At 33.8% G+C, this 56,864-nt stretch overlaps 9 protein-coding genes and 1 non-coding gene across 11 annotated transcripts; 2 read left to right on the forward strand and 8 right to left on the reverse strand.

Moving 5' to 3' along the window:
* Nucleotides 1-3,102: 3,102 nt before the first annotated feature.
* LOC104758532 (tRNase Z TRZ3, mitochondrial) lies at nucleotides 3,103-6,717 on the reverse strand. The gene is made up of 9 exons (XM_010481414.3): nucleotides 6,364-6,717; nucleotides 6,141-6,275; nucleotides 5,994-6,048; nucleotides 5,859-5,902; nucleotides 5,147-5,772; nucleotides 4,912-5,059; nucleotides 4,778-4,828; nucleotides 3,715-4,686; nucleotides 3,103-3,641 (listed from the first exon to the last, which is right to left on the reverse strand). Exons 1-9 carry the CDS (start codon nucleotides 6,685-6,687, stop codon nucleotides 3,321-3,323), a joined length of 2,676 nt encoding a protein of 891 aa, XP_010479716.1. The 5' UTR covers nucleotides 6,688-6,717; the 3' UTR covers nucleotides 3,103-3,320.
* Nucleotides 6,718-6,812: 95 nt separating this feature from the next.
* Nucleotides 6,813-6,886, forward strand: TRNAN-GUU (transfer RNA asparagine (anticodon GUU)). Its single transcript has one exon. It is a non-coding gene; the product is annotated as a tRNA-Asn (tRNA).
* An 82-nt stretch (nucleotides 6,887-6,968) lies between these two features.
* Nucleotides 6,969-8,900, reverse strand: LOC104758533 (aquaporin TIP2-1-like). Its single transcript, XM_010481416.2, has 3 exons — nucleotides 8,589-8,900; nucleotides 7,902-8,152; nucleotides 6,969-7,517 (listed from the first exon to the last, which is right to left on the reverse strand). The coding sequence occupies exons 1-3, from the start codon at nucleotides 8,713-8,715 to the stop codon at nucleotides 7,125-7,127; spliced, it is 771 nt and encodes a 256-aa protein (XP_010479718.1). The 5' UTR covers nucleotides 8,716-8,900; the 3' UTR covers nucleotides 6,969-7,124.
* A 19,947-nt stretch (nucleotides 8,901-28,847) lies between these two features.
* Nucleotides 28,848-33,422, forward strand: LOC104758534 (protein NRT1/ PTR FAMILY 1.2). The gene is made up of 4 exons (XM_010481417.3): nucleotides 28,848-29,294; nucleotides 29,402-29,619; nucleotides 31,110-31,669; nucleotides 32,144-33,422. The coding sequence occupies exons 1-4, from the start codon at nucleotides 29,195-29,197 to the stop codon at nucleotides 33,090-33,092; spliced, it is 1,827 nt and encodes a 608-aa protein (XP_010479719.2). The 5' UTR covers nucleotides 28,848-29,194; the 3' UTR covers nucleotides 33,093-33,422.
* Nucleotides 33,423-34,124: 702 nt separating this feature from the next.
* Nucleotides 34,125-35,652, reverse strand: LOC104758535 (uncharacterized). The gene is made up of 3 exons (XM_010481420.2): nucleotides 35,207-35,652; nucleotides 34,852-34,989; nucleotides 34,125-34,588 (listed from the first exon to the last, which is right to left on the reverse strand). The coding sequence occupies exons 1-3, from the start codon at nucleotides 35,366-35,368 to the stop codon at nucleotides 34,403-34,405; spliced, it is 486 nt and encodes a 161-aa protein (XP_010479722.1). The 5' UTR covers nucleotides 35,369-35,652; the 3' UTR covers nucleotides 34,125-34,402.
* Nucleotides 35,653-40,087: 4,435 nt separating this feature from the next.
* LOC147924835 (uncharacterized) lies at nucleotides 40,088-42,481 on the reverse strand. The gene is made up of 5 exons (XM_087494383.1): nucleotides 41,856-42,481; nucleotides 41,339-41,471; nucleotides 40,962-41,249; nucleotides 40,671-40,877; nucleotides 40,088-40,583 (listed from the first exon to the last, which is right to left on the reverse strand). The coding sequence occupies exons 1-5, from the start codon at nucleotides 42,392-42,394 to the stop codon at nucleotides 40,236-40,238; spliced, it is 1,515 nt and encodes a 504-aa protein (XP_087350509.1). The 5' UTR covers nucleotides 42,395-42,481; the 3' UTR covers nucleotides 40,088-40,235.
* A 431-nt stretch (nucleotides 42,482-42,912) lies between these two features.
* On the reverse strand, nucleotides 42,913-46,897 carry LOC104758093 (uncharacterized). Of its 2 annotated transcripts, none has more exons than XM_087494428.1 (4): nucleotides 46,779-46,897; nucleotides 43,910-44,009; nucleotides 43,446-43,836; nucleotides 42,913-43,338 (listed from the first exon to the last, which is right to left on the reverse strand). In XM_087494428.1, exons 2-4 carry the CDS (start codon nucleotides 44,006-44,008, stop codon nucleotides 43,013-43,015), a joined length of 816 nt encoding a protein of 271 aa, XP_087350554.1. In that variant the 5' UTR covers nucleotide 44,009; nucleotides 46,779-46,897; the 3' UTR covers nucleotides 42,913-43,012. The 2 variants fall into 2 exon arrangements, with proteins under 2 accessions (XP_087350554.1, XP_087350553.1); XM_087494427.1 differs by lacking the exon at nucleotides 46,779-46,897 and adding an exon at nucleotides 44,097-44,231.
* On the reverse strand, nucleotides 44,306-47,362 carry LOC147924836 (uncharacterized). Its single transcript, XM_087494426.1, has 2 exons — nucleotides 44,781-47,362; nucleotides 44,306-44,688 (listed from the first exon to the last, which is right to left on the reverse strand). The coding sequence occupies exons 1-2, from the start codon at nucleotides 46,927-46,929 to the stop codon at nucleotides 44,336-44,338; spliced, it is 2,502 nt and encodes an 833-aa protein (XP_087350552.1). The 5' UTR covers nucleotides 46,930-47,362; the 3' UTR covers nucleotides 44,306-44,335.
* A 2,596-nt stretch (nucleotides 47,363-49,958) lies between these two features.
* Nucleotides 49,959-54,791, reverse strand: LOC104758537 (tobamovirus multiplication protein 3-like). The gene is made up of 10 exons (XM_019239041.2): nucleotides 54,547-54,791; nucleotides 54,374-54,464; nucleotides 54,222-54,274; nucleotides 53,918-54,010; nucleotides 53,737-53,808; nucleotides 53,579-53,651; nucleotides 53,423-53,468; nucleotides 53,113-53,176; nucleotides 52,960-53,013; nucleotides 49,959-52,844 (listed from the first exon to the last, which is right to left on the reverse strand). Exons 1-10 carry the CDS (start codon nucleotides 54,658-54,660, stop codon nucleotides 52,746-52,748), a joined length of 759 nt encoding a protein of 252 aa, XP_019094586.2. The 5' UTR covers nucleotides 54,661-54,791; the 3' UTR covers nucleotides 49,959-52,745.
* Nucleotides 54,792-55,272: 481 nt separating this feature from the next.
* Nucleotides 55,273-56,527, reverse strand: LOC104758536 (protein PLANT CADMIUM RESISTANCE 8). Its single transcript, XM_010481421.2, has 4 exons — nucleotides 56,132-56,527; nucleotides 55,956-56,027; nucleotides 55,654-55,866; nucleotides 55,273-55,566 (listed from the first exon to the last, which is right to left on the reverse strand). The coding sequence occupies exons 1-4, from the start codon at nucleotides 56,328-56,330 to the stop codon at nucleotides 55,484-55,486; spliced, it is 567 nt and encodes a 188-aa protein (XP_010479723.1). The 5' UTR covers nucleotides 56,331-56,527; the 3' UTR covers nucleotides 55,273-55,483.
* Between the last annotated feature and the right edge of the window lie 337 nt (nucleotides 56,528-56,864).

The following is a 56,864-nucleotide window of genomic DNA, read 5'->3' on the forward strand; positions in this document are numbered from 1 at the left end:
TTTTAATTTTTCGTTTTTCTAAAAAATAAAAAAAAACAAATTCTGAGTTTTTAGTCTTTTTACCTAAAATTTGTGTCATTCTAGTTATTGGATAGGATGAAGTGTTAATCTAGCAATTAATTGCTAAATTGGTGTCAAACTGGTATATTTTCACTATTTGTTTTCATAAAAATATTGGTTTTTTTTCCTTTGACCAAAAAAGGATATTGGTTTTTCTTACACACAGAGTATTGTGTGCATCGTTGCCAAAAAAAAAAAGTATTGTTGTGTGCATCAATATTCAACATTATAATGTACTTACATGAATTTAATCATATTAAATATAATTCATCTTTTTCTATTAGGAATTTTATATTGTTAGATCAAGGAATAAAAGAAATTCAATTTAAATTTTAAGACACATAATTTTAGATTTGGATAAGGAAGGGTGTTATGTTTGTCCCACATCGGTCAAACAATATAATAGGATCGACACATGTCTAGTATAAATAAGTAATTTTTGCGACTCTCCAATATTCGGGTGAAAAAGCAAACATAAAAAATAATAATAATGAGTTTCGTCGGACATCAGTAAGTCAACCCAAATGGTTTCTGGAACATATACACCGCCGATGCTGGCGAAGTTTGCCGGCGCACCTACACAAACTCCTACACCGTCCATGCTGGCGAAGTTTACCGACGCACCTACACCAACACCTACACCGCTGATGCTGGCTAAGTTTGTCGATGCACATACTTCGCTCTCTCCGAAGTTTGCCGATGCACGGATATCCTTGTCTCTTTGGTGTTTATGTTTTAATAATTTAAAAACACTTCTTATATACATATCTCTAGTAATATAGTTCCATTTCCTTACTGCGTTAGGTAAATATTTCTTTTTGTTTTTGAAATAGAATTTTTTTTATATATAATTACATAATATATACAACATCAAATACATTATATATATGATATATGTTACTACATTATATTCAAAAGTCAAATATATCTATGTGAGGTATAAATTCTGCCTTCATTAGTTATAAATACATAATCTATTAACTAAATGTTTTTATTTTTGTTAAACTATTTAAATGTATTCAAAATATTCAGATTAACTTAACACATGTCAAAATCTTAGATTGATATTTTGGCACTTGTCATATAATAAGATGTTTGAGTTTTTTTGGTACAATTTTAGTTTCATTGTCTCGTCAACTTTATGTTTCCATTTTCCATTGTTGTGGTATTTTTGTATTAGTTAAATATTTTAGCAATCAAATCTAAAAGTGCTATTTAAATAACATAAAATATGAACATTGTGATACTAGTTTTAATATTGTGGAAAAAGTAATAGGAAATATCAAAAGATTTTAAACCTACCAAAGCATATATAAATGCAATTTTCATCACTATCTATTCATTCAAAGAATTCCAAAAGAGGTTCACAATTAATCCAAGATTATGGGAGCATAGTCCCATGACATAGATTTGGATTAATTAGGCTAAATCTAACACAATTCAAAATCCTTTGTGGCAAAACATTCAAATAATGTTCGAGCAACCATTTATTGTATGCCGTTTTCAAGTTCCCTTCATAAAAAGTTATGATAATATATGTTTTAAAAATCATGTATTATTTAAAAATATTAATTAATAATAATTAGGAATATTTGTTGGTCCATTGAATATATCATGCATTTGGATTTGAAATAATATTTTTGATTTGAATATTTTTGTTTTTATACTTTCACATCAAATTCATTAAAAAAATTGAAATCCAACAATAAATCACTAAACAAATACTATTTGATTTTCAGCCGTACTTAGAAATCAATAATTGAGGACTTTTCAATAAATAACATAATTCATGATGACTATAAAATCCAAATATACACGTTTCAATAAAGACTTTAAAATCAAATATCAAATAAGTGAGTAATACATAATTTTAATAAAGACTTTAAAATCGAATATCAAATAACGCATGGTTTTGTCTTAAATTTCTAAATCAATCAAAATTCATGAACCAATAAACCCCAAATGATTATATCCTCGATTCGTTTGGGTTCCAAGATCTCAATTAATTGGTTAGAAGTTAAGTCTTTCTCAATATTGGCACAACAGCACCTAACAAAAATTAAATTATTAGTTACAGGTATGTAGTTAGCAATGCACACAAATTATATAGATACTAGATTTTAACCCGCGTTACGCCGCGTGCATATAATTTTATTATTATTTACATTTTATATTATATTTGTTTGTTAAATATTAGATTTTTTGCAAACAGAGGAATAACTAAATTTTTCGAACGTTTGTGTGGCTAAATGTTTATATTAATTTTTTAAACCGCAATATACTTCATGACCATTTGTTTGTTATATTTAGTTGTTTTGTTTAGTACTTGAGTATTTATTTTGATTTTTAATTATTATAAAAAAATAAGGGATCTAAATATATAATAATTCATTTATACGCTATGATTAAGTCACATTTTTACTAATGATTTAATTATTTTACACAATTATAGTTAAATCAACTTAATTTTCTATGTCAAATATTCTAATATTAATAGTGGTGAAAAATAAAATAAAATAAGAATTTAACCCGTGTTAGCATAAATCTAATGATATTTTATTAATTTCAACATGTCCTTCTTATAACTCATATACTATATAACCATATTAAATAATATTTTAAACTTTTTTAGTTTTACATATTCGTAATATTTTTAAAATTTATTAAGTTTATATATATTAATTATAATATTTAAATAAATGTGAATCGAAGTTCTTCTACAAAATAGAAATCAAATTGTTGTTTTCTTTGTTTGCAAAAGATTCAGAGATATAATATCTTCAATACACAATAGAAGGTGTTGTTAAATATATCATAGTTTCTGTTTCCATATTGATTTTGCTGTAATATTTTCTAGTTAGAATGAAATGAAAAATATTTAGGAAACAAAATCTGAAGTAGTGCTATTTTTAGAAATTTTTTAGGGATTAACTTTGTAAATAAGTGCAAATAAAAGGGTAGAATCCAAAATGTACTTAAAAATATATATATAAATTAAAATTAAAAGTTGTAGAGAAATAATATTGAAACTAGTCGTGCATATGAGAAAAACAATTGCTAAGTTGCAGTTAATATGTCAAAATTCAAAACTGTGAGCCTAAATTTCAACAAAATGTCAGAACATTTCTCTCTCTCTCTCTCTTTGCTTTCCTTCCAACCACAAAACAGCACTGTCCTAAATTAAGACTCTTACTCCTATAAAACTAGAAATAGAGAACAAACGAGCAAGAAACAACCTAATTGCATTCTTTGATGGGTCATCACAAAGCTTCTTCCTTTAAGTCATCCATAGCGACATCATCTTCATCTTCAGCCATCTCATCTCTGAAGAGAGTTTTGAAATACGGTAAAACCTTAGGGAGCACTTGCAAATCCGCCATGTTTATACTCATCAGATCAAAGGCAATGCAGGTATTATGCATATGCGACTCATCAATCACTGGAATCTTTGGATATCTCTGGCTAAAATGCGTTAGCACAATCCTGTACACACCCGCTGAAGATCCCATATCGATGGCTTCTTTAGTGGTGCTGTGATTCTTCGCCAAAGCTTCTTCTATCAATGCATCTTCAAACGTCGCCTGTCAAAAAAACAATCAGTTTCTAAATGTCGAAGTCTCACTCATAGAATGAGTTACAAAAAAATATATTTACCTCATGTATAAGAACAGTTGCATCTCGTGATGCTTCAACGATCTCGGGACAAGGTCTAGTGTCGCCTGAATAAACCATTTTCCAACCTGGGATTTGTTCTCCAATGCTGTTTACTCTTTCAGCTGCTTTTATAACGACACCGAAGGCTTGAGGACAATGTACAACAGGGAAACTAATCAAATCCTCCAAACCGGTTTCGCTAAGAACCTTCTTCAGATTCTTTAAACAAAGCAAAACCGAAGAATCATCTGTCGGGATATCAGATCTTTTGAAGACACTCTGCATGGGACTTCCTTCACTAAACAAAGAACCCTTTGCATCACCGCCACTTTCCAAAGAAGCCCAAGAAGTTGCTGTTGTGCTTCTACAATCAAGAAACTCCATATCTAAATCCTCAAGTCTTTGATATGCATCAAGAAAGCGTTTAAGTGGCCTCGGTCCAACTACAATCACTGGCTCATGAGTCACTCCTTTCAAAAGCTTGCTTCTAAGAGCTAATATTCTCGCAAGACCCGCATGGTGATCAGCGTGGATATGAGAGATCCATATACATCTCAGTTTTCTAACCGCCTCGTCTGCACCGTCCAAACCATATCTTCTTTTAAGCTGCCCCAAGGTTCCTTCCCCACAATCTAGGAGAAGACTACCTCTAGAGAATAAATCAATATATATTGCACTGACGTTTCGGTATTTTGAAGGCTGAGATGAACCAGTGCCTAGTAGAACAAACTCCATGTCATCTCGTCTAATGTCTTCAAGACAGCTAGGAAGAACAGTGTTACTCTCAGTCAGCCATAGCTTTTCGATGATCGTCTTGTTGTGCTGTTTATTCCAGAACTGCTTGATTTCTTCACTTTTATCTTTAATCTCCGGAATGTCAGAAAGCAGCTCATCCACTACTTCTGAGGATGTCAACTGAGCAGGGATAAAAGATCTGTCCATCCCACTGATAGCAAGGGGACGCAGATTGAACTGCTCACAATATACAGAGAAAGTTAACAGATGAGGAGATTTAAAAGATAAAGATAGATTCAGTTTGGAAAGTGTTGGAGCGTGTGAATACCTTGAGGAGATTTTCAGCAGTAATGCTTTCAGCAAGATTTGAACTTGAGCACTGTAAGAATATGCAACTTTACTTAATCAAATTTGACAAATCAATGTTATAACAACTTAACATGAGAAAAGCAATTAGCAAACCTCGTTCGAATGAGTGGGATCTATGATCGAGTTATCAGCAAGTTGAGAGGGCCAAAATCCAGGAGCAGGAAAGAACTGAGGGCATAGATAGTTAAGTCTGGCAGCGATTCTTGAACTTGCTTTCAGAATTGGGAAAGCCATATTCTTCCTGGATAATATACACCAAACGAAACATAAGCACCAAGCAAATTACTTAATTTTGACTAGAAACAACTATAAGAAGAGGGGAGCAAACCTCTGATGGCCAGCAAGAATGTGTTGAGTGGAATGAAACTTCTTCATCCAGCTTTGGTAAGTAGGACTACTTGTCACAGAAGATGGGCTTAAATGTATAATACAATTTACAAACTTTGCTCCATTGGTTTGATCATCAGGACACGAATAATAACTCTCCAAAGAGTTCACTGCAAACAGTGCTGCGGCGTGCGACTCTGTTGGACAGTCCACAAGGAGAACAATGGGACCAGGAAGTGAAGGTCCCATAACATCACTTGGATAAACCGTAATATCTCTTTCATCTGACTTCACTGATTGTCCAGACTGAAGCTTACTATATTTTGGACCAGGCCTAACACCAAAAACCTTCTTGGCCTTCTCTAAGTCAAATTTTCCCAATATTTCAGGTAATTCACATACATATACAACTGAGAGCTCGTCAGATTTGTTGCCAGAGTCTTCCTCAGAGTGACACGGTTTTAAGACAATGGCGGATATTTTAACAATTTCGTCGTTCACAAGAACAATAGGATCAGGTGTACTCGAAGGACCAAAACTCCGTGTATGAACCATAGCCGCCCGTGGAATAAACGACTTCATTGCATCAACTAAATAATTAAGATCAGAAGGACCCCATACATTCACCTTTGTAACCAAAAAAAAAAACCAATACTTTCAGCAATTTCAAACACAACAAGAAACACAAAAAACATAATGTCAAGAACACTCACCGAAAGACCTTCTTCACCAATACCAGCAAGAGTTAGTAAAAGACCTATCACATCAAAACAAGAAATAACTTAAGCATCACCATAAAACCTAAAAGCTCAAGCAACAAAAGACAGAACTCGAATGCTGAAACAAACCTGGAAGTCCTCCTGCTGTCTCTGAGCAGACACGAGACAAAAATACATGATCAATCTGTAACAGATTCAGCAAATCATCAAATTTCAAACCCCACCTCATCAAACACACACACATACAGAAACAGAGGAGGATTCAATGATACTAACCTTTGATAGTTTAATCTTATGTTCTGTACAGAAACGTTGCAATCCCTCTCCAGCATTAAAGATGAATCTTTGCTTGTCAAAGAAGAGTAACACAGATGATGATGTATCCTGAGTATCCATTCCCGTTCCAAGTATCTAAATTGATCAAATTTCAAACAGGATTAAAAATCCAAAATTGGAAAAACGAAGAAGTTCTATATGATACATATATATATAAACAAACCTGTGCGTAAGCAATGGTATTTGTGGGATTAAGCTTTTGGCTTTTGCGTTCAAGATTTCTTTTTTTCTTATCGGTTTTGTCAATTCCTTCAGCTCTTCGCTTATTGAACACGAACGAATTAGAAGACTTGGAACCGTTATGATTAGCTTCGTGATTCTCCATTGAAGACGAGGAAGAAGAGGAGAAGAGGGTGGAGAGAGAGAAGGATCGTGGAGAAAAGGGTCTGAGAGAAAGAGGAAAAGGACAAGACTTTATAGAAGAAGAAGAAGAGAGGAGAAGAAGAAGGCGTAGGTTTTTGGGTAAATAGGGCATTGAGTTTATCATCTCTCTCTCTCTCTCTGGAGAAAAAACTCGAAGTTTTCCTCTTTCGCCCAGAAGGGTTTTAGCAGCCAAGTCAAAAGAAGATGACTTTCGTATATTAACTTGTTGATTGATTACATAAACAAAAAGCTGGAGTAGCTCAGTTGGTTAGAGCGTGTGGCTGTTAACCACAAGGTCAGAGGTTCGACCCCTCTCTCTAGCGATATTTTAATTTTTTTTTTTTTTTTTTTTTTTTATAACGACCGATGGCTCCTCTGAAGTAATTTTATTTTGAAATTAGTGAATGTTTAATGTTTTTTTGTTTATATGGTGGAAGACCCGAAAAAAAAAAACATGCAATCACATTGTAAACCAAACTCAAACAAGCAAAAGGTTGAAAAACAAGAATACCAAACTAAAAAGTAGAAAGAAACACACGCTCACTCATAAGCAAAGATTATTTAAGCAGAGGAAATAAGAGGAACACGTTCGGACTCGGTAGGTTCAGGCTTGGTCTCGGTGATAAAAGCGGTGGAGTAGATAACTCCAGCAAGTCCGCCACCAACAAGTGGACCGACCCAATAAACCCAATGTCCTGAAAAATCTCCAGCGGCGAGAGCTGGTCCAAAGGAACGAGCAGGGTTCATGGAACCGCCAGAGAACGGACCGGCTGCAAGAATGTTAGCACCAACGATGAGTCCGATGGCTAGAGGAGCGATGGTTCCGAGAGTGCCATTGTTGGAGTCAACGGCTGTGGCGTAAACGGTGTAGACCAATGCGAATGTAATAATGATCTCCATCACTACTCCTTGTGTTGATCCTACTCCAGCCGCAACGCTGTGGATTGGAATCGCCTGCGTTTTAAAGTTTTGTTGCGTTTTTTTAATAAAAATAAGAACATTTTCTTTTTGAAACAACTCAGTTCATAGCTTTTCATTATGGCATTATGAACGGAAAAGAAAAAAAAAATACGACACTTTAAATAATATATTCAAATACGAAGTTATTGTAGTTAAAAAAAAAAACTAATATAAGAAGTTGGTGAGTGTCGAAAATATGAACCACTTTGTAACTAATTATTTTCACAAATTATAAGTTTATAACTTTATCAAATAAATTGAGGTTATTCTATTGAGAAAACATATCATTTTCCGTAATGAATGCTCTATATTATTTATAATTAAAACTGAAAAACATAAAGATATTAATCCAGTTATTGTGAGTATATTAGACCATACCAAACCACCGGTGACAAATTTGAGAAGGAAGCAAGCAATGGTGGAGCCGAGAAGCTGAGCAATCCAGTAGAAAACTCCGGTGATGACTGTGACTTTTCCACCGACGACAAGGCCAAATGTCACGGCTGGGTTAACATGGCCACCAGAATGGTTAGCTGCGATCGAAACCGCCACAAAGAGAGCAAAACCGTGGCAAATCGCAATCGCCACTAGTCCGGATGCATCAAGAGCCGCGTTCTCTGTTAGCTTTCCTGTATTTTACAAACAATATTGACATTCGGTAAGTAATTATCCAATTTTATCAAATTAGGAGACTAGATCAAAATTTCTACGGAAAAAAATGGTAGTAATAGTTTGATAGAATCGGTGTAACAGTTGAAAAGAATGTTACCAATATAACTAGATAAAAGTAAGTTTCGATTCTATTTGGTTGGTCAACGTTAGATTCCCTAGCCCTCTATGTTGTAACTGGTTAAGTAGTGGCCCATGATTAAATATATTTGATTATAACGATCGATCTATAATTACAGAAAAAAAAAAAACTACCAGGCCATATAGTTAGTTATCAATAAATAAGTTTCAATCCTATTTGGTTAGTAACAATCGATCTTATATGATCGAGCGAAATGAGCGAATTCGAAATGTATTAGGTTGCATATGGTGCAAACTGAGAGATAGAGAACGAACCAAAGGCAATGGCGGAACCAACGCCAGCGAAAACAAAGAGCAAAGTAGAGATGAACTCGGCTAGGTAAGCTTTTAAAGTGTTCAATTTAAAGGAGTCTTCAAAGGAACCAAAGTCAAGACCGGCCATTGTTGAATGTGAGAAGAACGTATAGAAGAAAGAAGCAGAATAATTTTTTTGGAAATTATAAAAACTAGTTTCCTCTTACTGAAGAATAAGATTAGTTGCCGATGCGAAACACACACAAGGACCCTTTGCATGTCCGACTCTATATATAAGAGCATATTCTTAATATATAATCCACAAATAATTAACTACCCCACTTTTAACAATATAAGTTTTGTAGTGCGCTGGACATGAGTTCTAATGATTGGTTTTTTTCCCTATTATATAATGTTTTACGTCATGGCCGGTTAACGAAATGTTGATGATAACGACATGAGTTATTGTAAAAAATAATATAAATCCATGATTAAAGTTTAGAGCCATTTATCAATTCACATAAATACGTGATGGTTATGTAATTTAGTAGCTTGGAATCAAGAATTCAATTTTTTCGATTAGGTGACCGCAATTAACATGATTGATCAATGATCATATGTTTTGGGAACACTAACTAATATTTTGGTTTGGTGGACCTAAAATATTAACGGAGAGGATAAGATACAAAGAGACGAAAAGAACGTATATACGGGGACAGAAATGAGAGGGATAGTGTGAGCTGTGACCAACGAGGAATAGGCCTGGATCTTAACGACCAATGATCTTCCATGTGATATATGGTGAGATTTTGAAGACACTTTGACTGATTTTGAAGAGCTCTTTTCCTTTTTTATGCAGATTTTTTTTTTTTTTTTTTTTTTGCGGATCATGTTAGTTCAAGATTTAACAAAATATGATGGTAATTTGGTTGACCAAACCATGTAATATTGTAAAATTTTTGTATTAATGCGTTATTGTTGTAGTTTTTTTGTTAGTAACATGCATTGAATATATCCTCAAATTTACCCTAAAACTATTCTCTCAAATTAAGAGATCACAATAGTATTTAGCGATCAAATTTACAGATACTCAAGATTCACACAATAGACTTAATAATCTTTTAATTATGTTAAACATAAATGTTGTAATTAAATTGCAAGATGAAAAAGAGAGAAAAAGAGAAGAGAAAATTCAGATGGATTAAACGCTAGGCCTAAGGAAATTCTAAGGAAATCATGGAAAATCAAATGAATCAATAAATCAGGATTCAATCAATTAAAAACAGATCTAGAACTCTAAACTCTATTGTAAAATAAATCAGTTCTCACTGCAAATATTATCTAAGTTTAAAACTCGAAAATTTAAATCTCTTTGTAAAATTCAAGCTGAAAACCAGCTTTGAAAACAAGTTTAGATTGTTCACAAAATCACTAATTCAAATCTCTTTACAAAAAAATAATTTTGCTCATCAAAGGTTTTATCAAGAAAATCAATTATATTCTCATATCAATTTATTTTTCTAGAGTATTAATTCTAGGTGATCAATCAAGAATTAATATGAAGACAATCAAAGATGAAGATCATAGAAGAATAATAATCCCAATAAATCGAAAGATCTAATAAACCAGAAAAACTCTATGAGAATCCATAAACCTAACAAGCAAATTACTCAGACAAAATCAATGAAAAGCAAAACATTTTCTGAATAAATTGCATAAGAAATTATAAGAAGAAGTGAAGGAGTTCTGAATCTTCTCTAAAGGAGTCTTGATTATTCTCTCCAAAAGCTCTCGAAAAATCTCTCAAGGTTTTGCAAAAATAAAACTTAGGTCTAAAACAATGACCTAAAAATCCTATTTATATTCCTAAAACACGTCCATGAACTAATGATGCAAATATGTAATGATACAAATATGGAAAACTTTGAGGCGGCTTCAAAACATTAGGAAAACTTTAGATTCGTTTTGTGGACACTGCATCGATCGACGCCATCACTTGCATCGGTCGAGGCATTCTTCTGAATTTGTCTTCTAATTTCACAGCTCAGCCTCAATGTTTGAATATGTTGCAAATCCTCCTATTTAGCTTCATTATGCTTTCATCTATGCTAAATCCTATAAAATCTGTAAAGAGTCATAAAAAACCTCAAAACACATCAAAAGACTCTAAAAGACTTCTTCTATCATGGTTAAAAACCACAAAACCATGATATATTAATACTTATTTAAACTCGGCTGATTGAACAACGACAATAACATAAATTATTATGTTAAATATCATTATTGGAAAATATTTTTCTTCATAAAAACAAAACAATATCTAAACATACATATGTATATATTTATGAAATGGACAGTGTATGGCTAGAATGGTCATTGACCCCTTTATAATAAAACTGAAGTACACAATATTTTTTGTAGACTATATAATTTTAATAAGATGGTTATAAATAGGTTATAGATTAATTGATAGATTAATTAGTTACAAGTTAAATAGTGGGTGCAACATTAATTTATTTTCAAAAATCTTTAAGAGAATATTCTAAAAAATCATTTGATATCATCTAATTTACCTTATTAATTTTCTTTATTAAATTATTCATCCATATTAAAATCTTTTGATATATAACTTAACGTATTAATTTGTTAATTATCATTATAGTTCACCTCTCATTTTTATATATGAGTCTATTTTGTGAAACAAATAAATTATCATATTATTTATTATAATTAAAAAATAGTTTTATTTCTGGATATACCATAAGTTGAATTTTTAAAAACAAATATAAATTGTTCAATCTAGAAAATATTCAAGCTTTAGTAACATTATTCTTTAAAAATAATATCAATTGAATTAAAATAATTTACTGAGTAATGGGTCAAAATTTAAAATATTTTTAAAATATTGAAACTTGATATAAAATTTAGAAACTATAAACACTCTAAATTGATTTGTTATAGCAATGTCAATAATATGTCACTATAATATGAAAGAATTTCAAAAAACCAAGTATATTAAAACAAAAAGTATAACAATATATTAAATTACTCATAATATAATAACTCGCTTTTTAAAAACCAAATTTACAAAATTATGTCTTATAATGACATTCAAGTCATGATGTAGAATATACATTGTTGAAATAACTTCACATACATAAACTGATACAACATATTAAAATATACAAAAATTTTGTATAAAATAAAATTTAACCAGTGTTATAGCACGACTACTTATCTAGAATCATTAATCATATAAAACTTACAAAATATGAGTATTTTTCAAGCCATCATATTTAGTATATGATTTTATTGCATAATGTTTTATCCAAAAAGACTTTTAAAAACAATCATATAAATTATATTTTATATAAAATTACAATATAAATAAAATGAATTTTAACTCGTGCTCTAGCACGGGTCTTAATCTAGTGTGTATATTATAGTACTTTCTAATTATTAAAACTAAATGGAAATGTGAATTTAGTGTTACGATCTAACTTATTTGATTAGTTAATGCAGCAGAAGTGTAGAACTTAATTAAACTTAAAAGTCAAACCTAAACTTAGTTTAGGCTTTACATAATGGGTTGAGATTAGGTGGCCGCTAAGTTGGAGGCGAGTTAAACAAATCTTGAAAATTTTATAATAAGTTTGATTTCGTTGTCTTGCCTTCATCCATGAACAAGAATATCTACCAATTAAGAGTTGTTGACTTTATATATTGTTTTCCTAGTTTTTACTCCAACATTTCGTTGTCTTGCCCTCAATGTAACAAGTTTTACATATTAAAATATTTACTGAATAATATACTTTTTTCAGTAAGGATGTATAATCTTTTCTTTTTTTCCAAAAATAGGCAGACGCAAAAGGTACAAAATTATTCTTAAAACTCACGAGAGAGGCTATTATGAGTGACCAACGTAGCGGTTGATGATATTCCATGCTAAGACAAACGAAAGGGATTAAGTTGAGGAGTAGTATGTAATATCTAATGTGATTTTCTTGATGAAAATTTAAAGAACTTTTGCTAACGAATGATCATATATACAAGATATAAATGAGCTTAAGCCACTATTATAGTGGCTCTGAGAAACAACCAAAATAAAACCCAAGGAGAGAGAGTGCTGAAGGATCCTCCGGCGAGAAGGAGATGAGAAGGTTGCGTAAGGTGCGATCGATGAGAATAGGTTTTAGAGATTTTCTTACTATTACAATATTTGATTAGCGTTTCAGCTTCCTAAACATTTTTTTTTAACCAAACCATGTTGTAAATTCAAACAACATAACATTAGATAAATCTTAGAAAACTTAAGTAAAGAAAAAAACAAATATGTCCTTGAGGCGAACATGTTTCGTCGGTTGAGGCGAACACGTCCCAATATTACTACGAAAAAAAACCTAAGGAGAAACCACATGTGAAGCCCACCCGAAAGCCCAATTGATAGAGGTCAAATAAATAGTCTCTGAACTCTCAAGTCTCAACTCTCTCTCACGTCCAATGTATTTCTTCCTTTTCCTCTTTTTTTTTTTTTCTAATAAAATGTAAAAGTTATTCGAAAAAAGCGTTTTACATCAGCGTTTGTTCTAAGTGTTGGTTAAACTGTAAATCTATTTAACTGAAATTACATAACAGAGGGATATCTTGTTGTTAGCCACATTGCCATTGCTGCTTCGTACTTTTCTTTTCCTCTTTATCGTCTCTCTCTCGATATTGCACTCCGTCTAGACTCTAGACCACCATCACCATGGTCAAAAGAAGAATTTTAGACCGTAAGATCTCTCTCTCTCTCTATTGCTCGGATTTGTTTCTATATTTCATTTGTTTTTAATTGTCCGATGTAAATTTTAATGGATCTGATGATTATTTTTTTCCCGCGTCGCAGATGTTTGGACATATTTCTTCTGGGACGTTAACAGGTGGCACCCCTCTAAGCAGAGTATTTTTTTCAAGAAACCTCGTTATATCTATTTGGCTTTCCGCTTATTTTTTTCTAATTTTTTTTTATTTTAACTCGTAAAATTATATACATTCAGGTGGTCATAAATGGGCGAACGCTCATACGTTGCTATTCGACCTTGCTGAACTGGCATTGCGCTTGCGCCATTGTTTTAGAGTTCGAAAATATTGTGGTGTTTACAAAAATCTCTGAACAAACGGAGACAATGACTAGGGCTCTTGTTTCCTTTAGACGAGTTGGTTGCAATGTTGTGCTTGCACTACCTGATGATGATGAGACCTTCACCACCGCATCAGCTTTTGGAGTCTCCTTATCTAAGGACGAGAATGGCAATGTTTCCTGAGCACTGTTGTCCGATCTCGCATCAAAAGTTCCAGTTTTGCTGTGTTCAGACCTATTTGATGAAGAAAAAGTACTACAACACGCTTCCGTTGATGATGCTTCAGATGATTATGATGATAGTGTTGGTGTTGGTGATGGTGATGGTGCATTGGAGGAAGAAGATAAAATGAAAGTAGAAGAGGTCGTAGAGCCTTACATGCCCGAGCCAGAGAGAAGCTATTTCGTTCCTCCCAAAAGTAAGATACTCTTTCTCTTAAAAATCAAAATTGTTTGTGTATATATCGGTTTCATTTGATTCTTAAACCTCGCAGATGTATAGCATTACCCCAATGTGTTCGCCCTAATATTCTCTCCCATACACTATTATCGAGGCGCCGGGATCACCATCTCTTTCCGATGCCGGTAGGGCTCCGGCTTGCCGATGTCGGGTGCTCTCACTTTCTTCGCTTCTCTACTGCTTCATGTTCTCCCTCCTTTCCTCTTTTAATTCTTTTTTCCCCTTTTATTTTTCTCTTATGAATCTTTTGCAATCCCCGACCAACATCCTAGATCCAGACGATGAAGACCTGCCTCTGCTCTTGTATCGAAGGATATGGAGTCCGGCGAACCCCATCCTCAACTATTCTCGCCCAGGCCTACCGTCAAAGGTTTCAAAGTCCCTACATCTCCCAATTTCTCGATCTGGAGTGTGCTCCGCCTCTGAAGAACTCCTTTCAGCAACATCATCCAGTCCTCTGTTTGAGTGGTTGCTTGACGGAGAATCTCCCAGAGCTGTTTTTTGCCCCCGATTTTGGACTCCCATCTCACAGACTTGTCACCTCGAGAGCTTTGCAGACCCAATGGTTTTGCCAAATCCCCAAAGGACCAGGTTCTCTCTATCAAGCTCCCTGTTATCCTATAGACTGGTATTAGCTTGTTTGGTCATACTCTATGTTCGAAGACTGCATCAGAGAACCCAGTTAGCTAGTGTGTCTTGGATGTACAATGAGTATGTTAGAACTATGGCGACTGCTCAACTTACGATATTGTTTGTTGGCCCTCAAATCTGGAATTACCACATATGCCTTAATTCCCAACATTCACACCCTTTCCTGAAGCGCATGCTACTTGTCTTTGTTCCTGTGTTCTGTCGAATGCAAACCCTGTGTGGAATCCTTGATCACCATTTCCATGGCAGAGAGGACCCACCTGGTTTGCTACGGTATTACATTTATTCTGTGCACCTACTTCTAGCTTCTTCTCCGGTAAACTCTACTGTTCCCATTGCCCTGCAACCAACCTCTCCTTCGAAGCTCAGGTCTGATTTCTCTTCGCCAATGTCTTTTCCTACAAACTTTGTGTGGATTTCTTGATCACCATTTCCATGGCAGAGAGGATCCACCTGTTATGTTACGGTTCTACATTTATACTCTGTGAATCTTGGTTTTAGCTTTAATTCTTAAATCTCATGATCCTAAGTTTCTGAAGTTTCATGGCATACTAGACCTGAATTCAAATTTTCGAGGCTGTGGTTATGGTCTGAGAAGTTTCTCTACCAACAACCACCCCTCGATGATTCTAGCTGTTTACTTCAGGTTCTACATTAGTGAGCAAACATTCACCAGCACCTCCATCACCCTCCGGGTCTTTGACCCCCAAATCCATACCTTGGCTCTACGTCTGCTAGTGCTCCTCACTTCAATTAGTTCCTTGGCTCTGATTCTACTACCAACGGCACTGTGTCCTTTGACCTTAACCTACTTGTCATCTCTCGAGATCCTCGATGATGTCCAATCCTGCAACCATGATCCCACATGCCTACAATTGCTTCTTAGCCCTTGTGTCATAGCTTTCATGGAACCTTGCTTGATGTTTCTTTTATGTTTGTATTTGCATATGACTTTGGGGAAAGCCTTTTCTTGTAATCGTTAAACTCTGAGATTCTTTATCCCTTTTCTTGTATGCTTTCTATTTGAATGAATAGAATCATCGTTTGTCCAAAAAAAAACCTCGCAGATGTTGGCACATGCGTCTTCTGGGATGTCCAGGATTACCTAGATTGAAACTGACCGAAGTTATGGATCGAGATCGACCAAGATCTCCCACTTCATATCGAAATTCAATTATGGAATGTGTTACATGTCAATATCTTAAGAAAACTTACATTTAATTGTGAATATATTAATTCCACATATCTATATTACTATTTCTTGAAACATTTTTAAGAGAAACTTGTACTTTGTAAGATATAATTATAAGAAATGTAGTTGATTTAAAGAACAGATTGGGAAGTTAGAAATACTTATATCCATGTATTCCATCAAATCATTACCAATATATAATTTTTACTATCCATATAACCCCACACAATTAAAATATTTTACCACTAATTATAACATAGAAATATTTATATATATTTTTGCAATTAATAGAATAAATATGTAGAAGATTTTGTTAATATATAAAATTATGATTCTCCTATCATACATGTTTTTCTTAATTGTTGACTCATCATATTATACAGAAAATTAGTTAATAAAAATGTTAGTTGATAAAAATCTATATTTATTTTTCTGCATATGTTGTGATTCGAATTTTTAAAACTAAATATATATTACTAAATTGATGAAAGAAAAGTGTATGTTCAATGTTCCACATCGGCTAAATTCAAAAAAATATAAAATTTGAACTTAACAATCATCCAAATTTAAAATTTCTATCGGTTTAATCTAGTTTTTAATCAAATAGTTTTACTGTACCGGATATTAGAAGTTTAAAATATTATCTTATTATATAAACCTTGGTTCTCAAAGTGAGTAACTCACCAGATCGTGACACGTGTTAGTTTTAACTATCAGAAATCAAAGTTAAAAACTCATTAGATCGTGACACATGTCATTTTAACAATTAAATATCCAAGTTAGTAATTTATCAGATCGTGACACATGTCAATTTTAACGATCATAAATCACATATAAAAATTAGTAACTCATCAGATCGTGATACGTGTCATTTTGAACGATCAGAAATCACAGTTTTCAAGCTTGGTAAAACGATGCATAAGATAATTATAATCTTATTATATTAAAAAAAAACTTTGTTAATCCTAAAAGAAAAATGATTGTAAATACATCCCTCTATATAAGCAAATAGATGATGACATATTTTTCACCAAACAAAATAATTTTGACTAGATTTGTTTTTCTTGGTAAAATTTTCTTTTTTTTTGTTTTATTAACCTTTTGTTTGACACATCATTGTTCTTGAACAAGTATCGAAGGCAATTTGTTTGTTGTGTAATCGAAGCAACTATATAAAAAGATTCATAGATATTACCACATGTTTTCGTCGTCGTTTCTTTGAATTTTGTTTTGTTTCTCAATTTCATAATGCATACTACGCAATATTTGACTTTGAAGTGTTAACAAAGTTTTTTATGCATAATAACTAAAGTTTTTGGGATTAACAAATTTCTCACGGTGTTAATATTATTTCTATTAATTTGCATGACAAATAGCATAAAAAAAAGATGAATACACAAATACAAGAGAACAATAGAGATTATATAACACTAGATCAACTAAACAGAAAGCGTTCTTATCGTCGAACGGTAGTACGTCTCACAAGAAAGTGGGAAGCAAGAAAATTTTATAAAATTTATGAGCTCAATGGAATAAATTTTCTCATAAAATTGAAAAGGGATTAAGGAAAATATACATAAAATTATTAATTTTGAAAAATGTAAATACTCACTTCTATATAAACACTTCTATTCAAAAATATTGCTTTCAACTTTATTCTATTGGTGAAACATTTTTCATGGGAAGACAAATTTTCCTTATTTTTTAAAACCAAAATATACTCCTACTTTCTACTTTTTCAGTTTGGAATAGGTAAGATTAATATGTTCACCCAAAAAATGGAAGATTAATATATGCATCTTTTTCTAATACTGTATTTTAAAATTTATTGTAGTAGTTTTACATTGTTTTATTTAATTTATATTTTTATCTTTGAATTATTTGAGATTCATATATTACAGTGCTTATAATTTTCTATTATTTCTTTAATTATGTCAAATTAATTTTCTTCTAATTTTTCAACCTTGATTGGTTGGTCATATACATTTTTTTTTTGTGCAAACATAATTGTTACCATTCGTTCAATCTCAAAAGGAGATAAAGAGGAGAAGGTCATCAACCTAATGGTTGGATAAAATATGTAATCAAACACAAGCCTACAACAAACATAGATAGATTGGAAAAACATAAATCGTTGTTGATAGATCCAAAGAAACTTGGAGACAGAAGCTACATCATTGGAAAATTTAACATTAGTTACTATCAACATATTTTGTGACGTTGGAAAAGGGTATTTAGTTTCATTGGTTGCTGGAGCAAGCCACTTTGAGATATCTAAAAGACGTGAACATGTTCTCTCCACACAGGAGGAGGGCAGATCCGAGGTTCTCTCTTTAGTGGAGGAGGTTGGACGCAATGTTATTTTCCTAAGGAAGAAAGGTGGGGGAGGTTGGACGCAAGGTTATCTCCCCAGGAGAAGAAGGCGGAGCGAAGGTTCTCTCCATGATGCAGGAGGTTGGACGCAAGGTTCTCTCCATAAAGGAGGAGAGTAGAACTGAGGTTCTCTCTATGGTTAGTCAAAAAGTGCATAATCCCGTAAATTACTTCTGAATTAAAAAAATCACCGGTATGCAAAAGAAGAGAAAAGCCGTCTTTAGCCTAAAAAGGTCAATCAAACCATTTGTAAAACCTGAGTAGCAGTAAGATTACCAGATTCCGCTTTATGTCTTACACTATTGTGATATAATTTATTTTTTATTCAAAATATTTTTTGAGCCAATAATTTTATTGATTAAAGAAACTATGCAAAAGTGAAAGTAAAGAGACATATAATAGTTGGCTTAATTTGTTCATATAGACATTTGCTAGGTGGTGGTAAATAATATATTTGTAACATACAATATACCTAGGTGTAAAAAATATACTTATAATGGTAACATAAATAAAAGATTTGTAAATGGATATAAATCAGTGTATCATAGCAAAACATTTTTTATAAATAATGTACTATAAATATTAATATATTTTATTAAATTTTATTTTATTTACAAAACTTTAAACCCGCACATTTAGCGGATTATTATCTAGTTAATGATATAACTAAGCTTTACTAAAAAATTTAAACATTATAAACGTTTGAATTATTAAAAGAAATTACTTCAGAACAAGTTATATGATGAGACAGTTTTAGGTAGACATTAATATAAATTCAAAATATTATTAACCTATGTTATATCATCACTTTATTATTTTCTTAACACCACCAAAATTAGAATATTAGACATGTCAATTAAGTTGATATTACTATGATGGTATAAACAAAAAATTGTTCAAAAGTATAGCACGGATTTAAATCATGTATCTTAGGTTAAGAATTTAAAGTCATGTATCCATTTTAGTGAGAGTTCAATACAATTTTTCCTATAATGTGACCCTCATTAATTTGTCAAGATTTTCCAATGCAAATTGAATTTGTGCGTGGTGATGCAACATCTATCTTTATACTTTTGCATTCTCTTTCACTAGTTTTAGCAACTTTCAATTATACTTTTGCATTCTCTTTCACTAGTTTTAGCAACTTTCAACTCTATATTTGCTCTAGCTAAATGCTTCAGAGCTTGGCCACATATAGAGACCAGAGGATTAACACAAACCTATTTTGTTTTTAGTTTTCATTTTTTATTAATATACAGATTTTATCTCAAAAACAATTCTTTTTTTTGCTTTCATTATTTATGTATTTTAGTCTAACATGTTTTGGTCGTCTGGGTCCAGTATCATTATATTAGTTTTTATGGCAATAACAGCAACCTCGAATTGATTCTTCAACTCATGATATAACCAGAGGAATAAAGTACTAATTTAATGTCGACTCAACATTTTCTAAATAGTTACTTAAGATTGAAAATTTATCTCAACTAAATTTTTACGTTCCTTCATTCTGTAAGAACTTTATTTTTTTAGTCAATATATTTTCTGCGGTATGCATTTGGTAATGTCTATACAAGTATTTTTAAGACTGAACTTTGTATTGATATATTTGACCAAAAAGAAATAAAGTTACATATTTAACTTTTAGTTTGATAAGGCATTAGCAATGTATGATATGCTCAAATTGTAATAGCCTAATGGTACTAATAGCCTTACAGTTGTAATACTCTAGGGGTCGAATCCACAGAGACTTTAGATCACACAATAGACTTATTTCTCTTTTAATTGTGCTAAATCAAAATATTAAATTAAAAACAATACAAAAACAGAATTAAAAGTATTGTAAATTCAAAGGATTAAAGAGCTAGGCCTAGGGAAATTCTCAAGAATTTATGGAATCTCTTTGCAATAAATAATTTTGTTCATCAAAAGGTTTAATCAGGAAAATCAATTATATTCTCATATCAATTTATTTTCCTAGGTATTAATTGTAGGTGATCAATCAAGAATTAATATGAAGAACAACCTAAGATGAAGATCATAGAAGTTAAAGAATCCTAAAAATAATAGATCTAATAAACCATAAAAACCCTATGAAAAACCCTGAACCTAACAAGCAAACTACTCAGACATAATCAATGAAGAACAAAAAATCTTTTCTGAATAATAAGCAATTGATATTAAGAAGTAAGAAGGGAGTTCAAGAATCTTTTCTCTACAGATGAAATCGGATCTGTCTCTCCCAAAATCTCTCAATCAAAAAGGTGGCTGGAATCCAAAATTGCTAGAAAATAACTTAGGTTTTAACAATGACCATAAAAATCCTATAAAACACGTCTTGGGCCTTAATTGCAAATAAGAGAAACTTGGGCAAATTTTGTAAATCTTCTAAAGATTTGTGGAGAAAGCTTCCGATTGACTTGTGGCACCTGCATTGATCGATGCTTTGGTTGCATCGGTCGATGCATACTCTTGAACTCGTCTCCCAGCTTCGTTGATCATCCTTCATGCTTTGATTATACTTCAAATCATCCTCTTTTAGCTCCTAAGTGTTCCATCTGTGCCAATGAGTATCTAAACCTATAAAGACTCGAAAACAACCTAGAAAACAAATAAAAGACTCAAAAAGCACACTTATACCATGATTAAAAACCACAAAAACCATGATATATCAATGTACGTGTGGTGTTGGCTAATGTAGAAGACTAAAGCTTATCCTTAACCTACCCTCTCTTGTTGTCATCCACTGTGTTCGCCTCACTTTGTACCATCTGAATTTTAAGGGTCCCTTTATTATTAATTAGGTTTGAGTCGTTTGACTACTATATATTCCAATTTGATCTTATTAATGAAAATCCATTTTACCGAACCCCTTATAGTGACAACACTCACGATATTTCAAAGCCCCATCAAGCAAGAGAATCTTCTTATCTTTTTGTCGTTCTTTTATTAACCTAATCAACCACAAAGAATGTCTAAACTTCATTGGAAACGATATTTATGACTACATTTATGTAAGCAACCCTACACGTCGTCCTTGCAAAATGGGTTTGAACTCTATATTATAGTATAGTATAATATTACTACAGATGCAAAAACATGGACTCTAGACAATTCTTACAACATATATGTACAATCATATGGCTTTCTGAAGATTCCACGGGGGATGAAAAAGGAACAAAAAATGAACTACTAGAAATAGCAAATCGTTAGAATATGTATTAACACACAATAATATGTATGTATCATTATAACTGATAGGTTAAGAAACATGATCGTCCAAGACTCCAAGTGTAAGGCTAGAACGGATCTAGATATTTTGAAATTATAAAGTATATATATTTTGATTCATGTTGTAACTTGTAATTACATTTGTTTTTTATAAAAAAAATGTTTACCTATATCCAAGTGTTGTTTACTACATAATTACACATTTTGAATGTCTAGTTTTTTTTAATAGTTTTAAGACATTATTAATTATTTGAGAAAGTTAATTACCTCAAAATTTCTTATGATTATATTTTATATGTATTGACGTACAAATTATTTTCCTATTACGTATCTCTAAAACCATTGTTAATCCATGTAATGTCTGTTCTGTTCTCTTAATAATATACCCATATTAATCAGCATCTAATGTGATAATTTTTTTAAAAAAGTCATTTTCACCAAAATACATTGTTACATCAGTTAATATAGTAATAATAATAAATAGGAAAAATTTGGTCTATAGAGATGTCGACAGTATAAAACGTCCAGAAAATAGAATAAATTTTAAGATTTAATAATAGACCGTAGATATGACCTATGTGAGAACAGAGGACAAGAGAGTTGAAAGTCAAAAGACATGGGTGCGTGCACTTGGACGAAGGACACAAAACAATTGCATGTTATTATTTTTTTTCTTTTTTTTTTTTTTCTTTCCAACCAATTATTTTATTTTTCATATCAAATGAAAATCACAAATTTCCAGCGTTTCAGATATTGCAATCGAAAACGGAACATCTTACTTCAATTTTTAAAGAACGTTCTAAAATTTTCTTTGTATTATTTATATAAATAAAAGAAGAGGAATCAAAGCAATGAACAAGAAACAAATGGGATATGTAAGAGGAATGAAAAGGATATACATATGGAAGAACACAAATAATACCGTTTCGTAGAATTTAACCAGTAAATTTAACTAATTTCTATTTTAGAAAATATTTTTATTTATTTAACGCTTTCGAATATGTTAACATATATTTATGTATATGCAGTTTATTTTTTATTAGTTTAATTCTTATTTTAAAATAAATAATTAATAATATTTTCAGAAAAAATAATTTATATCCAACAACCTTAAGCATCAATTAAATTGAAATATAATGAATGTTTTTATAGAATTTCTGTATTTTATCTTTTAGCCCAAAAACTATTGAAAAATAAATAACGAAACTAAAAAAATAGAATATGTTGACAAATAAATAAATTGAAATATAATATATATATATATATAAATAAATCGAATAACAGCATTTTAAACATTTTAAACAACAAAGTTAATTCAATTATAAAAAAAATTCTGTACGCAAATGATATTGAAAAATATATCAAGTATCGATTATTATTCAGAACTCTGCAGGATTATATAGTTAATAAAAAATAACTGCTATCATTATCCTAGTTTGAATATTACCTATTACGGTCATAATGTTAGAATGTATCACCACCACACAAACACGCATGAGCACAAAAGAGGAAGAAGACATAAGCTCATTATTGTGTGTAAAAGGAGAAAGTGTCAAGTGTCAAGTGATTGAACATAAAAGAAAAAAGAAGAGAAAAAAATAAACGAGAATAGTTCTAAAAAGAAAAAATAATGTTTGCAGAAGAGTGGGTGAAAATTTGAGTCAGAACTTAGAAGAAATGAGACAGACAAAAATCTATTTTTTTGAGTAAACCAATGGAGAAAATATGAATCTTATGAACACTGACACAACTTGAGTTTATTATATTTTGTTTGTTGAGAGAAGCAATGAAATAAATTGAGTTTAACGTGCAATTCAAGCAATCTCTCAGTGATAATGTATTTAAACTATTCATATTCTACAGTCTTCTCCACGACTCCACGAACTATCCACAAACATTACAATATACACATATGTGCACACACACGCATATGGACTTGTGATCCCAATAAAAAAGTGTCCAATGGAGTTTGAAGTATATATATTTTTGGACCTTTTGAACTATGTTTTTCAGAATGTTATGTACTCAGTTTGGCGGGAGAGAAACGATAGGAGGCATGGGGAACCACACTCACTAGGGGAGAAGATGGTGAAGCTTATTGACAAAAATGTTCGTAACAGAGTCAACACAATGCAAGATAAGGATGACTCCCTCATACATGTTTGGTTGGCATCAAAATTCTACTGAGGATATGGTTTTTCTTTTTTAAAAAAGTCTACAAAGAAATGTAAATTTCAATTGATTAAACTGTTATAAAACGTTTTATTTTTTTTTGAATATAATTTAACATTAATTCAAAAAAAAATATCTTTGGACCTTTTGGTGTAAGTAAAATATCTATCAAACCCAAATTGAAAATACGTTTTTCCAACGTTGGAAGTGGTTAAATGACTCGAACTACTACTATAGTATATTTTATTTCTAAGACCATAACAAAATACAGAAATACTAAAATTGATTTATATAAAAAAGTTAATAGTAAGATATAGTATATCCAAAAGAAAAAGAGCTTTCAGAGTATCCGACACCCACGTGCAAGGGGAATGAATAAAGTCATAATAAATATTTTCTCTGTGAAGACTCTCACATTCATTCGCATCATTGTCACCTTTTTTTTTCTGTAAATTTTTTTCCGTTGAATTGCATTATTGTATATATAGTATTGAAATACTTCCCCCACACGTTATTATTATACTATGTTATGTTATAAAATAATGTAACAAACACATGCAGTTACGACAATGGGTAAGGATAAAGTATTGTAAAAACTTACAAACTTATTCAACAATCTATGAGCCTATTATTGATTTTAGGTCAGACTGTATAATAAGATTGACTTGTGAGTAAATGACTGATGGGTCGAAACCGGAACAAAAGCTTTTTTTTTTTTTTTTAATATGATTGCACTAACTTTAATAAGGCCTTTATTTCTTTAAGAAGAAGTGAGAGACAGCGAATAAAAGAAAAGCTGGTAACCTCATGGGATGTTTTGGCTTTGCTCAATTATTTCGATACTTTTGATATGATTTTGTTCCATTCCTTTTCATTAATCGGATGTGAAAGCTATCCGATTAGTTGTATAAAGGGATGAAAGAATTTGAAAAATGTTTTATACAATCTAAACATAAAAAATGTAAACAGTTCTTTGGCTATCAATATTTGGAGCAGCGTTTAATGCGGCACGTATCCCTGATCACTACGAAATTTTTTGCATACACAGTTACACACAAAGCTTGTTCCTATATAATAAATAGGCTATATTGATCTCAAATGTTAATAATTTTACTAAAAGTATTGCAGAATTTGGCTAGAGAAAGATGATGATGGGTGGCGAAAATTAATGGTAATTTTGAAGAAATATGAAAAGTTAGCTTAGAAACTATCTCCAACTCATTGCGTCATTTTTTTTCAGAATAGAGTGGATTGGGTTTTTTTTTTTCCAACATAACTCTAAAATATAAAGTACGGTAGAGAACTCTAAAATAGAGTATAACTAGGTATCCATCCGCACTATGTACGGGATAAATCGATTTAAATAAAATATTATAAGCAAAATTATTATTTGAGATTTAAGATTTATTTTGTGTCAAACAAAATATGTAAGTAAAGTTTTTTTTGTTTATTCAAATTTGCGTTAACTTTCGGTAAAATACGTTTTACCCGTGAAATATTTGAACTTGGAAAAGAATTTTAAGGTGGTGTAGAAATTTTTGATGTGTTTTTGTGTTTCTAAAAATCAAATTCACATATTTTATGTTTAACATTATCATCTACATCACTATACCATTAAATAGATAACAAAATATTTTTTAGACTAATCGATTTAATTTAAACTAATCACAAGTTTAAAAAATACAATGAAAAAAATGTATAAAAGTGGTAAATAAATGAATTTTTTATTGTTTGTGAAATATAATTTATTTCTACTAATTAAATATGTTACAAAATTGATAATTAAATACATTTCTGGATTTTAATTGTTGATTAAATTTTTCATTTTTTAAAACTTATATAAAAGAACATTATCTTATATATGTCAATGATATATTTATGTAAATAATAAAGAGGTGAGAGGAGAGGATTATAGAATTTTTTATAATAAATACAATGACCGAGAGTTGTAAATAAGTAGATGTTTTGAGGGTTATTTGATAAAAGTGTCATGAGCTCTGTAACGCTGACACATCAGCTTTTTTCTCAAGTGTGCTCTATTAATATATAGGAGATTTCAAAACTTTCTTATTTTGGGAATTGAAAAGAGAGTAAGATTTGAAGAGATTTGACTCCAAAACAGAATTTAGAGTTAGATATAGAATAATGTTGAAAATGCTTAAGTGACTAAATAATGACAAAAATGGCCGATCATGACAGATTTGTTACTAATAAAATAACTTAAACTAGATTAGGACCCATGCTAGAGCATATGTTGAAATTTATTTTATTTATATTGTATTTTTTATATAAAATATAATTTATGTGATTGTTTAAAAATGTTTTTTAGATAATATGTGGTTGTCTGTAACTGTACCCTTGCTCGTACACGGTTAAAATTTAGTGATTAAAATCAACCCATGCTCTGCACCTTGGTTATTGAAAATTTCTTAATAATTTTCCAATCCCCTTTTGTGAGAACTTTCTTAAATTTCATAACATCCTCCTTCTTCACCCATGCTTGGATTTTTTTACCTTGTAAAAAAAAGTATAATCGGAAATCACGCTTAATCCGGAGAAGAGTGATTAAGTTTTGAGATTTTTTACCTATATATGGTTAATTAAATATTCTTTGGAAATTTGATGATATTCTTTCTAATATACTTTTTAAGAGTACCTTAAATCGAGATTTAATTAATGGTTACAACTCATATAAACTATAACTTATCAAATATCAAATAATTAATTTTATAACTCATATTATATAGTCTACAAAAAAAGTTGTGTACTTCCGTTTTATTATATATGGGATTATGTAATACATTATTATGAATTTTTTTCTTGTTAAATAATTATGAACTAGGAGATATCCCGTGCTTTAAGCACGGCTCAACATTTTAAAAAAAAAAATCTAATATAATAATAAAATTTATTGTTATATATATATATTTTTAAGTTATTTTGTTTGAGATAATATTTTATTTTAATTTTTCTGTAAATCTATTAGTCTCTTTGAAAACTAATTATTTTAGAATATTATAGAATTTTATCTTTTGACGTATGTTACAGTTTTATATTGTTTGTTTGTTGTATTTGCATCATTATTTTGTAAAATATGAAGTAGTATTTTTAATATTATAATTGTGAACAAATAAAAATTATTAATTTATCATCTATATAAATTTAGTTTTACCAAGCCGCCAATGTGAAAATTAAAATACACATTTTTTTAGATTGAGTAATATATCTTCGTTTAAAAAAATTCAAATTACAACATATGCAAAAAAATTCGGCATTTTACTAATCATAAGTATTATATGAAAATTCCAAATAATTTGTAAATAAAAGAAAATAAAGATGATAGGGGAATCATAATTTGAAATCTTAACAAAATCTTTGAAATTTAGTTATTAAAAATAATTATATTGTGTACTTGGATATAAAAGCTTAGTTTTTGAAATTCTGATTGGTTTATATTTTAAAAATATGTATTTAGTAATTTTCATCCATAATTTATTAGAGGAAAAAAATATATTTTTTTTTATTTTTCTAGATTTTTTTTATTTAATTAATTAACTAAATTAATAAAATTTTTCTAATGGCAATTGAATGTAATTTTTTACACATTTTAAGATTAGTTTCATATTTGTACTTCCCAATTAATATAGTAGAACTAGATTAGGACCCGTGCTAGAGCACGGATTGAAATTTTTTTATTTATATTGTAATTTTTATATACAAAATAATTTATGTGATTTATTTTAAAAATTGTTGTGAATAAAACATTATGCAATAAAATAATCTACTAAAACTGATGGACCCGTGCTAGAGAACAAATTTTTGTAACTTTTACTTAAAGCACTATAAATGTGATTGTTTTATTTGTTTTAAAAGTTATTTTTTTTAGGAAACACTATGCCATTAAATCATATGTTGAATATGACTTGTGGAAATAACGTATATTTTGTATAGATTTTGATCCATGGTACACCGTAAATTAAGTTATTTGATAAAAAAATAATAATTTGTTTGTTAACTTTTTGTTACAGTATTAATTTAATCAACTTAATTAGATATGTCTATTAATTTAATATTCATATTATTAACAAAATAATGAAATGGTATTTTACCCGTGTAGCACCGAATTAACAAAAATTTAAATTTATATTAGTATCTACTCAAACACGTCGTGTCATATAACCCCGTCGTGTAATATTTTAACTCGCAGTACACCATGAATTGTAATGTACTAATGTGTATAAACATAATAAGCATCATTATAAGTATGATAAAATTAAAAGACATGAACCGAAAGATGATACCTTATCAAAAAGGTAACGATAGATTATTGATCGGTTTATTTTATAGTATAATCGGAAATCACTCTCAATCCGCGGAAGAGTGATTATTTTTTGAGATTTGTTTGTCTATATATGGTTAACTAAATATTTTTTGGAGATTTTATTTTATTCTTTCGAATAACTTGTTTTAGAAGATCTTAAATCAAGATTAAATCTTTGCAGGATATATTTTGGTGTAAAAGAGAATTAAGATTATTCTCCTAAAATCTTGCGAAAATGAAGAGTTACAGATTAAGACTTTCAACGTGATGTAACATATATCTAATACAAATTAATATCAATTTTTTTATAATCCATTTGTAACCTATTATTAAAATTATATAGTCTACAAATTTGAAGTTGTGTACTTCCGTTTTATTAAATAAGGGATATTAGTAAATAACTAAAACTTTATTAATAGAATATAAGAAAACAACGATTTAACTAAAAATGGACTAATAAAAAAGTATTTAATTAGCATTAACATGAAGAATGTTTTGAATCATCAAATTGAACAATTCATGTGTGAGCTACTTTGAATCATAAAAAGAACTCTCGTATAAATGGTTTGCCAACTAATGTAACAGTAGTGTGTCTAATTGACGATAACTTTTTCTTTGATGTAATTACTAAGCATAAAATTTTAGCAATTATTTTGTATATTTTTCGGGGAAAATAATATAAGCAAGTAAGCAACCACAATAAACAGAAAATTCGATCAAAATAGCAAAATATAAAATAAAATAAAATTCTAAATATAGAAGTCGACGTCATTAATGTTTAAAATCTCAGAACTCAATCTACAATCTATATAGTATTAAAGTATCTATTCTCTAATTATCATTTTTTTTTTGAATAGACTAATTAATTACAATCATTTTGCACTTACTGTTTTTTTCCTCTTGTCCCCTATAGGCGTTAGTTACTAGTATTAATTGTCCACTCGTTGCGGAGATGTAACACACATTCCTCGCTCTCTCTCTCTCAAATCACTTGCAAAGACATAGATCTTCCACTTTCTCCTTCTTCCTTCTTCTTCCTTTATACCTTTCTCTGTCTCTCCCCTATATAAACTCACTAGGTTGAGTGTGTGTTTAGCCCAAAGATTCAACAATGGAGAACCCTCCGAATGAAACAGAAGCAGCTAAGCAAATCCAACCCAATGGAGGGAAAAAAACAAAAGGTGGAATCATCACTATGCCTTTCATCATAGGTACAACAACATTTCCTTAAAATCTTTAACTCTACTTGTCTTTTCTGATTCCTCGTAAAAACCTTTAATTGAATTATTTGTTAATATAATTTATTATCATGGTGAAGCAAACGAGGCGTTCGAGAAAGTGGCGAGCTATGGATTATTACCAAACATGATTATGTACTTGATCAGAGATTACAGATTTGGGGTAGCAAAAGGAACAAATGTGCTCTATATGTGGTCTGCTGCATCAAGCTTCACACCTCTCTTGGGTGCTTTCCTCTCTGATTCCTATCTTGGTCGCTTCCTCACCATCTCCATTGCTTCTCTTTCCAGTTTCTTGGTAATAAATAATCTTCATCTCTCCTTCCTTCTCTCTAATCTCCCATTTTCCAAACCGGCTTAACTTAATCGGAACTTAAATTTCTGGTTTAGATTTCTACTACTTGTCATTAAGACTGATAAGAATCCGTAACTGATTTTGTAAAACTGACAACTCTTTTTAAAAATCTTTTTACCATATACTTTTTACGTTATATGATATTTTATTGTCGATATCAAAAATATATTTAATATTATCTAGTAAGTTTAAAATAATATATTTTTACAACATCTAGATAATGAATTAATTGAAGTATAGTGGTACGAGGTTTTTTCTTCCATATTTTTATAGCAAAATAAAATAAAATATATATGAATATTTGAACATAAAGTAATATTGGACCAGATTAATTTAGTTTCCAACAGATTCATCGTTGATGCACCATTGAATAGGTTGTTTTTTTATAGCATCGTGATATTATATAATATGTTAGTAATCTAGTATACACTAAACAGTAACAATAATAGTATGGTACAGTTTTAGTAATTTCAGGCGTTGCATGTGACTTGTGAGGGACTCGTTCCTAGGGAAAACATTTGCTCCAATTATTGTCTTCTTGTGTTTATGTTACACTAAAAGTCATTTTCGAATTTATTTCTTTGCGTGGCAGTTCCATGTGTTCTGAATTTTCTATTTTCATCTAAAACATTATTGATAATTTAAAATGTCCTTCGCAAGTTGTGTGTGTGACCACAAATCGAAACTACAATTTCTGATATGTGACAATATTCTACTTATAAAAAAGTGTGATTGGTTTGCTTCATAAATAAAGAAAACCAAAAAAAAACTTACTATGTTTCTTACTATGTTTTAATATCGGTTCACTTTGGTTCTGTTTTAAAAAAGTTGTTTAAATAAACGTAAACAAAACCAAAACACGACCCCAATTTTTTGCTCGAAATAAGTCTATTTAAACCGGATTGGACACAGTTCACACTGCATGACGACTTTGAATTATTTTCGTTATGGGGCCAAGCTTGATTGTTTTGTAGGCTATATAGCATTGAGCTGTGCGTGGTAGGCTTAAGCAAATTTTTAACCTTGTACTCTTTATAATTTGTCCGGTTCTAAGCAATTTTCATATGATTTTTTTTATTCACCCACTTGAAGATCAAATGTTTAAACTCTGATACATCGATTGATTTGACATGCTGGTACAATTATTCATCGCAATCAACTTCGTTATTATAATTTTGGTAGGGTTAATGACGTATGACTTTACATTCGACCTACCAACGTGTGCTCATCATGGCCACGATTTTGTTGCCGATATGAATATTGGATTTTTCTTCTTGGATTTTTTTCTTCTCATAATTATATAAACGTAGCGACATGTAATGTTTGATAGCTTAACGACATGTAATGTTTTGTTATTACATTCAGCTCAAACTAAACCGGGTTTTCTAGACCAAATTCAATTAATTGATGATCATTGTTGAATCATACCACAGGGAATGATGCTTTTATGGCTAACTGCAATGTTACCACAAGTGAAGCCATCGCCTTGCGATCCCACAGCAGCTGGGAGCAACTGTGGACCCGCGACCGCGTCTCATCTGGCTCTTTTGTATTCTGCATTTGCTCTTATATCGATCGGGTCAGGCGGGATTAGACCATGTTCCTTAGCCTTTGGAGCTGATCAATTAGACAACAAAGAGAACCCAAAGAACGAAAGAGTTCTCGAGAGTTTCTTTGGTTGGTACTACGCTTCCTCAGCTGTGGCTGTACTCATCGCGTTCACTGGTATTGTATACATTCAAGAGCATCTCGGATGGAAAATTGGGTTTGGAGTGCCTGCGGTCCTCATGTTGATCGCTGCTTTGCTATTTGTTCTCGCGTCTCCTCTCTATGTTACACGCGGTGTGAGCAAGAGTCTCTTCACAGGTTTAGCTCAAGTGGGTGTTGCAGCTTACAAGAAGAGGAAGCTAAGTCTACCAGATCATCATGACTCCGTTGACTGTTATTATCACACGAAAGATTCTGATCTAAAAGCTCCAAGTCACAAGTTGAGGTAAAACAACTATATGTATTTCTTATCCTGAGTTCTTGGTTACTTTACAAGTAATATATACCATACTCTCTTGATTAGGTTCTTAAATTAAACTAATATACTTTAAATATGATGTGCGATCTCTTCACTTAGGATAATCTCTTGATTAGGTTTGCAATCAAAGCTTGTTATACAAGACACACGATCAATGCACTCCACACACTTTACTTTGATACTCTCTTTATTAGGTTTTAAAAAAGCTTGTTGTACAAGAAAGATAACGCTCTCTGTTTACTTTGATATATACTACTCCTTTTAATAGGCTTTTGAACAAAACCTTGTGCTATTATAATTAGGAACATGATCTACTGTTTTACTTTGAGACTTCCTTGATTAATTAATGGAAACATGATTTCAATACATGAATAAGTTTGCAAATCATACATGGAAACATGATGTTGGGTTTTTTTTTCTTCTTGATTTTTGTTTGGTTAGGTTTTTGAATAAAGCTTGTTTGATAAGTAACCGTGATGAGGAAATTGGGTCAGATGGGTTTGCTTTGAATTCATGGAGGCTATGCACAACAGACAAAGTAGAGGAGCTTAAGGCATTGATCAAAGTCATACCATTATGGTCCACAGGTATAATGATGTCCATAAATACTAACCAAAGCACGTTTCAGTTGCTACAAGCGACTTCTATGGACAGACGTCTGAGTCGCCATGGTTCAAGCTTTCAAGTTCCAGCTGGATCATTCGGTATGTTCACAATCATAGCTCTCGCAACGTGGGTCGTTCTATATGATCGTGCTGTTATCCCGTTAGCTTCAAAGATCCGAGGCAGACCTTTTCGACTCAGCGTTAAGCTAAGAATGGGATTAGGGTTATTCATGTCATTCCTAGCTATGGCGGTTTCTGCAATGGTTGAAAGCTTCAGAAGGAATAAAGCTATAAGCCAAGGGTATGCAAACAATCCCAATGCTGTGGTAGACTTCTCAGCAATGTGGCTGGTGCCACAATATGTGCTACATGGATTAGCAGAGGCTCTTACCGCAATAGGACAGACTGAGTTTTTCTATACCGAGTTTCCTAAAAGCATGTCTAGCATCGCGGCTTCTCTCTTCGGTCTAGGAATGGGTGTGGCTAGTCTATTGGCAAGCGTGGTTCTCAATGCGGTCAATGAACTAACCTCAAGAAATGGTAAAGAGAGTTGGGTTTCAGACAACATTAACAAGGGTCATTACAACTATTACTATTGGGTACTCGCGATAATGAGCTTCATCAATGTGATCTACTACGTTATATGTAGCTGGTCGTATGGTCCTTTGGTTGACCAGGTGAGGAATGGTAGGGTTAATGGTGTGAGAGAGGAAGAAGAGTTGCTTGACATTGTTGGCAAAGGCTTCGAGAAGGAAGATCTAAGTGCAGTTAGTAAAGCCAATTAAACAATTATAGGTCATGCAAGCTTTTTACTTTGTCTATAAAGGGGGCAAGAAACTGTAGGGAAATTATATTTTATTGCATCTGGTGTGTGGTGTTATTAGTAAGTGTTGATTAAGGTCTATATAGATTTGTAATTAGATTGGATTCTGTGTTCGGGTTTATAATTAGGGGTTTTTGGTGAAAAGGTCAATGGTTTTTGGCTGTGTATACAAGCCAAGTCTTTGTTGTATGTTTTTTTTTTTTTTTTTTGTGTTATTGAAATTCATGAAGTCTTTTGTATATATTATATGTTGGTTTGTCTTCTTATATCCAAAATGATTATATTGTCGAAACTATATAGACCCAGACAACTAATTAATAAACTGCTAATGAACCCGTAATTTTAATAATTACTAATATAATTTTAAATTTTTGTACGCTAGACATAATTTAGATGCACTATCATATATGTGTGTATGTGTGAATATATAAAGGCTAGACTTGCTGAGTACGAGGCAAGTCTCTGAGGCCGAGGCCGGGTGGAGCCATCCATAAGCTTCCTCTGGCAAATGACTTCTCTGTTTCCTTCTCTTCTAATTTCAGTCATCACTGCTAGTCTGCTACCCACGTAATTAAGTTAATACATTTGTTATGTTATTTTTTTAATGATACCACACAAATTTAAAAAAAATATATCATTTAGTAAATAACTCCATGCATCATCGTAAAAACTAGGTAAAAGCTAACTAAAATCTTGGTCGTCGAATTCAAAGAACCAAGAGTTTAAACTAGTTCAGGACAATGCCACCGAGCGAGTTACACGGTGGCATAGCTGATAACATCCATCACATCTTCACCACAATTTCCTTGGTGTCTCAAAACCACGGAGTCGATCGAAGGCATCCACTGTGCACATAAGACTTAAAACATTCGCAAGATTTTCTGTTTCTTGTTGAATTGGGGTTTAAGACCAATAAAAAGGTATCTAAGAATTTGTATGGTATTGTCACTCTCAAGATTCAAAGAAAAGAAAATCTAGAAGTAGAAGGATATTCACATCGAACACTCTCGTAGATACCATAATGCTTTGCCACATATCTAGCATCATTAACAACGTAACATAAATATCCATCTAAACATCGATACAAATATCTAGCATCATTAACGACATAACATAAATATTAATCAAAACATCGATACTGAAATTTGATTTGAGGCTAGGAAACCATATGAGAAGACTAATCAATGTCCAAACACACATTATTTTACATACCACTTGCATGTATAGCATATGACATGGTTCATAGGTAAATATTTGATTTGATTGGAGCAATTAAATCTTGCTAACTTGATCGACACCATTGTGTTGGACATCTAAGTCAGTTGGTGTCATCAACAGCCTCATCCATAGTCTACCTGTGGCTATGAGTTCTTCATCGTATTCTCTTCGAATCTCAATTATTGCTGATTTTAGATCTTCCATCTTCCCTGCTAATCTTGCTTCTATCCTTACTTCTTCCTAGATTTTTCATCACATTAAATACGTTATATGACATGTGATTTGACTAACAACTAAAAGATACTAAAAACGGTGTTCGTGTTTCTCTCAAATTAGATATATGTCCAATAATCTATCGACACAAACCAAATATATTAAAACGATTTGATTTTTTTTCTATATATAAAAGAATAAAATTTGGTTCGTTGAAACCGAATTAATTATAAATATATTTTTTTTAAACTTAATCAAATATATTAGTAGAGTTCAGAGAGAAGTCGAACTTGAATTTTGGCCGTGGAGTAGAACGAATAGTTGAGATCAACTGAGACATGGGATCCTCCAACTGAGTACACTGCGGCGGCTCCCATCAACTCCATTAGCACACCAATCGCTGCAGTATGAAAATTCCCGTCTTCATTCTGAATATGATCATGTAAATAATACAATGTAGCACTCGTCAAAACTCAAACATCCTTATTATTTTTTGTCAGTAAAAATCCTATATTAGTTAGAATTATCAAACAAATCCAAATCATGTGAATCATAATCAAATGTACATGTCTTAAATAAAATATAAATATACCACGAAATAATGTAATCATTCACCCAAAAAAAAAGATGTAGTTAATCATTCACCAAAGCGTGATGCGTAACGGTCAAATTACACCGTATGATCCCTCTTCCAACATGAATGACTTGAAGGCCTTCGAGGATGAAACTGGGAAAGTGAGAATGGGTTTTATCTTTGGCCAGCTCTTCCAAATACGTCCTTACTTTGAGGATGGACGAATCTTCCATATCTTCTATTTTGAGATGAAGCTTTTACTACTTAGATTTTTTTTCTTCGAATTAGGTGTTTGTACGCCTATTTAGTCACGTCGACGAGTCAGGAACTAAAAATACCTAAAAACATGATCTGGTGTGTTAAGTTACACCATAACGTGTGTGTTCGTAGTAGTGATTCACGTCCATGAGATTTAACCTGAAACTGTACAATTGAATTACTAATATATGAACGGTGCAGATTTCGTAGTCGACTTCGTAGCGGTAAAAAATATAAAAACGTGACAGCAAGTTTCAGTATTTCCTCTTCTTCTATGAGTCACTGACTTTTTATAGCCAAACATATAGAGAAAATTTGTGGACATCATGAAACGCAAAGACACAAACTTTGGATACCAAACTTCATAAGATTTTGTCCACTAATTTGTTTCGTAAAAAAGTGGCCTAATAGCAAATAAGGGTGTGATGATTGATGAGTTAATAACATAATATTAACTTAGAGACACTAAATTATAGTTTTTTTTTTCTAGTTGTCGTTGTAGAATTAAATATTGTTTCATATTATTTATCGTTTTGTATTTATAATGCTATTTTTTAATAATTTTTTAGCTTACTAATTACTTATATCAAATAAAATTATATATTAACGAAGGATAAAACAAAAAATGTAATTGTTTTTTAATAAGTGTGAAATTACCTAAAACTACAAATTATACTAAATAAAAGTAGGAGCTATAAGCTTCTAAAGCTGTCCACCTAGGATTTTAAACATCCAATAGAGATTAACCACTTCATTATTTAACATATTTATAATTTACAAAACTTTCTATACTATTAACATCCAATAGGGATTAGCCACTTCACTATTTAATATTTTTATAATTTATAAAACTTTCTATATTATTAACATCCAATAGAGATTAGCCACTTCATTATTTAACATTTTTAATATTTTCAGAATTTTGTATATTCAGATTTTTTAAACGACCAATCGGGATCAGACATGTTAATATTTAACATTTTTGAAATTATTAAAAAAAATTTATATTAAAATATTAATAAGTAGCTGAGAACAATTATATATAAGACACTAGCTGAGAACAATTATATATAAGATAAACCCACGCGTAGCGTGGGTTCAAAACCTAGTAATATGAAATAGATAAAGTATATAAGTACTTTTCATTTGACACACATATATAGTATATCCTTCTCATGTTGGCAAAAAGCCCGTTAAGTGTTTTTCTATGGAATATTCTTTTAAAAGCTCGATTGCGTTATCTGCTAGAGCCGTTTATGATCACCCATCTTTATGGTGGAATCCACTTTGGTCCCAATAATTTTTTCAAACACTGTAAAACTTCATAAATTTGAAAATTCCTTTAATGAACTCATGGAGCTTTTATCTCTACTTTATTTTGCTTATCTTATTGCATGTTGTATGAACTCACTTCTTTTTGAGGTTTTCTTTTGAATGAAAACTCTTGTTTGTTAAAAAAAAAAAGTGAGTTTAAGCCAAAAATATTTGTTTCATTTTTAGTAATGTTATACCTTTTAATGCAAAATTAGTTATCATTATTTTGTTTGTACACATTTGTATTATTGTTTAAATGATGTTAAAATAATTTATTAAACTGTGTGCCATAATTTTAAATGTTTTTTGTTTTGAATTATCGTGGAATATATATATATATATATTTTGAAATATAAATTATTGAAAAAATCTTATTAGCAAATGTATTATGAACATAAATTATCTAGACAAGTATACAGTATACATCAATATAATGTTATTAACTATATTTTTGATTGACCAAGACATGTAACATGTTACTTAATAGTTAACACATAGGTTATCGATGTGTCACTACCTGAATTCAAATATGCATAATATAATGCATGTTATTAGCAATAAAAAATAATTTTTATTTTTATTTTGTATATTAAGAGTTCAATTTTTTTTTTTTTTTTTTTGAAGTACTCAGGAAAGGAAATCATAGTGGGGATGAACATTTGTAGTGTCAAATGCCTTTCTTTATGCATTATAGGTACTAAACGAGGCCTTGGACTCTTGGAGGATGTCAAAATTAAATGGCAAAATCTATCAACTCTTATAATATCCTATTATATTAATTGATTAGTACAAATATGAAACTAACCTTAAAAAATGTAAAAATTTACATTCAAATGCCATTAGAAATATTTAATAAATATTAATTACTTAATTTAATAAAGATAATAAATACTTTGACTAAATATATATAATATATCAGAATTTTCGAATAAATTTTTTTAAATAATTATTAAATTTTAAAAAAATAATTATTTTCTTTTACTAATTAATTGTTAATGAAAATTATTATTTATTTTTTAAAATATATAACCAATCCGAATTTTTAAAACTAAGATTTTATATTCAAATAAATAATCATCCGCGTACCAGTGATCTCCCATACGTTGAATCACTGTTAGTTGATCCTTCATTTGCTTGTCAATATATCCACCGATACCATTTTTTACTCTTTTGATCACAATTTCTAGTCTTTTTTTTTTTCGTTTGTTCATACGCAATTTACAGTCTGCTATATCCCCTTACATTGTCTACATGTAGTGTATACAGATATAAACATAATTCTATATAGTTGATTCGATTGGCATGTTTCATGGACTCTCTTAGTTTATAGTTTATTGCTTTTTTTTTTCTCAGAAGATACCTTTTCATTACCGTTGAATATTGCAATATATAGAGTTGACCTTGACCATTTTAGATTGGTAGAGATTGCATACAGGTTCACTTAGCCTTTTGTACATAGTCCAAACTCGTAACTTTAACAACAAATTGAGCTAGACCAACAAAAACAAAGAAAGAAAATTTTAGATATGCAGATGTAGTAATTTTTATACGATGTAATTATCGAATTCATTTCGCTAACACAAATCAAAGAAACTCTTTATTGCTATTCAGAAAACACAGATGTAATTACTTATATGATAGCTACCACAAAAAAATAGAAAAAGGCAGAAACATAATCAATCTCACACTTGCATTGCAAATTTTAATATAGTACAGTTGCATTGTACAACGGTCCGCAAACAATGTGTAACAAATATGGAGGTCAACGAATATCAAATGATTACTTAGACATATATTGATTGGTAGGAGCAAAGGTTGGTGCTTCACTCCCATATTGTCCTTCAGCAAGTATTCCATTCCGACCTAGCTACAATTATAACACTTCATTATATTTAAATAAAATTCTTTGACTATAGATATTTGATTTGAATCTGCGTTTTTTTAGTTAGTACCTAGAGAAGGATCAAGATTCCTAAAGCGGTATCCCATTTGCTGGGTCGTAACACAAAGTCTTTGACTCCGGTTTGCTGGTTGCGTGTACCGGTTTGCTGAAGCGGTATCCCGTTGTTGACACGACCCATTGGTTGATATGAAAAGTGTAGCAAGCTAGTTTTGACGTGAAGGGTTGATTTATAGGAGAATTTAAGAAGGAGAAGCTTTCTAATTTCCTGAGCCGTGACATTAATCAAATAATAATATTCAATGCAAACTTTCTTATTTTCCTTCCGGAAAATTGAGTTTTTCTTATCTACAGATATTATTGTTGGGGTGATTTCCTACATCAACATGATTATAAGATATCATACATCACTTACATGACTCTTCAAGTCTATAAGATAATCAAAGATTAGACAGCGTTTTAATAGTCTAGTTGTCTTGGATCCTAGACCACAAAATCACAAACAAAGGAAATTGGGTAGCAATATTTTAAAAACCTAAACTACTTGAAGAAATTGTATCAATTTATCAAATACATTTATTCAAAAGCACGTAAATGGAGAAGGCCATTAAGAGTCAAGACCAAAAGCTTATATTATTGAAGCTTACATAGAAATGAGATAAAAAGCTTGAGATTCTTTAGAGAATTTTGGGATTAAAATTGGTATGATCATTAGCTTTCGTGTATACACGACGGTATGGCGTGATATCTCAGTCTTGTTTTGGTGGTAGGGCTCTCAAGATGAAAAGAACCAAAGAAGCCGGTAATATCTCTACCAACTGTAATTAAACAACAAGGATTAGGTTTCAAACAGAAACATTCACTACAAGAAAACAGGCCATTTACGACTGCATTTGTAGTCGTTTCGTAGTCGCTATTTCATAAATTACGACTATTTTACGACTAATCACTGTTGTCGTAAAACGTTAGTCGGTAGGAAATTCAGTCGTAATTTAGTCGGTAAATAGCGACTACGTTACGACTAATCCACGTAGTCGTAAAAGTAGTCGTAAGGTAGTCGTAAACGTTTACGACTGTTTTGTGACTAAGTTACGATTAATTAAAATGTGAACAGTCGTTGTGTACAGATAGTCGTAAAGTAGTCAGTAAACATTTACGACTATTTGCTGACAGTTTAACGATTAATGCGATGTGAAGGAGATTAGTTTGAGAATAGTTGTGATATAGTCGTCAAATGTAGCGACTACTTGGCTACTACGAGACGACTATTTGACGACTGTGTTGCGACTATGTTAATCTAGATTTAATGACTATTTGAAGACTATAGGGATTAAAAACCAGAATCTTTTTTTTTTTGTTTTGCTTATAACTCAAATTTATAATCAAAGAAAGCCTTAAAATTTGCATTTTTAATTACCAAAAGTTAACCATAATTGTAATTAGTACACCACATAAGCCATTATAAAAAGAGAGAACCATATTTTTGTCACAACCAAAAGAGAGAACCTAACACTATGATTCTCTTAAGTGATAAGGAAGAACACATCATCCCAAATTGTCAAGTTCATTAGAGTAAGAAATAGAGAGAGATAAGTAGCCTAAGAATTAACCTAAGGAGGAGATGCACTTTATGTAGGAGGGTCGATGGGTGCATCACTTGATTCAGACTCATGGAACTCGAGAAAGGCCGGATCAAGTTTCTGCATGAACTTTTCCAAGCGATCTATCTTCTTCTGTTGCTCAGCCACAACTTTGGAATGTTCTGCTTCACGAGCAGCAAACTCAGCATCACGTTTTGTCGCATAAGCAACTTGTTCTTCAATGATCCTTTGAGCTTCCTTCATTTGCTCTTGCAATGCTACAAACGATGATGACTGTCCTTGTTGATGATAGCTGCTGCCATTGAGAAGACCCTGAAGATGATCCTTGAGGCTACCGAGCCCAAAAATATTACCTCGTGAATCCTTCTCGGTGGACTGAGAAAAAAAAAAGGTGAAACTGTAAATAGAGAATATGAAAGTTAAAGATTCTTTAAATATAGATTGTGAGAAATGTAACTTTACCTGAAGAAAGATGGCAGTATAATCTTCTGCTGTGAGCTCATGAACTTGTGAAGGATCTGACTCAATCTCAGATAGCTTAGCTTGTAAGTTTTTCTCATAAGTTGTAAAGATCTTCTCAGCCTTGCGATCCACATATGTACCATCTGGCTTTGTATGAGTTTCTTTGAAAACCTCACCGAGACTCACTGGTCTCCCAAGTTTTTCTTCCTGGAATGTTACAAAAACAAAGAAAAGGGTTAAGATATAAGTTTAAGTTGCAAAGGTGTAAGAAAAAAAAACAAAGTTACTCACCAAGCCTTGTTTGACTTGTTGATAAGATGTTGGCCCAGATAAGTGCATGTGAGGACCGAGACCATTACGGTCTGACATGCGAGCTTTGGAATAGATTCGACTCCTTTCTTGTGCTTCTTCAGTCTCCCACTGAGCAACCATTACTTTCCACAGGTCACCCTCGATCCATTTAGGTTGCACTCGACTAGTCCTAACGTCGCTAACCATGTTTTTCATCCGTCGTTGGCATATGTCATAGAAATACTGTTGCACTGTTCCTGTTATTAAAGGATCCCAAGTGTGTGTTTTCTATGAAAAAAGGAAAATAAAATTACATTAGTGAACAACAACTTAATCAAAACCTATCTATGAATGAAACTCAGAACATAAAACTATACCGCAAACTCAAGGAAGTATCTTTCTCGTCTATCCGGAGGCACACATGACCAATTGTAGAATGGACCATCAAATTTGTTTGTAAAAACTCTAGTAATCTTCCGAACCAGTGCTGATTTTGCATCACGAGTAAACCTCAAATAACAAAAGAATCAAGTCAGTTCTTTGACAGACATAACAAAAGAATCAAGTCACATAACAGTTAGTTAAAATCGTTTACTACACACTGAAACAGACATTAAACACATTCACTCGTTTACTACAATCTGAAGCCAACCAATAACAGACATGAAATACTGAAACACGGTTGTAAGTCTAACTAATTTACAAACTAGAACACAGTTGTTTCAGAATTTGTTTCACAACTAACTAGAACACGGATAGTTAAACCAATCAGACAACAAAAATCAACCAACCAATAACAGACATGAATCCCTAAGAGTACTTACTACAACAAGACAACAAAAATCAACCAACTAACTAGAACACGGTTGTAAAATTATGAAAACGTAGACATACCAAGTCGTGTTAGGCTTCGGTTCCGGAGAGAGGACGGTGGTGAACGTATGACGGTCCGACACCATAAGTATCGCGTTTAGAGCCCTCAACGTGTCCTCCTGGAGTTCCGGCAAGACTGGATCTGACTCTGCGAAGTTGTGACCTTGAGAAGAAGGATGACTTTGAGCGTGAGAGGCTGCATTTGGAGATCTCGCAGAATCTTCCAACGGATTCGATTGAACCGGTGGATTGTTCATCACTTCGGTTGATGACCGAGATGGATGCTCTACACCAACTCGATTCACGGAGCTTTGAAAAAGGATCTGCGGTGGTGGATAGTTTCTGACTTGCGGTGCCGCGGATGTCGATATCTGGGGAGAAACGCGGACTTGTTCTTGAGGCGTCGGAGGCGTAGGATTTTCAGCCGCCGGGGTGAAGTTGTATTGACTCGGTAGAGGATTGAGTCTTCTCACCTTAGACGATGGATTAGAGCCACCGGGTCTGAGAGAAGCGTTGGGGGCAACATTTCTCTTGCGTCCAGGCTTCTTGACTAGAGGCATCTTCGTCGTTAGAGAGAAAACGGCGATTTACGGGGAAGAACGGCAAAGATTAGGGTTTCGATGTAGAGAGAAAACGACGACGAACACAAAGAAGAAGAAATGTTAGAATGATTAGAGATTAGGTTAACGATTAGGGTTAGGTCGTGTGTGATGGGCCGTTAATGGACTTCGTGTTTAATTAACCCAATAAGCTTCAAATTAGTCGCCTATCAGTCTCTAAGTGGTTGGTATTTGTAAAGACTAATTTTTTTATAAGGCTGGGCTTGTTTAAGAAGTCTATAATCAGGTCCATTAACGGATTGAGGTAATTAAACCCAAGTATTTTGAACTTAGTCACTTAATAGTCGCTAATCAGTGGCTTAATTTAATCCTTTTAAATCCATATAATTTAATTTATATATTTTTAAACATAACATTTAATATATTTGGCTTAATTTATATATTTGGCTTAATTTATATATTTTTAAACATAACATTTAATATATTTGGCTTAATTTATATATTTGGCTTAGTTTATATATTTTTAAACATAACATTTAATATATATTATGTATTATTTAGAACACAATTCAAGATATATTACATATTATTTATTTCACAAATTTGACATAGACATAATTAGGAGGATTCTTCATCATCTGGTTCTTCATCATCCGAAGATGATAAATTACACAAGAATTCATCTTCAGGTTCCACATCCTCAACGCCGTAATCTAGATTTATTGGGTTTACTTCCTCTTCCAAATTGTCAAGTACAATATCTTCAATTGTAGTCATCAATACAGCATCATCATTTTCGGTTTGCAAAAGAGTTGTCTCTGAACTGTTGACATATTCTCCAGAAATGTTTCCCCTCGGATTCACCTTTAGAACATTGAACCATATTTGCTTCGGTTTTTTAACGTATGGATACGGAATATAACACACTTGTTCTGCTTGAGAGGCTGCATTTGCAAATTATGAAAGTTACATTAGCATATCAACAATAATGTTTTATTTATAGATAAATAAATACACATATATATATATATATATATATATATATACTTACCTAGAATAAATGGTTCGTATTTATTGTACTTTCTTGTTGAAAGTACGTCTACGACACCACCATTGCTGATCCGAGTGCCTCTACCGATAACAGGGTCATACCACTTCCACTTAAAAAGAGTGATTCTCAAATTAACCATCCCCTCATATTGAAGCTCTATGATATCAGTTATGGTTCCGTAGAAATCCGCTGCATCAGATTCATCCGTGTAATTTTCACCCTTAGCACATACCCCATAGTTACATGTGTTACGTCCAGCGCCGTGATTCTCTGTATGAAACAAATAGCCTCTTGTAAAACACATTGGCCATGTTTTGACCTTGTTCAAAGGTCCATGCACTATCTCTTGAACCCAAGTAGGAAATGGATTTGTGGCGTTCCAGTAAGTAACCTGCATATATATGTATAAGTTACTTTCAATAATTTTAATAAGTATTTATATATAGAATATTAATGTCACACACATATTCTTTAACCCATAAATGATATTCGTCTGCTCTTTTGGCGGAGAGTTCCTTCTCGGGAAGTCCTGGATATTTTGCTGAAAGAAAATCCTCGAACATACTATGTATACAAGACAAACAAAAATATATGAGAGATCATAGCAAATTATATATAATTTGAGTGATCCCTACTTAATTATATATATACCTCTCAATTGGCTTGAAATAGTCACAATTTCTTAAAACATATGCGTGGGCGCATTGATAGTCTCGGCTTGAGAGCCATGTTTCATGCATTTCCCCACTTGGACGGCCAACATGAGTAAATATAGAAGGCACTCCAGGCACATGATATACAGGGTTTTCACCTTCATCAAATCTTGTTAACCTGACCAAATGATTGAAAATTAAATATATATTCACACAATAAATTCAAATCTTGATCATTTACCTTGATTTTGTTTGTATGTTCTCGGCAAAATAGTGCTCTGAGAAGTATGCAATCTCGTCATTGATATATGATTCAACAATTGATCCTGCTGCATACCTTTTGTTCTTTGCTTTTCCTTTCAATTTTTTAAAAAATCTTTCAAAAGGATACATCCACCTATATTGGACAGGACCTCCTAATTCAGCTTCGTAAGGGAGATGTATAGGCAAGTGCTCCATCACATCAAAAAAGGATGGTGGAAAGATCTTTTCCAAGTTGCATAGGATGAGAACTATATTCTGTTTTAGAATTTGAAGGCGACTTGTATGCAAAGTCCTAGAACATAAGTCCCGAAAAAATGCTCCAACCCCTACAAGATATATTCAAACTTCAATATCACATTTAGAATTATATAAGTACTTAATAAACAAATAAAATTTTGATTTATTAATTAACGAGTACCTGATAAAGCAAGGTGGACATTCTTGTGAAGCAGTTCTGCAAAAATAAATGGAAGTAACCGTTCCATAAAAACATGGCAATCATGGCTCTTCATGCCTGAAAACTTTCCATTTTCCATATCAACACAACTAGCTAAGTCTGACGAATAACCATCTGGGAATTTAATTGAGTGTTTCACACATTCCAATAAGCTTGTTCTGGCTTCGTCTGTCAATGCATATGCCGGGAAAGGTGCTTTACCCCTACTATCAAGATGTAAGTGTGGCCGAGAACATAACTTCACTAAATCCAATCTTGACATGATGGTATCTTTTGATTTACCCTTCACACGCATAAGAGTATACATGATGTTGTCCAAAAAATTCTTCTCTGTATGCATCACGTCAATATTATGTCGTAGATTGAGGTCCCTCCAGTATGGCAGCTGCCACAATATGCTTTCTTTGTGCCAGTTGTGTTGCTTCCCATATCCCGGCATCTTCTTTTCATGACCATTTCCACCGACGTCCTTCGTTTTTGGTGGATTCACACCACTCAATCGCTCAGAGTAAATTTGCTCACCGGTCAAAGACTCAGGTGGATACTCTCTCATAGCGTCTTTACCTTTTAAGAAGTCTTTTTTATTCCGCCTAAGAGGATGACCATGGGGAAGAAATCTCCGGTGACAATCAAACCAACATGTCTTCCTTCCATTAGGTAGATAAAAAGACTTTGTATCGTCCATGCAAACTGGACAAGACAACTTACCATGTGTTGTCCATCCAGATAACATGCCATATGCCGGGAAATCGCTGATCGTCCACATCAGCGCTGCTTTTAGATTAAAATTTTGACTCAAGGACACATCGTACGCATCAACTCCAGTAGACCACAACTCTTTTAACTCCTCAATAAGAGGTTGGAGAAATATATCAAGACTAGCTCGCGGATGATTTGGCCCAGAATTCAAGATTGTAAGAAACAAATACTCGGTATTCATGCACATACCAGGGGGTAGATTATATGGCGTCAAGATCACAGGCCATAGAGAATGATTTCGAGACATCCCAAATGGATTGAACCCATCGTTACATAATCCAAGATACACGTTACGGGGTTCTTCGGCAAAACGGGGATGTTGTTCTTGAAAATACCTCCACTCCGCTGCATCAGAAGGATGATTCATTTCTCCCTCCTTTGTTTGGTGCTCGGCATGCCATCTCATTGCTGCTGCAGTCTTGTGGCTTTGATACATTCTCTTCAATCTATCAGCAATAGGAAGATACCACATACGACTATATGGTACTTTGGTTCTACGTCGGCCCTCCCGAGGCTTCCATCTTTGTGCACCACAAAACAGACATTTATCTTCCTTTTCGTCATCTTTCCAATATATCATACAATTGTTAATACAAACATCAATTGTATGATATGGGAGGCCTAAATTGCGCATCAATTTTTCGGTCTCATAATGTGAACCAGTAGCTTGGTTTCCTTCTGGTAAATAATCAGTCAATATTTCACAAACCGAATCCACTAACTTTTCACTCATATTATAATCTGCCTTATTTTGCATGACTCTAGCAGCTAGGGATAATTGTGAGTGACCTTCATGGCAACCATCATATAATGGATTTTTTGCACCTTCTAACAAGTCGTAGAATTTCTTGGAATGGTTAAGTACCGGTTCCTCGACATTCTGATAACTACCATCTTGATGATAATTATCTTGATGATAATTATCTTGATGATAATTATCATCTAAACTTATGTTATAACGAAATGCATCATTCACCATATCCACATATCTATCTCCTACCACATTACCCACTTCTTCATTCCCACTTACAAACGTCGGATCTACATAACTCGTTCCTATGCCCATATTAATTTCTTCCCCATGTTTATACCAAACATAATAATCTGGCATAAACCCATAGCAAAAAATATGATTCCAAATTGTACCCCCTGGAAGACGCCTACCGTTTTTGCACTTATCACAAGGGCAGTGAAACTTACCACCATTATTTTGTGCTAAACGCTGACTATTTGCAAAAGCCATGAACTCCTCTACCCCGGTGCTGAACTCTTCCGTGAAATTTCCCGTCACTTCATCAAGCCTCTTATACATCCACTCCCGAAAATGACTATAATTAGAACTTCCCGCCATTATTAAAGATCTCTCACTCTTGTTTTTTTTTTTCTCTTTTGATTTTTTTTCTCACTCTTGTTTTTTTTTTCTCACTCTATTTTTTTTCTCACTCTCAAAATTTTTTTTGTTACTCTCGATTTCTTTCTTGCTAATGCTCTTGCTTGTGGTGTGAATGAAATAAGAAAGGAAGGTGTAACACCCGCAAACCAAATTTTGGTATTTTGGTAAGGGTGTCGATCGACACCTCCTAGTGAGGCATCGATCGACACCAATTGTGGTCGGTTTGGTCGGTTCAATTTTAATTGTCCGGTTTGCGTGGTTGGTTTAGGGAATCCCTAAATCGAGTTTTAAAGGAAGAAAACGACCTAGGGTCGTGTGGTTTTGGTCTTATTCGCCGTTTTTGAGAGAAAACACAAAGAGAGAGTGTTCTTGAGCTTTTGGGAAGAGATTGAGAGATTCCTTGCTGTTCTTGGGAGATCCAAGGCTGGGAAGGTGCTAGAAGCTTGCTAGGAGTGAGGGAATTCGTTCTTGTTGGTCAGAACCTTCCTGCAAAGAGGTGAGTGCATGACCATGGCTTATCTAAGCTAAGATCTCTAGATTCTATGTGATTTGGTGCTTATGTGGTTGTTTCTTTGAGTTCTCTATGATATTTCGTTGCTGTCTGGGCTGGGTTTGGCTTCTGGGAGTGCAAGGAGCGGATTGGAGAAGATTGGAGGCGAGATTCGGAGTTTCTGATCGAGGGAAATCGCTGCTCGGCATCGGTGTCGGTCGACACCAGTTGGGGTGTCGGTCGACACCAACGCGAGGACGGCTCGGGACTTTGGCGAGTGTCGATCGATGCCATGTGGAGGTGTCGGTCGACACAAACTAGGGTTTTCGGGAGTGTCGGGCAGGGTGTCGGTCGACACCAGATTGTCAGTGTTGATCGACACCATCTGGTGTCGGTCGACACCATCTGGTGTCGGTCGACACCCCTTGTTTCAGTTACGATGGATGTTGCATGCTATGTATATTGCCTGGTTTGTTTTATTGATTGTTGTTTGTGGCATGTAGAGATCTTATTGCTTGTGTGTATAGCCCAGTAGATGGGAGGATTGCCTCACTGAGTGTTTATCAAATACTCATGCATCTCAATTTGTGTTTGTGGTGCAGGTAAAGGCAAATTGTGTAGCGTGGAATCATGGCGATGAGGAGGAGGATGATCTAGGGTCTCGTTTGTGTGGTGTTGGTTATATTATTTATGTTGGAACCTTGGTTAGAGTTGTGATAGGTTGCTGGATAGATTGGATAGGAATGTTATTGTATTGATGATGTATCGTTTCTGTATTATTGGTATGTTTCCGCTGTGCATATTGGTTGTTATTGGTTTAATGAGGAAATGGTGGTGTGGGTGGTTCAATTAAGTAGTATGGGATGCTTAATTATATGTTGTACTTATTATTAAAAAGAAAAAAAAAAAGGGTCGGTCGTTTCAGTTTGGTATCAGAGCCTTTACGGTTCTAGGATGGTTAAGTGGATGGTTAGAGCGGTTAGGAATTTAATTGGGTGAATTATTTTCTTTTTGCTTGATGCATGATGTTGTGTGATGGAATTGATTATGAGTAGTTAGTCAATTTGCATGTGGTATGGAGTCCTAGTATCATCCTCTTCGAGCCTTCAATGAGATTCCACGGTAAGATGTGTGTTTGTGTGCGGTTTTGATTTGTGTACTTAGCTTTCTGTCCTGGGTAGTGCAGATGGTTAAGGGTGGAGCTGTTGCTGATCGTGGACGCGGACGTGGTGGGGGTCGCGGTCGTGGTCGTGGTCGTGGTCGTGGTAGGGGCAGAGTCCCAGCAGTGAGTGAGTCTGTTGAGCAGAGTGTGACAGCTGAGGGTGTCGGCGAGTCGCAGGATTTCCAGGAGGGGTCCATGAGTGTGGCCGGTGGTGGTACTGATAGGACCGTAGGCGCTGAGGGGGTCGGTGCGGGCGGTGTCGGTGCTCGAGTGGCCGGTGGTGCTAGGGTTCCGGGTGTGGGAATCCCAGCAGGTGGGGCTCCTGTGGGAGGTGTGGACCTGGCGGGCTTGTTGACACAGCTGTTGGAGCGGGTACCAGGTTTGGGCCCGGCTCAGGCTCAGGTAGTGCCACCAGTGGTGGTGGAGGAGCATCAGCCAGTGGCTGCGGATGTGAGAGCTCATGCTCGTTATTTGTCTATGCTGAAGGAGATGCATAAACTTTATACTGAGAGGTTTTCGTGTGGTACAGACCCTACTGTTGCGGATGCGTGGAGGACGAGTGTGGAACGTAACTTCCATACTCTGAGATGTCCTGATTAGTTTTGGGTGGACATAGGGGTCCATCATTTGAGTGGTGATGCTGAGGTGTGGTGGAGATCGGTGGCTGCTAGGAGAGTGCAGCGGGAGATGACTTGGGCTGACTTCGTTTTGGAGTTCAACCGCAAGTATTTTCCTAGAGAGGCATTGGATCGTTTGGAGGTGCAGTTCCTTCAGTTGTCTCAGGGGACACGGTCAGTGCGGGAGCTAGACTTGGAGTTCAGTCGACTTCTTTGTTATGGGGGTCGGGCTATGGAGCCTGAGGAGGCTCAGATCAGGAGGTTCTTGAGGGCTCTACGTGATGACTTGAGAGTTCACTGTAGAGGGAGGAGTTATGCTACGCGTGCAGAGCTGGTTGAGACTGCAGCAGAGATTGAGGAGGATATCCGGGCACAGTCAGTGGTGGTCAGTCCAGCGGTTCAGACAGAGGAGACTTCGGAGCAGAACAATCCAAACAAGGGTAACAAGTCGGAGCAAAGGCATAAGAGGAAGCGGGAAGACACGTCAGGTATGCAGCAAGGTGGGCGAGGGTGCTTCGGATGTGGGAGCAAGAACCACAGGTTGGCAGACTGTCCCAAGAAAGGTGATTCACAAGAATATTGTCGATCGTGTTACCATTGTGGAGAGGAGGGGCACATCAGGCCTTTCTGTCCTAAGTTGAGACAGATGATGGGGGGTGCGGCACAACCGAAGGGAGGACCGGGTGCTCAACTCGGAGATTAGTTTGGCTTTTGATTCTTTTTATTTCAGCTACGTATTTTCGTTTGGAGTTGTAAACGTTTATTCCACTTGAGGTTTTAATAAAATGCAGTTATTTGGTTTTTGGAATTTGTGGATCTTGTGGAAAAGAAAATCGCTCGGGAATTCTATAAATGGAAAGTTGCAATGCATAGAAAGTTTCTAAAAACATAAAGTTCTATGAATAGTTAGAACTTGTTTTTAGTGGGGAGGGTGTTTGTAAACACAGAGGAGTTCAGATGTTAGTAGTGAGACATGGGGGTGGCCATGGCTGTGGTGATATTCTCAGAGAGGATATGGGGTTGGTAGGACATTGAGATGTTCTACGTGGATCACGGGGGTGGTCCAGGTTGGGGAAATGCTTATAGACGTTATGACCGTTTGCTAGAGGGACGGGGGGTCCTGAACAACTCATGAGGAGATGGGGGTTCTCCTGAGGGGACGGGGGGTCCCCTAGATACCGATAGCTCGAGGGACTGTGGTCCTGAGGGTGGCAGAGGAGATGGGGGTTCTCCTGAGGAGATGGGGGTTCTCCTGGTACCGTGATCTTAAGGGTGACGACCCGAGGGTGAGACGGTATGGCTCAAAGACGGGGGGTCTGAGAGTGTGATCGGTATGGCTTGAAGGTTGCGACCTAAGAGCAGATGAGTTGGTGGCAAAGTGTCAAGGACGTGGAGATAAGCATGGTAACCGGATGTGGATTTATGAGACTGATGGGGGTTCAATCTCAGGGTTACGGTTGAGATCGGAAGCGGATCTCGGGATTGATGGGGGTTCAGTCTCGGGGTTTTCTATACGTTGACCGGGAGGGTCAGGTGTATGCTGGTCGGGGGGACCAGAGTGGTGAAGACCAGTGGGTTCAGGGTGGTTTGGACCAGTGGTGTCCTTGTTGCGGCAGACCAAATGGGTGGATGGTACGAACCGTTGCGACGGTGATTTGGTGAGTTTGCGGATGAGTGGCAGTGTGTTCAGATTCGAGGACGAATCTTCTGTTAGAGGGGGAGAATTGTAACACCCGCAAACCAAATTTTGGTATTTTGGTAAGGGTGTCGATCGACACCTCCTAGTGAGGCATCGATCGACACCAATTGTGGTCGGTTTGGTCGGTTCAATTTTAATTGTCCAGTTTGCGTGGTTGGTTTAGGGAATCCCTAAATCGAGTTTTAAAGGAAGAAAACGACCTAGGGTCGTGTGGTTTTGGTCTTATTCGCCGTTTTTGAGAGAAAACACAAAGAGAGAGTGTTCTTGAGCTTTTGGGAAGAGATTGAGAGATTCCTTGCTGTTCTTGGGAGATCCAAGGCTGGGAAGGTGCTAGAAGCTTGCTAGGAGTGAGGGAATTCGTTCTTGTTGGTCAGAACCTTCCTGCAAAGAGGTGAGTGCATGACCATGGCTTATCTAAGCTAAGATCTCTAGATTCTATGTGATTTGGTGCTTATGTGGTTGTTTCTTTGAGTTCTCTATGATATTTCGTTGCTGTCTGGGCTGGGTTTGGCTTCTGGGAGTGCAAGGAGCGGATTGGAGAAGATTGGAGGCGAGATTCGGAGTTTTTGATCGAGGGAAATCGCTGCTCGGCATCGGTGTCGGTCGACACCAACGCGAGGACGGCTCGGGACTTTGGCGAGTGTCGATCGATGCCATGTGGAGGTGTCGGTCGACACAAACTAGGGTTTTCGGGAGTGTCGGGCAGGGTGTCGGTCGACACCAGTTTGGTGTCGGTCGACACCAGATTGTCAGTGTCGATCGACACCATCTGGTGTCGGTCGACACCCCTTGTTTCAGTTACGATGGATGTTGCATGCTATGTATATTGCCTGGTTTGTTTTATTGATTGTTGTTTGTGGCATGTAGAGATCTTATTGCTTGTGTGTATAGCCCAGTAGATGGGAGGATTGCCTCACTGAGTGTTTATCAAATACTCATGCATCTCAATTTGTGTTTGTGGTGCAGGTAAAGGTAAATTGTGTAGCGTGGAATCATGGCGATGAGGAGGAGGATGATCTAGGGTCTCGTTTGTGTGGTGTTGGTTATATTATTTATGTTGGAACCTTGGTTAGAGTTGTGATAGGTTGCTGGATAGATTGGATAGGAATGTTATTGTATTGATGATGTATCGTTTCTGTATTATTGGTATGTTTCCGCTGTGCATATTGGTTGTTATTGGTTTAATGAGGAAATGGTGGTGTGGGTGGTTCAATTAAGTAGTATGGGATGCTTAATTATATGTTGTACTTATTATTAAAAAGAAAAAAAAAGGGTTGGTCGTTTCAGAAGGTGTGGTATATATAGAGAAATTTGGCGACTGAAAAACGACTGTAAAACGACTCTGATGTGACTCAAACTAACAGTCGCAACAAAACAAAGCTTACCAACCCCACAAACGAAAAAAACGTGTTTCTTTTTGGCCGACATGTTTGCGACTCACCTCAATAGTCGCTTAGTAGTCGCCAAATATCCGACTAACTAGTAGCCAAATTAACGACTCGCCGCAGTAGTCACCATGTAGTCGCCAATTTAGCTACTGTTTGCTGACAAAATTACTTTCTTGTCTTTCAGTCGTAAAATAGTCGCTAATTAACGACTACTGAACCAACTATTCATTTCAGTCCGTAAATAATGACTAATTTACGACTAAGTTTTAGCAGTTGTAAAGTAGTAGTTAAACAGTCGGTATATAGTCACTAAATTTGGCGACTACGAGTTTAGTCGCCAATCGTAGTCGTAAATTGCCTGTTTTCTTGTAGTGATTGGTTCGATATGTATCAGACTATTCATGAACAGATTCTATGATTAGTTTAAGAGAGAGCTTACCACGTAATATATGAGATTAAGGATAGGATGATCCATCACATCAAGGTTTGCTCCCTCATAGAAAGCAGCAACACACATCTAAACCATATTAAATGACAAAACCTTTGGTTAGTTGTTCATTCTAAAAGTAAACAAGAAGGTCAGGAGCGATAGATATCAATATAAACATGTGTTTGTGTGTGTGTGTCTTTACCATGATACATCGGATGAGGAAACACGTAAAGCATATGGTTGTCACAAAACCAACCTACCATACATAAGATAAAAAGAGCTGAAAGAGTCAAGAAGCGTCATATAGTAAAATTTGATTGGTTACACTGTGATTTTGCACAATTTAATGTTGCACCTCTTTCATCTTTTTTCTACGCCCTTTAGATTCTATTGGAAACCGATGCAACATTAGGAAAAGCCTGCCAGAAGATAGACATACAAGTACAAAAATTCAAGCTCCAATATAATGCATGATCATATTAAATGGTACACAAATTTACTCGGCTATAGCGCCAAGAGAATCTAGTCTATGCATCAGAGGGGAACAAGAATACACGCAAAATGACTCGTTCCTCAATGGTGACTCGTGGCCACACAATTTCATATGTGATATGTGATATGTAAAATGTCAAATGTAGTACATATTCAAGTGGCGACAGATTTACCTTCCACCATAAAGTAAAAATCCAAGGGCGACTAACAATGAAGCACCTACGATTATATTCACAAGAGAGTTGAGACAAGTAAAGTACTAATGTACTATATAGCAAGACAAATATAGTGTAACCATTCCTGAGTGAAATTGGATGGAAGCAGATTACCTGCTAAGAACATCTTAGATATGATAACCATAAATCCAACAGGCTTCCACAACAAAACCAACCAAAGAGATATCTGAAAGTTATACAACAAAATTACATTTTGAATTTCACAAACTTCTTTTAGATTGCACTAACAAAATTGTATATATTAAATTTACCTGAACTACATATACAATTGCATTAATCGTGAAGAACCTTGACTTTAGTCCATCAGTGGGTAACGAACGCGCCTATCCAGTCAAAGAGTATGGAGTAAACATTGGAACCAAAGAAGGAAAAAGAGTACCCTTACCAAAAAAAAAAAATGAAGGAAAAAGAGTAATAAGATTCAGAATTTACGTCATGGTAAATTCCAGCCCAGAAGAGAATCAGAACAGCATAGGTTGTCAAGAAACCAAGACTTGGAATATCAAGCAAGATATGTTGCATAATCTACAAGATAACAATCAAAGTTATACAAATTTAGAAAGGCTGACATAAAAAGTTTGTAGTGTTTAAATTGGTTTTTTGGATCTTATATTTTTTTGAAGTTTATACCAATTTTTAGATGAAAAAATGAAAAGCTAAAATTAAATATTAATTTAAAAAATACAAGCATTCAAGACAGCCTTAAACTACAATGATGATGAAGACGATCCTTCACCTGTGAAAGCATGTTCCACACATTCCGCCTGAAGACAAACACCACAGCCCTAACTGCGAGATACAACACGATGAGCAAAATCAATTGACACACAACAATAAAATCTATGAAAACACACAGAAATTAAATCACAATTCACAGCTAGCACCAACCTCCGCCCACCACGGAATTGAGAAAGAGAAAGACCTTTTGTGTCGTCCAGACATAATCTGGAACTCGCAATTGTAATCTCACAAGTTGAATCTGACAAGCCAAAACATTAGTTCATAGTTTCAAAGATGTTCAGGAACGAGAAATAAAAACTCAAGAAAGCACGTTGTAGTACCACAAAGCTGATGGAAACGAGTCCGTAAAGAATAGCGAGGACATAGAAGATCTGATCCTGCCAAATGGGCGAATCATTCACATCCGACCACCAATTCGAAGAATACGTTATCATCTCCGACACGTGTTGGTTAATCTCTACGTCGTCTATGGAGACAAACGTTTCAGTTTAATTTCTTCTGATGATTAATCTAGCTCTCGATGATGTTTTTGTTTTAATCACCTTTTCTTCGTAATATACTGATATTATTTTGTTATTTTCCTGATCGGCAATAACAAGAACAAATATTAAGAACGGTCGTGTCGGAGACGTGAGAGATTGAGGAAAATAATATCTTATTCTATATAGTTTTGACTTGGTTTCAAAGCTAATGACTTGGTGTTGTACTTTGGTTACCTCAAAATTTACCGCGGTTGAAAAGTTGAAGGAAATGAAAGAAGCGAGATTGACTCATGGGGAACATTGGAAAATTACAGCGGTTTAAAACGGTGTCTCGAGTTATTGTCGTTGAAACATTTTGGGGAATGATTTGTAGTATTATGGAAGTGATCATGACCTTTGAATATTGCAATAGAGTTGACCATATTAGATTGGTGTAGAGACTGAATACAGGTTTACTTAGCCTTTTCTACATAGTCCAAACTTGTGTTTACTTAGAAATTTTTAGATATACCGATGTAGACATGTAGTAATATTTTTACGATGTAATTATCGAATTCATTTCGCTAACACAAATCAAATAAACTCTTTATTGCTATTAAGAAAACACAGATGGAATTATTTTATATGATAGCTACCACAAAAAAAAATTAAAAGAGAAAAAAAAAACATAATAAATCTCACACTTGCATTGCAAATTTTAATATAGCACACTTGCATTGTACAACGGTCCGCAAATAATGTGTAACAAATATGAAGGTCAACAAAAACCAAATGTTTACTTAGACATATATTGATTGGTAGGAGCAAAAGTTGGTGCTTCACTCTGATATTGTCCTTGAGCAAGTATCCCATTCCAACCTACAATTATAAATACTTATAATTAAATTAAATTCTTGGACTATAAACATATTTGACTTGAATCTGAGTTTTTGAGTTAGCAAGTACCTAGAGAAGGATCAAGATTCCTAATCTTGAGCTCTCTGTATTCTTGACAAAGAGCGCAACAAGAGCATAGGACATGACTGGCACAATCTGAATATGGAGCTTCCACGAGATTAAATTTTCTCCTCATCTTTTCCCTATACTTTGATCCCATCACCCACTGTGAGCACAAAACCGGCATCATCAACAGGTACATGAAACTTCCAAGAGGACAAGCTGCATAAACAACTCAATATGAGCTACATAAAAATCGAATTAATGAAGATTTCTGAATCTGATTTCAAATTGTGTAAACCAGAACATACTCATCTCTCCTTCATCCACGACTTCTGCTATTTGACCGAATGTCACACAAGGTGAGATTAATGTCATAGCGGCTGCACAAAGTTTCAAAGATTAGTGTGAGTCCATTAATTGTGTATCTTTTGAAAGAAATATAAATATCTAAAAACTTGTATAAGAGTGTATATGAATACAATACCATTGGTTTGGTCTTCATGACAATCAAACAAACCAGTGCTCCATGGCCTCCCAACAGATAAGTTAACATTAGCTTGATGATACTTTGGCGGCGCGAATTGACTCACGGGAACTCCGGTTTGCTGGTTGGGTGTACCGGTTTGCTGAAGCGGTATACCGTTGTTTGGATTCTCCTCTGATGGAGTAGTGACACGACCCATTGGTTGATATGTTAAAGTGTAGCAAGCTAGTTTTGACGTGAAGCGTTGATTTATATAGGAGAATTTGAGAAGGAGAAGCTATTTTCTAATTTCTTTAGCCGTTAAATTAATCAAATAATATTCAATAAAAAAATTGAGTTTTTCTTATTTGATAAAACGACGAAGAAACTTTCTATGTATGTCGAAAAGAAAGAAGAAATTTTGAATGACGTAGTTCACATTTAAGTTTTGACTTTTCAACGGTCGATATATTAAAAGTCAATGGATTATACTGTGTAAAGGTCCCAATCAAAGTCAACGCCCCGAACCTATCCTTTTGATATTCATTTACTAAAACAAGTTGCGAGCAACACCAAATTAATTAGATTCGTTTAGTTTACTCGGTATATAGAAAAATATATTTTGGTACAAGCGGAGTTTTAGATTGATACCAAGTTTTTCTTTTTTTTTTTTTTCTTGTAGAAGAAATAATTATTTTTGTCTATACCCTAAATTTATTCGGCACGTATAAATTCAATTAAAAAAAAATCAATT

This window comes from Camelina sativa, chromosome 17 (genome assembly GCF_030686135.1).
Source record: "Camelina sativa cultivar CO46 ecotype springtype chromosome 17, ASM3068613v1".
In the NCBI taxonomy this organism is placed as follows: domain Eukaryota; kingdom Viridiplantae; phylum Streptophyta; class Magnoliopsida; order Brassicales; family Brassicaceae; genus Camelina; species Camelina sativa.

Excerpts from the sequence above, each read along its gene's own strand:
- LOC104758532 (XM_010481414.3), bottom strand. The coding sequence starts at position 6,687 with ATGATAAACTCAATGCCCTATTTACCCAAAAACCTACGCCTTCTTCTT. Across the intron at positions 5,903-5,993 it reads GACAGCAGGAGGACTTCCAG|GTCTTTTACTAACTCTTGCT; the intron begins GTTTGTTTCAGC and ends TTGATGTGATAG. Across the intron at positions 5,060-5,146 it reads ATTCTTGCTGGCCATCAGAG|GAAGAATATGGCTTTCCCAA; the intron begins GTTTGCTCCCCT and ends TATATTATCCAG.
- LOC104758533 (XM_010481416.2), bottom strand. The coding sequence starts at position 8,715 with ATGGCCGGTCTTGACTTTGGTTCCTTTGAAGACTCCTTTAAATTGAAC. Across the intron at positions 8,153-8,588 it reads TGGTTCCGCCATTGCCTTTG|GAAAGCTAACAGAGAACGCG; the intron begins GTTCGTTCTCTA and ends TGTAAAATACAG. Across the intron at positions 7,518-7,901 it reads AATTTGTCACCGGTGGTTTG|GCGATTCCAATCCACAGCGT; the intron begins GTATGGTCTAAT and ends TTTAAAACGCAG.
- LOC104758534 (XM_010481417.3), top strand. The coding sequence starts at position 29,195 with ATGGAGAACCCTCCGAATGAAACAGAAGCAGCTAAGCAAATCCAACCC. Across the intron at positions 29,620-31,109 it reads CTTCTCTTTCCAGTTTCTTG|GGAATGATGCTTTTATGGCT; the intron begins GTAATAAATAAT and ends ATCATACCACAG. Across the intron at positions 31,670-32,143 it reads GCTCCAAGTCACAAGTTGAG|GTTTTTGAATAAAGCTTGTT; the intron begins GTAAAACAACTA and ends TTGTTTGGTTAG.
- LOC104758535 (XM_010481420.2), bottom strand. The coding sequence starts at position 35,368 with ATGGAAGATTCGTCCATCCTCAAAGTAAGGACGTATTTGGAAGAGCTG. Across the intron at positions 34,990-35,206 it reads CCGTTACGCATCACGCTTTG|AATGAAGACGGGAATTTTCA; the intron begins GTGAATGATTAA and ends GATCATATTCAG. Across the intron at positions 34,589-34,851 it reads ACTCCACGGCCAAAATTCAA|GAAGAAGTAAGGATAGAAGC; the intron begins GTTCGACTTCTC and ends TGAAAAATCTAG.
- LOC147924835 (XM_087494383.1), bottom strand. The coding sequence starts at position 42,394 with ATGCCTCTAGTCAAGAAGCCTGGACGCAAGAGAAATGTTGCCCCCAAC. Across the intron at positions 41,472-41,855 it reads CCGAAGCCTAACACGACTTG|GTTTACTCGTGATGCAAAAT; the intron begins GTATGTCTACGT and ends TTGTTATTTGAG. Across the intron at positions 41,250-41,338 it reads GATACTTCCTTGAGTTTGCG|AAAACACACACTTGGGATCC; the intron begins GTATAGTTTTAT and ends CTTTTTTCATAG.
- LOC104758093 (XM_087494427.1), bottom strand. The coding sequence starts at position 44,185 with ATGCATGAAACATGGCTCTCAAGCCGAGACTATCAATGCGCCCACGCA. Across the intron at positions 44,010-44,096 it reads TATTTCAAGCCAATTGAGAG|TATGTTCGAGGATTTTCTTT; the intron begins GTATATATATAA and ends TTGTATACATAG. Across the intron at positions 43,339-43,445 it reads ATACGAACCATTTATTCTAG|CCTCTCAAGCAGAACAAGTG; the intron begins GTAAGTATATAT and ends TTGCAAATGCAG.
- LOC147924836 (XM_087494426.1), bottom strand. The coding sequence starts at position 46,929 with ATGGCGGGAAGTTCTAATTATAGTCATTTTCGGGAGTGGATGTATAAG. Across the intron at positions 44,689-44,780 it reads TGTCCACCTTGCTTTATCAG|GGGTTGGAGCATTTTTTCGG; the intron begins GTACTCGTTAAT and ends TATATCTTGTAG.
- LOC104758537 (XM_019239041.2), bottom strand. The coding sequence starts at position 54,660 with ATGATAACGTATTCTTCGAATTGGTGGTCGGATGTGAATGATTCGCCC. Across the intron at positions 54,465-54,546 it reads TCGTTTCCATCAGCTTTGTG|ATTCAACTTGTGAGATTACA; the intron begins GTACTACAACGT and ends TTGGCTTGTCAG. Across the intron at positions 54,011-54,221 it reads TGTGGAACATGCTTTCACAG|ATTATGCAACATATCTTGCT; the intron begins GTGAAGGATCGT and ends GTTATCTTGTAG.
- LOC104758536 (XM_010481421.2), bottom strand. The coding sequence starts at position 56,330 with ATGGGTCGTGTCACTACTCCATCAGAGGAGAATCCAAACAACGGTATA. Across the intron at positions 56,028-56,131 it reads TCATGAAGACCAAACCAATG|CCGCTATGACATTAATCTCA; the intron begins GTATTGTATTCA and ends AACTTTGTGCAG. Across the intron at positions 55,867-55,955 it reads CGTGGATGAAGGAGAGATGA|CTTGTCCTCTTGGAAGTTTC; the intron begins GTATGTTCTGGT and ends TTGTTTATGCAG.